The following is a 72,089-nucleotide window of genomic DNA, read 5'->3' as shown; positions in this document are numbered from 1 at the left end:
GAGTCTACCCACAAAAATTGGTTTTATCCAATAACTCGAGCAGAGAGTCCTTGATTTTCGCGTAGATGTATATTGGTGGTGGTTTCAATGCTTTTTCTTTTTCTAAATTGTCTTTTGTGTTTTAAGGTTCTGTTGAATAGTCGAGTAGATCGGAAATATTACTTAGGGGAATGTCTTGAAACCATTGTGTTGCAAATGATACGTAATAGTTATTGTTGTTGTTTTTCGGTCCATTAATCTTACGCTTTTTGACTTTAAAATTTTTGAAGACTTAGCGGGTTTCCAATTTTGCGAAGTTTCCGAATCCGTTTGCATATCGCCTTCTATAGACGAGTTTCTATTATCGAGTTTGATTAGCCTCTTTTGTGTATATATTAGGTTGGTTCATATGAAATGTCGGATTTTCTTTACAAGCGAACGTTTGTCTCTTGGTTTGCATTATTCTTTTGTTTTTGTACTACTTCGTTTATAGTCGTATTGTCCATTGTTAGAGTCACATTTCAACAATGCAGATTTTCTAAAAAATGTTAAATCTATAATTTTTTTAAATTTCGTAAGGATTTGAATTCAACCGATATATTCGTGCAATTTTTTTATGAGCATAAACTTGGTAATAATACTACAAAGGCTGCACGCAATATAAATCAGGCATTTGGGAAAAATACTGTTAACAAACGTTTGTTGAAAAAATTTCAGTCTGCTGAATTTTCTCTAAAAAAAAACCTCGAAAAAGTCCCGTAATGTCCATGAAAAATGATACTCTGAAAGCATTCATGGAAAAGAATCTTACTGTATCTTCGAAAAAACATGCTTCCAGAAAAAAGTCGACCATACAACAATATTGCGAAATCTTTCTGAAATTGGCAAGTTTAATAAAATTGATAAGTGAGCATCGAACGAACTAACCGAACGAAATAAGTTGGATCGGTTGAACGTATGCCTATCATTCCTAACCCGATTTTTACAAATGAATTTATATATGAAATTGTGCAGCACCCAACTTATTCACCGGATCTTTTCGCTAATAGACTTTAATTTTATCAAATATGACAGGCATCTATGCATTAAAATCTCTTTGGAAAAAGTGTATTGAGAAATAAATAGAATTTATTTTAATTAAATAAATAGATTTTTAAAAAAGACATCTAGTTTTATATATTTACTTTAAAATCCGACATTTCGTATAAACCAACCTAATACAAGGTTAGATGATCGTTTTGGTTCCATAGTCGGTTGATTTGTTTCGGTATCAGCTATTGTTCGAATAATGAAACTATGGGCGTTATTAACGATTTTAATAGGTTAAATATAGTTTATTACAATGTTCAATGAGTTAAGCCATAAACTTGCACACGCGATTAGCCAAGAGAGTGCACCGTTTTTCCTCACAAGGACATTGGTCATTTAACCCTTGTATATGCGACGTAAACTTAAGTACGTTAAACTATACCTCAACGTATATACTATTTGAATACTTGTATATACTCGAGAGCGGTATGTAGACACGTTTGTACTTAATAACGAGTAAAAAGGAAGATCCTTATAATAAAAAGAGAATAAGACGCAATTTGCCCTAAAATATTTAATAGATTAAATAATATTTTAAATATATCCTAATTTGACAGGTAAAAAATGGCACTTACGACGGAAAATGTTAACACCTGCATTTCACTTCAATATGATTAATTATTACTTTAATAATTTAAATGAGGAATCACGAAATCTTGTCGAATCTCTTAAAAAGGAGGGAGATGGAGACCCTGTTGTCAAAGATTTACGAACATTTATCAGCCAGTACACTCTCAACGCAATATGCCGTTAGTGAAAAAAACAATTTTTTGTATACATAATTAATAATATTAGTAATGATTTTTTAATTGCCAAATCTCTTTTGTAGAAACAGCTTTCGGTACAAAATTGACAGGAAAAAGCAAGCTGGAATCTGAATATCGTAATGCGGTCCATGTTTTTAATAAAGTTGCTTCATATAGGTAATTGAATAATGTTTTGTTAAGAAACGAAGTCGATCCAATAAAGAATGTGATTTATTGTTCACTAGACTCGTAAGACCTTGGTACTTCTACGATAATATATATGCATTTACACCACGCGGTAGAGTACAAAAAAAAACGTTGAAAACCTTGCACAATTTTTCGAAAAATGTACGTCTTTCATAATAATCATTTATAAGTACGTTTTTCGAAAATATTAAGATTAGGAAAATATTACATTTATTACAGATAATTGCGGAAAGGAAACGTTTTCATAAACAAACTAATGGAAAATATTTGCAAATCTATGAGAATATTGAGGAAGAAGACACTTTTAATAAAGAGAAGGAGAAGGACGATGAAAGTATTCGCATTTTTTAAATAAGAATAAAATTAAATTAAAGAAGCAAGGTCAATAGAATTTTTATGTTACAGATAGGCAAAACAAAAAAGACTTTCTTTGCTAGATCTGCTTATAGCCGCGTTTTGGAAAGATAATCAAATAGATGAGGAAGGAATTCGTGAAGAAGTTGATACTTTCATGTTTGAAGTATGTATTTGTAAATGTATTCATTTAAGAAACAAAAGAGGAGAAAATTCTACGCAGTAACATTTTCTAGGGTCACGACACTACTGCAAGTGCACTGAACTTTGCTTTAGGTCTTTTTGCTAAGCACAAAGATATCCAGGTAATGTTTCCAGCAACAATTATCAGTAGAAATTATTAGCAAAAGAAACAATATTTTACATTTAATACATTTACAAAGAATAATCAATTACTAGTAACACTAATTTTAGTAACTTGTTTCTAATACTAATTAATAGTGATATTAACTTTAAATAAAAAGTTTCATCAGTACTCGAATTCGAGCAAAATTTATTAAAATTTACAATGTTATTAGATTTTGCGATTTAAACAGTTCATACGATGAATAATAAATGATGTATTTATTTTTAGGAAAATATAAGAGACGAGGTTAAATCGATTATGGGAGAAGATAATAATTTGACGATATCGTCGTTTCAAAAACTTTCGTATTTGGAGAGATGTTTAAAGGAATCGCTTCGTTTGTATCCAAGCGTCCATTTAATATCTCGGTATATTTCTAAGGACATGCAGCTGAGTATGAAAATAAATGCATTATGTCTTTACGTTAATTTCGTTCGTATCCTATTGATTCTTTATTTTATTCATTATGTAATCGTATTAATTTTGTAGAACATTATTTAATTCCATCTAAAACTATGTGTATTGTAAATATTTACGGCGTGCACAGAAATCCAGAATATTGGCCAAATCCAAATGTTTTCGATCCTGACAGATTTTTACCGGAAAATATTAAAGGGCGACATCCCTACTCCTACATACCATTTAGTGCGGGACCGAGAAACTGTATTGGTAAATGTTTCATGCAGAAATGAATATCTAATATTACCCTAAAATTGCTTTTTTATATTCGTCTTTTCCTCATTTTGCAGGTCAAAGATTCGCAATGCTTGAGCTTAAACTGTTTGTAGCATTTATATTGTACAATTTTAAGTTGGAACCGGTGGATGAACTAGACGACGTTACATTTTGGCAGATGCCACTCTGACCTCGTCTAAACCTCTTCGAGTAAAGTTTATACCTATTGCATAGTATATTTTATATATTGTCCTTAAAAAAATAATATAAATGCAAATACAGTTTTAGATAATTTATTCGTAATCGGTAGATATTGATAGAGAATAAAATGAAATTTTAATTTACACTGTATAAGTGGGTATATTTTAATGTTCAAAATACAACAATTTAATATTTTATAAATATATATATCTATTTGGTTGGAAACGAAATAAATACGGATTTTGTCTATAGATTATTATTAAAATAACCGCACTCACTTATAGTTGATAACCTAATATTTAAAGATCACATATGAAATAACTTTCAATTTTAACAAATTGTCATTGCGCGTAAACTAATGGGTTGAAGTAAGTAAGAGAGGTACAGTTCGATGCGTGTGCTTTGCGAATTTACCATACGCAATGAGTCACTGGTCGGGAACGCATCACACATTTGCGCTTGAGCAATATCTCAATTGCGGTAAATCGTTGGTTCGTGCGCATGGCACTTTTTAAACTCATTTTAATATTCGACGAATAAGTGATGGGCCGAGCACGCAACTTATCTGTTCATGGGTTCAAAGGTTCAAACAAATAGGGACAATGGTTAACCAGACGTATCCAGGACCACTAACATCAGTAGCGACACCAGAATGCATGGATCAAGTACAACGTGAAAATATGTGCAATCGACGTAAATCTATAAGGAAAATTGCAGCTTTTACGGTAATAAAAGAACCAACAGTGTACGTAATTATAAAAAAAGACTACAGTTTCACTATTACAAAATGCTAATCGTGTAATATCTCAACGAAAATTACAAATCCTTACGAGAAACCTCAGCGAGAACGATGTTGATACTTTTCGTTTACCACAAACCCTTGGTAACATTTTTGTTTTACTGACGAAGCAGATTTCCATATTAATGGCTATGTTAATAAGCAGAACATGAAATACAGGTGCTCCTACAACCCTGGAGAACGTCATCAAAAACGTTTAACATTTTGATGCGATATTGTTAAAGATTATTTTATGTTTGTGCATATTGCTTTGCCTGAGTTTGCGTTCTGGAAAAAATAGTAAAGAATACATCAGATAATAAGTTTAGATGATCAAAGAACAATTTTCGAAAAACGCGCGACGATGGAACACATTAAGAGAGTTCAGAGAGAATATTGAGTTGTGAAGTAGAAGGTATTTTTAAGTACTTATTGAAATATTATAATGATTGGTTGTAAGTTGAAATAGCAAAAACTTTAACTGATACTTATCCGGCGATTGCATTTCAAGACTTAATTAATATTTATTTGAAAATATTAATAATTGAACTGTGCGAATCATACAAAAGTCAAACACAGTTGTATTTGCCAAAATTCCTCCAACATGGAGTCTTCCGGCGATTGGATTAAGCTAATTATGAGGAGGGTGAAAAGGTGAATTAGAATAAAATAAAACACGTTGTTGAGCCAATAAGTACAATGCTTTATTGGTTCGTCAGGGAAAAAGCCTTGCGGCAAAAAACCCTGGTTGTTATCAATACAATGGACGACGATGGATCACGGACTTTGTCCGTGATCAACTTCTCGTCACGATTAACCCGGATGGGTAATCACGTTGAAAGAAATAGAAATTATATCTCTCACCGTTAATTATCGCCTCTACTTCTCGATTGTGGTGAATATATAAATATCACCTTAATTTTCGCCTCTACTTCTCGATTATTGTGGTTATAACATCGCTCCTGCGATCCACAACTGGTGTTATAATACCTGTAAGACGTATTCTTCTTAATGTTGCGTCGGTACGCAACTACATAAGAAGTCGGCATAGCATAGATTTCGATATCATGAAAATCACGAACAACGTATAAAGGCTCATATTTAAAAAACTATAGATATATCGAATAGAGGGCTATCTGAGGTATCGGTGCAACGGTCCTTTCGTGCTTCAGACCAATTGGGTCGGTGTTTACTTACTAAGTAAACACTCGGCGCCGTCGTGTCGGGTGAATTTCTTTATTTCAATGCGTTCCTACTGATGCGTCATCTCCACGTCTACGGCCGTTATACATTTTATTCGTGCGAGACTATAACATAAAGATTGCTTTTTTTCTATTGGCTAATGGGCGCAGAGAAGGGATGACGAGCATTCCCTAAATATAAGAGGCCGTGCCGCCCCGCACCTCATTATTATAAGAATATACATCCTAACGAATTATTCAATATATCGTAATCGAACGATACAGAAGATCACGACAGAACGAAAGAACTTAACGAAACCGAAGCCAGCGCATCGTAGGATTCCGACAACAGCGAAATACAACGCAGCAACAATCGAGAACATGAACATCACAGCATCTTCACGATAAATAAAAAGCGTATTACCGATCAAGGGCACCGGTACCTGAACAGATAAACTCTTTGTCTTTCTATGATCCTCTCGCTCGTTGTCTCCGATTATTTTTTTTCCAAGTGTCCTCGTAGGCGTCCAGCGGTAGAATAGCCTGAATGTCTTTGGTAATGGGCCCTGCAGGGTGCACTCACTCGGAGGTCGAGTGGTAGGGTTATGGATGCTAGTTACTAGTTACTAGTAACTCTCTATCGATTGGTGCGCGCACAATAAATCTCGTTTTTTAGTTACAATCGATTTTCGGCTACGATCGATTCCGATCGTACAACAGTTACAAGGAATAAGCAAGATATGAATTTGTTAAAAGGTAAAAATAATAATTTTGCATCTGTAAGAAATAAATATTACAATTCTCTTGAAAAATATTTATTCAAAGCATTAAAAAACTTATTCTCTCCGCATAGATGATCAATCATTTTACTGGAAGAGACAGGGCATTATTTTCAACAACGGTTAGAAGAAGCCGACGATACTGAAATTATGAAAAAGTATTGAAGACACCGTCTTCTTTTTATTCACACTGGGAAAAAGTCATGTACATTAATATTCTATCAGAAAAATTCGAAAATGAATACATCTTAGTTATTTATAAATTATTTTCTACAATAATTCTTATTAAACTATAATCTCTAGCAGCTTTTTGACCAGTATAAGTATACATTTAAATTTTTGTTTCAGTTTTTGAGATTTCTAAAACTAATTCAGAAAAGTGTAATGGCTATTACTATCATTGTAAAAATGTATCTAAAAGGAAGTTTCCATCACAAGCAAACGTGGAACATTGTAAGGCATATAGGTTGCGAAAATAATTCTTTTGTTACGCTAAAGAATTATAATTTCTTACGTGCGTTAAAAGTACACAAACTAGTTTTTTTTGTTTCTTTGGATGATCCAGTAAGATGTTCTAATGGTCACTGCAAAGCACAATTTGCGAAACGGAGTCTAACAAAGATGGCGATAGGTTTATAAATTATTAATATTTTTTTTTTAAATTTTGTAGAATTGAAGTCAAATTAAATAAAAAATAATTTATTATTATTTTAATTTTATAATAATTTACCTGAATATTATCTGGATCAAATAAAGTTATCGAAGAAATAAAGAAGCTCCAGACCTTGTGAATTGGATAATATTTATTACTTATTCTCCAGAATTTCTTAAGTAAATGTTCTGTATTATTGGAAAAAGAATTATTATTAAGTGAAAACTTTATATGGACTGGAAAAAATCACAGTTTTCAGTATAATTTCTAAATAAAAATATTATAATATTCCTTACACCAACGTCAATTGAAAATGATACATATTTTAAATTATCGGATATTTGTGGGGTCCTGAAATAAGATTTAAAAGTCTTCACATTCTTCGTTCAATCGTTAGTAAATACGGACGTGTTTATTTACCGCTCCTGAGAATATAAGTATTTAAATAATAATTACGTTGAGATACAGTGTAACGTACGTTTGTTTTACATCGCAGACACAAGGGTAAAGTGACCAGTCTCCTAGCGATGTAATACTGCAACCACACGAATAACCGCGTGTTCAAGCCTATGGCAAAAAGGCTTTGACCATGGAAATTAACAACACCCCATCTCTTAAAATAGTTAATAACGGCAGCAGTTATATTATTCGAACAAGAGCTAATACCGAAATAGGAAAACCGTCGATGGAAAAAACAATACTCTAACCTTGCTCGTACAGAAAAGAGAATAATCAAAATAGATAATAGAAACTCGTGTATGGAAAGTGAGATTGATACAGACTCGGAAGATTCGCAAAACTGGATTCTCGCTAAATCAACCAAATTACAGGGTTTAAAAAAGCGGAAGATGGATGAACCAAAAAAAAACAATAATAACTCTTCCGCACAATTACTAACCAAATGGCTTCAAGACATACCCGTTAGCAGCTCATATGATCTACTCGATAAGTCAACAGAACCATAAAATACTACAGAAAAATTGGAAGGAAAAAAAGCAGTAAAACCACCACCAATATACATCGACGGGGAAATCATCGACCCTCTGCTCGAGTTACTGGATGAAATAACTGGACAAAATAACTATGTAATAAAACAACTTAAAGCAACCAAGTGAAAGTACAAACTACCACACCAGATACGTTCAGAAAGATAATAAATGCACTAAAAACTAAAATCGCGGGATACCACACATATCAAGAAAAAAACGAGAAGAGCTATAAAATCGTTATTCGAGGACTTTATCCCAAGTCCAACATAATTAAAATAAAAAATGAAATAAACAAAACTGGTCACAAGGTAAGATCAATAAATAATATAACAAAATTCGTTTCAACGAAGACGACTTGAACGACAACGGAGACACGCTGATTAATTTCTGCGCCATGAATGAGCTACAGATCAACAACACATTTTATCCTCATAAACCATAGCATAAATTCACCCTCGAAAACACTAGAGGATAAAAATCAACAATAGACTACATAATAGCCAATAGGAATATATACCCCACAAAAATACTGTACGTCAAAGTGCCAATACGATCTGCAAACACGGGAACAAACCAAAACCTGGTTCTTGCGAAAATAAGGAAAAACACGCTTAACATCAAAATTAAATCAAACAGGAAAACATTAGAAAAACTAAACATAGAACTGTTAAACGATGAATCAATAAGAGACTTGTACCAAAGACGACCACGATACAGCACGAGCCTAGAAAATTTTTGTAATTCGTTTTGTTAGTTTCGGTAATAAAATTATATCGGGATACTTTACATAAGCCTTCGGCAAAAGAAATATTGAACGTAATAAGTAAAAAAAAAAAGAAAAGAGAAAACATTCTCGAACTAAGCACTACTATTTTCTCTAAACGAATAACAAATTTAATACTGAACGTTGAAAGCACGTACGTTAATTGTTATTCGATATTAGGTAGTAATATCTTTAACAAAAAAAAATGTTTATTATTTCAATGCAATGATTATTGTATTTTAAAAATTGGTTTTTTACATTTTTTTCTCTTGCAACAATATAATTTTTATATTTAATATTATATCGAAATGTATAATTTACAAATTACAAATATAATAGAAACCGTACTTTTAATATTTATTTTTTCTTTCAATTTTTAATTTAACATTTATTCTCCACTTATGTTACATTATTTATAATTTTATAATTATTATAAGTTATTCAACCTTAATAACTTTTCGACATTCAAAGCGATGATCTGGTTTGTATCCTTCAGGACACTTTCGTGTTGGAGGATTAATGATCGAGCCTTTAGGTTCTGCAGAGCTCGAACCAATAGCATAACCTTGAACCGTTTTTGTCGACAAAATGATCCATATTAAAAATACGCAAATTATTGAGAGCTGTTGGTAATAGGAGTAATAGTACACACGACGTTACGTTTGCTTCGTTCTGCGATTGGCCAACTCCGTATTAATTTGTATTAGGACTCCCTTCTGACGCCTTCTATGTTCTGTTACGTGGTTACATTTCGTCTGTTTCCACTCTAATACCGTCCGTCGCCGTAGCAACACGTTGTGCAGAGACGAATGCAGAACCCGAAAAGCAAACGAACCGCTGGAAGCGAACGGCACGGTGAGCGTGTATTGTGCGCGGTTGCCAAATCACAGAAGGGATTACGCACAGAGGAGAATATGTTCGCGGCAACATGGTCTCTAAATAGCAGTGCAACGTCGCACCTTTGCAGACGGCTACGAGACTTTACTGAAGTGAACGATAGGAAGGCACGGCATATAATCCACTCGGCTAAGAAAAAATACAGGGTTTATTTACGACTTCCAAAAAAAATTGCCCAGAAATTAAAAATTTTTTTTTAATATTCAGAAAAATATGTAGATCATTTTCACAGAAAAAAATCGCAGAAATTTAATCGTTTACGAAATAGCTATTTTGCAAGTAGCTTTAGATTAAAATATCTCAATAACTAATAAAAAGTAGTCGAGACATGCTGCGTATGAAATTTAGAGAAAAGAATAACAAATCGAACGAGTAAAACCCGATTCCTCAACGACTAATAGTTTACGAGTTATGAATTTTTTAATGAAAAATATAGGCGCCGAGCGCGAGCGCTTGTAAACAAATAGCTCTAACTCAGCGAAAGATCCATTAATTAGAAATTTTCTTTTTTAAATTGTAACTTTAATCTAGGTCTATAATGAAAAAGCTCAAAAAAGCTCAAAAAAATTTGTTGCAATTTTTATCAAAAAACGAATTTTAGTTTTTTGTTATTAAAGGAGTCAATATTGAAAAATAAATTTTTTTTAATATTGACAGATTCCATAAACCAAAATGCGTAAGGCTAGCTAAAAATTAAATATAAAAAAATTTTTTGCCATTTTTATCAGAAAACGAATTTTAGTTTTTTGGCATTAAAAAATAGTCAATATTGAAAAATAAATTTTTTTAATATTGACAGATTCCATAAACCAAAATTCGTAAAGCTAGCTAAAAATTAAATATAAAAAATTTTTTTTGAATGGAAAAAAGCAGTTTTAATATATTCAATTTTTTCGTTACTTACTCTGAAGCCAATGGGTAAGACAAAGGTCACACTCTTCGGATCTTTCATATGCTGCACAGCGCATGCACGAATCCCCACTAGTGGTAATAAACGAGATTAGAGGCAGTGAACCTGCATTTCTTTTTTTCTTAGTTTTTAAACAATAAGTGAATTAATAAAAAAAAAATCGGTACCACAATATAGGTATTAAACGACTCGGAATTTCATTAATCGGAAAAATACATTATCGTATGGTTAACTTTTTTTCAAAAAATATTAATATTTTTTATAAACAACGAGTTAATTCATGAAGAAAAATTTATGAAAGCCATCCAGGTATTCACGTATAGAAGAATCTTGATTTTAAATATTGCATTTATTATTTTGATACGTACATACCTTGCTTGGAAAAAACTGTAATGTTATTTTTAATAACTATATTATAAATAATTGCATATTCAACCTATTCTAATAGCACTAATTGTGCTTAATGTTATTTAATGTAACTTACTACCAATATTCGAAGTCGATTTTATACAGTTATGTTCAAACATTTTTTTGCATTAATTGATTTAATACATTACATCGCAGATAAATTCCTAAAATATTTGCACAAATCTAGAGGATTCGAAATAAATAATTTGTTGATGAAATTTACTATTTAGTTGACTTCGGAAATTTTACAGTATATATTAATATGTAATATTATTATGTTATTTAATAATCATCTGAGGCAAATAATAGGGGAAGAAGAAATTCATAAGAGTCAATTTATTTTAACCCCTTGAACTATTTTGACGAGTCTGACTCGTGATGAAAATTTTAAGCCAAACATGGATGTTACGAGTCGGGCTCGTTGTTCAGTTCCAGATCAAACATGAATATCACGAGCCTGACTCGTACTCGACATCTCATGCCGAACATGAATATCACGAGTCCGACTCGTACTCGACATCTTGCGTTCGGTCGTGAAAATAGGTTTCAAATTTCGGCACGCGCGCTCCGCCGCTCGCCATTCACCGCGATGATCGAGGCAGCCGCGTTTGGCCTGGCATTTCCTGAGGTTCCGAATACTGCAAGTGGTTAATTTGAGTTTTTATCTTATTTATTTTTTGTTTACAACCATGACGGCCCAGCTAAATTTTTGTATACGACTTGAGTTCTTTCAACTACTAGTTCGTCTACTGATTGAGATAGTACTGGAAAACCATTTTCCCAATCATTGTCATCTTCATTGATTATTGGCAAATCCGGTGTTTCCATGATTTTATTCGTGCATAAATCTTTTGCAAAAATGCGAACATAGAAGTTCAGATTTTATACACGAACTGGTCTTCCTTTTGCGACCTTTTTTACAGGAGCAAACAATTAAATTCAACGAATCCTCCAGGACAGGTGGTAACAACGTTGTTGTTGGTAAAAGAAGAGTTTACCAGCTATGTGCCAACCCCATAACACTGATGGAAGAACATTATTCTGCTACCGTTGAATTAGCCAGTATATTCGATTGGTATGATTGGTTGCTGCTGCAGATATTGGTGTCAATGAAGCAATGTTGAAGCTGGTTTTCCGTAACGCTTTCAGGACTGCCAAATATTTTTTGCACCTTAACTCATTAAGATTCTTTATTTAGCCATTATAAGCTATCATTATGATTTTTTCTACTGCTGATGTTATTTATGTAATATTTTCCGATGAATTCGACAATGTCAACACGTGGAGATACTTGGATACTTCTTCCTGTTGCCGAAGAAATCTTCTTAAGCAGATATTCTTCGAAACTTTGAAAAAACTTGATGTTACATCACAACCTGTAATTGCTCTGATTACGACGTGTAAATTGAATATAATAATTGGTATTCCTTTTGAATCGTAGATGTTGAATAACATTTCTTACCCACCGGCGTGTAAAAATAAATATTATTTTCGATTGGATCAAACGCGTCAAGTAAGCATAAGGCATCAACATTATGGTTGATTACAGTGACGATTTTTTCACGAGATTTGATTACAGATGCATCAACCATTCTTCTATTAAGATTATCAAAATTGATATCGGAGATGAACACAGTTCATGTGCAAAGTATATTGGATATTTACTTTGATCTGGATCAGATTTTTCAAATCGATTAAATAAAACTTTTTCATCTGAATTTGTTTTGCTTGAAATTTGAAATTTGCTTTGTTCTTATTTTTATAGAGCTACAAGACACTGATAATGGTATCACTTACAAATTTTTGGTAAACTTAATAATACCAAAATCTTTTTTCTTAGAATACTGTGCTACCATCCGATTCATTTGAATAATGTGGAATTATTTTATTGTACGATTGAAGGCAATTGTATTTTGCATTGTAACAATTGACATCATGACTTCCGGAAGATACTTCTGCTAACAATGACATGATCTGATCAGCTGTCAGAAATGGTGGATGTTCTTCAAACCATTGTTTTAATACTTTTAGATCTTTTAAATCTCAAGATATATTATGATCACGTAAATCCTTGTGCTCCTCGCTGTAAGTACTTTCTATTTGGCAATATTGTTCCAAATCATCAATTATGTATGCTGTAGAATTAAACATATTGAGCTAAGATGCTGCGACGCTTTCAGTTACACCTGGTCAGTGAACTAAACCCCCTATACAATGGATTGATCGCATCATAGTTTGTTCTACGACCTTATCAGGACTCACTTCACTGAAAAATTTATTAGTACGCCATGGTAAATGGTATGTTCGAAGCACATGGTAAAGTATCCATTGTTAAGATAGTGTTCATATTCTTTCGGTGAATACGTTTTTTCTTCCAGATCCAAGTTTTCTTGCACATAATAATATATAAATTTGCAAAAAATAATAAATAAATGGGCACTTTTGGCGTAATTAAAATGATTGAAGGCGTGAAAGAATGGTATTAATGAATTAATTATGAATTATATAATATATTAATGAATTTTGAAATTAAGAATAGCATTTCAATAATTGTTTATACGTGTAAATTAAAATAATCAGTACTTTCAACATGGAGAAAACGTCTAAACAAAAAAACCATTTTAATGTATTAGATTCATACTACTGAAGTTTTAACTCTTTCCACTACAACATTCATATGTAATCTAACGGTATCAACGAGTTTAATCACTGTTGAGTTTGTTTTAAACTTTTCGAGAATCGTCTGCTCATCTGGTTCAGTTTTGAGTCCGCTTGAGTTAGGTTCAATGACTAAAAGTTATTCATACATTAGTTGAACGGATACTTAATTAAAGAGAATTTTTTTTCAACTCTCCCATTCTGTAACAGCTGGCATTAATCACGTGACGTGAAGGACAACAGGGCTTAAAAGAGTAATCATAATAGTTTCAGGTATAGTTTTAAAACTGTACACGTTACAAAATCCGGACCGGTGTACGCGTGAATATCGGGCTGAAGGAAAAAGGTGAAGAAAAATAAAAACTAAGACCACTAATAAACACTCGCTGGAGCGCCAAATTTGAAAAATAATTTTAATGTATAAAAAGAAATAAATAATTTTAATGCATGCAATTGTATAACAAATAATGTTTTAAAGCTTTATTCTCAAAATTGGCTGGGCATTTGACGAAAATATTTTACCACAATAACACCTTAAAAGTATACTACTAATATACCAAAGCTCGTTAAAATCCGTTGGTATCCCAGTGTAAGGTTCCCTTGTGAGATCTGTAGAAAAATAACGGAAATATTGAAGTCATCTAACGCTAGTTTTCATACATGTGGGATTAGAATAAATATAGAAGCAAGAGGCGTTGAAATATGAATATTCAAAAATAATCGACTATCAGAAAAAAGTTGTTTTTCGGTTAGGTATAGGTATAAGAATTGTTTTCCTTTATTATTGTAGTATGAAGGGAATGAGAGAGTATGTATGTATGTATGTATTTAGCGTGGATGTGGGAAGACAAAAGGAGGAAAGGATATAAGGTGGGAGAATAGGCAGAGGAGTACGAGTTGGACGAGTGTAATCTGAGTATATTGATGAGTTTAATGAGTATGAGTTTGATGAGTTTGACGAATGTATTAACGAGTGTAAAGAGTATCATTCATATAAAGTAAGAGTTTAAAGAGTAGAGTAACAATATCAGAGTAAAGAGTAAATTAGAGTATCAGTAGGTTAAAAAACTATTTCCTACATACATGTGGGAAGGGAAATTAGACAAAGGGGCTATGAATTAAGATATGAATATTCGAGAACGATCATTGCTAAACATATCCGTATTTCAAGGAAAAACAAAGTTGTTTGTCAGTTAGGAAGGGATAGAAAAAATTTAAGAAGAAACGTTAAGATAGGAATATTGGGGAACGATCGTTGCTAAATATATACGCCTTTAGAGTAAGAAAAAAGTTGTTGTTCAGTATGAATGTTCGAGAACGATCGTTACTAAATATTCGAATAAGTGAAAAGACATAAGAAATATCGCCCTTTATTGTGATGGTGTGAGGGAAATGAGATAGTATGAGTGAGTACGTTGCTATGTAAGTTAGTCATCGTATAGCCTTTAAGAAGCAAACAGCTATTATTGCATTTACATGGAAACATTCTATTCATCTTTGTATTGGAATCCTACATATGGGGGCCCCTCCGGGATTAAAAGAGAATAGATTTCATGTGTGCAATAAAAAGTCGTATAAAGTCGTATAAAGTCGTGTGAAGTTGCATAAAGTTGTATCAAGTCGAAAGTTGCGTTACAATTACCAGCAGGGTGAATCCGATTCTAAGTTGATTAAGAGTGTTGCGCGAGGAAAGTTGACCACGCGTGAATACTAAAGTAAAGTTGTGAAGTATCGGTAGTGTTGGTGTAACGGTGATATAGGAGGACGATAAAGAAACATTAAGATTAAGAAAAGTAGCTGTTTGAACGATGGCTCAATTAAAGGTAACACTCGAAACAAGTGCGGATGAGCAGGAAGTTGGACGTGAGGAATTGAACGAAAAGGCCGTTCAAAACACGCCACTAAGAAGACGAGTTGAAGAACGAAAGCGTCAAGGTAAAGCAGTCGAGGAAGAAGCCGTCATTTACACCTATGAGCAGATTGACTCCATGAAATTAAGGGAGTTAAAAGAAGCGGCGAAGAAGTTAAGGTTATCCACAGTCGGAAATAAGCAGGCGTTAAGAAATCGCTTGAAAGATGAAGAAAGCGAAGACGAAGAAAGCGAAGACGAAGAAAGTGAAGAAGAAGAAGAAGAAAGAGACGAAGGCAAACGAGAAGAAGAATCACAGAGAGGTGGACAACGCGGGGAAGAGGAGCGGTTAGCGTTGTTACGCAACAACTCGCTTCGTTTTCCATAAAGGATGTGGAAGGAAGCCTATCATATTTCAACGGAGAGGATAAGCTACTGATAGATCATTGGATCCACGATTTTGAAGATACCAGCGTATTGTTGGGATGGAATGATTTGCAGAAGTTTATCTACGGGAAACGTATGTTAAAAGGAGCGGCAAGACAATTTATATCGTTCGAAAGAGAAATTAAATCATGGGACAGCTTAAAGCGTAGTTTGATTAGGGAATTTCAGGTAAAGGTAAATTCAGCCACGATTCATAAGCAGTTGTCCAAGCGTAGACAACAACCAGGCGAAAGTAGTCGTTTGTACATTTATAGTATGCAAGAAATCGCGAATCAAGGCAACATCGAAGAAGACGCCCTTATACAGTACATAGCGGATGGTTTGTTAGGCGAGCGTCGCGATAAGGCAGTATTGTACGGATCCCGAACGCTCACAGAATTTAAAAATAATATTCAAATATTTGATAATCTTAAAGAAAGTAACGTACAAGGAACGCGATTTAGAAAAGATAAACAAGGAAACGTAGCGTCGACATGTATCGGTAGATCTCCGGCGATAAAGAAAGACCATTGTTACGGGTGCGGTTCGGAAGCACATAGTTATCGTTTCTGTCCAGACAAAGAAAAAGGTCTCAAATGTTTTAAATGTAATAATTTCGGTCACATAGCGAGTCATTGTAATAAATCACAGCAGCCGTCGGAAAATAAAGCAAGTATCAATTGTGTTCAATCTACTACGGATAGAGTTGCGATCAGGATTAATGGTTTGTTAGCATATGCGTTATTAGATACGGGCAGCGAAGTAAGCATTATAAATTCAGAGCTATATAATAAATTAGGAAGACCAAGATTATATGAAACCACTCGACGATTGGCAGGGTTTGGTAATGCGATAACGAAGCCAATAGGGAGATGTGAGGTGAATATCGATATCGAAGACGGTAGATATAAAACGGATGTATTTGTAGTAAGTCAGTCAGATATGAGATACGAAGTTCTTTTAGGAAGAGAGTTGCTGAAAGAGTTAGACGTTCGTATAAATAAAGGGCGAGTAGAAATAAGACGACCAGACAAAAGACTCAGCGAGGAGATAAGCGAGGGATCGGTAAAATCGAGCGACTATGGTTATGTTGAGCGACGGACGGATACAGACGATATAAATGCAAATAAAGAAGTAGAAGATATAAAGGCGATAATGGAAATAAAATATGTAGATACGGATGAAATAGACGTAAAAGAACCGTACAAGGTGCGCATAAAAGAATTAATACAAAATTATAAGCCAAATACTAAACCAGACGCGCGAACAGAGACAAAAATAAAGTTGACGGATAATATTCCAGTTTGTTCTAAGCCGAGGAGATTAGCTCCGAAAGAGAAAAAAATAGTTACGCAACAATTAGACGAATGGTTGGACGAGGGAATAATTCAACCCAGTACAAGTGAATATAGTAGTCCGGTAGTAGTGGTACCTAAGAAGGACGGAACTTACAGAGTTTGTATTGATTACCGTAAATTAAATGCAAAGGTGGTAAGAGATCGATTTCCAATGCCATTGATCGAAGACTGTCTCGATGCGTTGACACAGGGAGTGGTATTTTCGACAATTGATCTTAAGAACGGGTTTTTTCATGTCAAGATTGAGGAAGATAGCCGTAAATTAACTTCGTTTGTTACTCCAGACGGGCAATTTGAGTTTCTTAGAACACCTTTTGGGTTATGTAGCAGTCCCGCCAGTTTTTTAAGATTTATTGATGAGGTTTTTGGCGATTTGGTAAGGAAGAAAATAGTGTTAACATACATGGACGATCTTATTATCCCAGGTATCAATTATGAAGATGCGTGTAGAAAGTTGGAAATAACGTTAACGGTAGCAGCTCAGAACGGGTTAATTATAAATTGGAAGAAGTGCAAGTTCCTTCGGGAGGAAATTGAGTTCTTAGGACATGTGGTGTGGAATGGGAGTATTCGGCCATCACCCACGAAAATAAAAGCGGTACAGCGGTTTCCGGAACCGAAGAATAGAAAACATATTCAAAGTTTCTTAGGTCTGACAGGATATTTTCGTAAATTTATTAAGGATTACGCTAAGATAGCAAGACCATTATCAGATTTGTTAAAGACAGGTAAGGCATTTGTCTTTGATACCGTTGAAAGAGAGTCGTATTCGCGATTAAAGTATTTTTTGTCTCAAGAGCCGGTGCTTCGTATTTATGACCCCGGAGCAATGACGGAATTGCATACTGATGCAAGTATAGACGGGTTTGGCGCCGTATTATTGCAAAAATACGACAACGAAAATAATTACCATCCGGTTCATTACATGAGTTATAAAACGTCGGAAGCAGAGAGGAAGTACCATTCGTATGAATTAGAAGTCCTAGCGATAATTAAAGCAGTTCAGAAGTTTAGAGTCTATTTGTTAGGAATAAGATTTAAGTTAGTTACGGATAAGTAAATAAGTGAAACAATGTCGTTCTAAAAAGCGTCGAGTCATCGCAAATAAAAACCGAGTAAAACTTTAAACTTGGCATAATTTTTAATCTTAAAAATAATACTTACGCGATTGAGTTTAAATCGTGACGCAAAAATTTTTGGCAATTAATATTGTAAATATATTATAGTTTGTTAGTTATTGAATATTACATGTTTTTCAAAAAATAAAAATAAAAATAAATTTTTACATTTTTTTCTCTTGCTACTTAAAATTTTTCTACTTAGAATTATATCAAAATATATAACTTAAAAATTACAAATATAATAGCAACGGTTCTTTTAATATTTCTTTTTTCTTTCAAATTTTAATTTAACATTTATTCTTCACTTATGTTACATTTTTTATAATTTTATTTATTTTATACATATATTAATTTGATATATAGTATTGGAATAATACTTTTATATTAATATAAATTTTTCAATTCCTAAATTTATCAAGTAACAACTAGACATCTCTTTCCAACAAGTATTTTGCCAGGAGGGTAATGTATTGGAATACTGATTATGCTTGCTGTAGGTTCTGCGAATCTCCAATCATGCAGAACAGTGAACCGTGTTTGTTGAAAAAATGATGAGCATTAAAAATACGCAAACTATTAAAAGAATACGCACGTTGATTATTTTCCTAAAAAATTCAAAAAAACCAATATTTTTATTTCAGAAAAAATTATTCACTTTTTGTTTCATCTTTAAAATATTATTAAATTAATCAGTTAATTCTCGAGTGACGTAAGAAAAGTTTAATGAAATCATTTAATTTTCGTTATTAGCATTAAATTACTGCGATACTTACGTAGACTAAGATGGTCCAAAAGTTCAGAAAATTCGAAATTATTCTTTCTTCTTTTTTAATAGCTAAATGATTTTTTCTAAATCGATGCAGTTGTGTTGCTCGAATATCTGCTTTTGCACTATTCAAACATCGTATTTATATCTTAGAAAGTACAATATTATTGTATTGTTTAAGGCGTAATCTTGTGTTGAACAAAACGTTAAATTTATATTTAAAATTTTACGCGGTTCCAATTTTTCGTAGCACTTTTTTTATTTTTATTAAAATTTTTTTTTCATTATACGAATTTCCTTGAAAATATTAGTTTCATTACCGACACGTTGTAATTTTGACTATCAAATATTAAAATTTTCAATGATTCATCATTTCTCGCTTTGTTATTTCTATAAACATTATACTTTGTTAAGAAAAATATGTTCCGGAACTGATAAGATTAAAAATAATCTGAAGAAAATATTATTTCATTTTCATTCCTCTAATTTTTATTCTCTTAAATTGTTTTACGAAAAAAAAAATCATTCGAAATAATGAAATTACATTTATTTAATTCAGACAAACAAAATTTGATATGTAATAGATCATTATGTAATAATAAAAATAATAATAATAACACACGTAGGGTAGGTCAGTAATAATACCACTCAGTAATCCCTATTTGTCGTAAAAAGCGACAAAAAAGATAACTTACAAAGGAGGGGATATAAATATTATTAAACATTTAAACTTTCACCAAGTGTACACCTAGTACAATTTTTCTATATCCGAACGAATATGATCATTAGTATTTAGATATTGTTTTCTTTTTCTTCTTCTTTTAATTACATTTCTATCTCTCTTTTATTTAATCTACATATATATATTGTTTATTTTTATTATTATTTTTTGAAAAACACGCAATATTCAATAACTAACAAACTATAATATATTTACAATATTAATTGCCAGTAATTTTCGCGTGACGAAATAAACTCAATCGTGTAAGTGCTATTTTTAAGATTAAAAATTACGCAAAGCTTAAAATTTTACTCGGTTTTTATTTGCGATGACCGGACGCTTTTTAGAACGACCTTGTTTCTCTTATTCCACGTGTGTCCAATTTTTTATTTGTTTTTTATTTCAATTTAAACTTTAAATTTAAATCGGAATTAGTTTTAATCAGATTTCAATTGGAAATTTACTATTACAAAACTTGAGATCCATTGTTGTAAGAGTTAGTTGTGTAATCAAATATAAATATAAAAGAAAAAATTCAATTAAAAATAATATCGAAAAATTAATCGCTAGAATGTCAAGAATATGTTGTACCATCAAAATTTTTATTAAAATATAAAAATTATATATATATATATATATTGTAACGTTTCGCCACGCTTATAATTTCTGGATATTATTTTTTTCCTTTTGCATTACGTAATCTTTTTCGATACTTTTCAACTATTTGACATATCAGGAAACCCCCTCCCTGTTTCCTGCACGTGTGCGACCCGTTTGTCCTCTACGGTGCATGTTCTTCTATTTTCTTTGCACATTCCTATTTGCTTGTGCTGTCATCATCATTATTTCCGTCCAATCCGAGGCTTTATTGCTAATTCCAGGAGCATTTTTATTGTTCTTTACCGAGGGTAGGTTTCTAGCCTCGCCTCTGAAATCTCCTCCTTTGTCTGGGCTTGGGACCAGCTAAGAATTAACTAGGAGTTATTAACTAGGTATTAACGGAGAGTCTTGACGTCAACGGCACATCAACGGTTTTTTCTCAAGCGGGTCACCCATCCAAGCACTAATTGTGCTCAGCGCTGCTTAACTTACATGATCGAGCGGAAGCTAGTGCTGTCACCGCGCCATGGCCGTCGAATATTTTTTTTTTTTATTTATGGCAACAACACACGGTGTTCCCAAGCGGTCATCAATCGAACTACTAACCTTGCTAAACGATGCTTGACTTTAGTGATCGGACTAGAACTAGTACTCTCAGCGCGGTAATGCTGTTGACTATCTGAAAGTAATCTCTCAAACACAAGCAGTTCCGTCAGATTATTTATAAAAACAACGGCCGTTAGTTTTTCGTGCTTTAATTTCGTCGCTCCCGAATAACTCGTCGGATTGTAATGTATTACACACAGATTGCGGATGAATTAATATAATCTTATCGATCGTGTTTTCACCAATTTTCTCCCAAAATTGATTCACCTTTTACTACAAACTATTTACATGCTAACTCATTGTGCAATATAAGTCACCGAATCTCATTTCAAATTAACGCCGCCATTTGTTTTCGTTAAAACTATTTATATATTTTTATTTACCAGTTTTAAGAAAACAACTGTCTGATATGGACATAGATCACCTTAAGAAAACTTGGATTTAATAATGACGCCAGAACAAAGAAAGTTTAGGAACCGCTGCCGTCATTTAGAACAACACGATCCTGTATAAGTGCTTCAGAAATTTATTCTCATATTAATAATACAATCAAGAGTTAAACAATCAATAGAAAAGAATAATCAAGAAAATGAGTTAACTTTCAAGCTTGAAGTTCTCTCTGAATCTCTATGAAAGTCTTGCCTTTGGTTTCCAGTGAAAAATGATACAACAAAGCCGTACTTAGCCAAACGAGAAGACAGAATCCAAAAAAAGGAAGACCATGACCATAATTCAAGGATATTGCTAAAAGAATATAAAGCTGGTCATTAATCATTGCAAGTATACCACCAATGATACCGAGAATACATGTACTAAGTACTTTGACTTCCGCAGCGAAGACCTCAGACATCATGATCGACAAAATACTACAGAAACCTAAATTACAGAAGAAGATTGTTGAAATAGATGCTATTATTGGTATAAGAAAATACGATGATACGTCAATGTTAAAAAAATCCTTGGCATAAAAATAAGAGCTAATCGTTAAATCACAAATGCCAACGATGATACCTGATACGAGAATTATTAGTTTACGACCTAGTCTATCGACAAAACAACCAGTTACGATAGAAGATAGTAGCAACGTAATACCCGCAACTATATTTATTGTGTAATCTGAAACTGTACTTAATATTTCTTTAAAGATCAATTGTCCATAAAAAATTAACGGTAAGTAACTACTAAAAAAATTATTGAAGGTTAAGAGAAAAATAATAAAGAAAGCTCGTCGATGTCTCCTGATCATAAATATGTCTTTCAACGTGCTCCAAAATTAATTTTGTTATTTTCTTCTTTTTTATGAATTGGTCTATCTTTGTTAATTCATCGGATACATCTGTTCTTCCTCGAAGTTTTTGTAATGTCTCCTCAGCCTCTTCCATTCTTCCTCTCATCGCCAAATAATATGGCGATTCTGGTATAAACGAAAAAAGAAACACAAAACAGATCGACAGAAAAATGAAACTAGCCGTTGTGTTTCTTATCGAATAATAGGGCACTATTATAAAAGATACCAAGATACCAATATTGCACATGATGCTAATCATGGTTCCGTTAGCACCTCTCGTTTTTACCGATGATATTTCGCCTAAGTATATTGGAGCTACGACGAATCCTACTCCTACAGAGATGCCAGACAAAAATCTTGCTACGTACCACATCTGTAAGCATTAAAAGAGAGAAAAGAATATTAGACACTTTGTCGCACAAAATTTTTATTATTTAGATTCAAATCAGGTAAAGTTTATGCACAGTTACTCTTTTTATCTGATTCTGTGTGATAAATGAACTAATTGTGTACAACAGAAATATACAGCAGACGAATCAAAAATGAATCTTTACGAACTATTTTACTAGAGCATATATTTTACTTTGAAAGACCAAAATAGAAAAGTGTCAAGATTAACATGCAGTATGTCCGAAATAATATTGTATAATAATAAACTCAAATATTTGGTCTTTTACCGACTGAATCTGTTGACATTTTACTTTGTGAATCTTGATGTTCCCAAATTTCGATGTTTTACGATAACATATATATACAAAGTTTTTCAGCAATATTAGATAGCATAAATATATTTTTTGCTTATAGTTGTATGAAAAAACTATATTCGTAAAAGTGGCACTATTGAGTAAAGGAAATATAATATTTAGAAGAATTTTTCCTTAAAGTTTTTTTTTTACGAAATTTTAAGAATATTGATGTTTTTTCAAATGGAACCCTTTATTTTTGGCGATATTCATAACAATACGAGTTTAATAATTTTAAAAATATATATTGTAATCTCGATCCCTTCTTACTGGGCCATTAGCAAAGATACTCGTCCTATTCTTCAACTGGACGCCTGCGATCTTACACTGAGACATTATATTGAAGCACTAGCGGATTTCAACGAGCTTTGGCATATCAGTAAAATACTTTTAAGGTGTTATCGTGGTAAAATATTTTTATCCATTCGCAAGCAAATTTTTAGAAAAAAGCTTTTGAAGTTCTGCTTTTTTATATATCCGTTTTATATTCTTTGAAATCTATCAATTAATTAAGCGGCACTCTAGCGTAAATAGTAGCTTTTTCGCTTCTTGCGTCGATTGTTAGTCTTCAAACCTTTTTGGGGGAAGTTTCTTTTGTATTAGTTTCTCCATCTATAAATTTAAAACTTTTTTGTCTCATTTCTTAATTTTTAATTATATACAGGGAAGAGAATTAAAATAATTACAAAACAAAATTAGAAGCAATCAACTTCTTAACAAGTATATAAAATATATAAAATTTCAACAGTAAAAAATAACAATCATATATACTCTATTTATTAACAAGTTCATGTATATATAATATTAATATCATGCCTTCTAACAGATCAAGTTTCCTTCCTTCGTTAGCAAGAGTTTTATTATAACTACATTGATAATACTAGCACTCTTGAATAGCTAAAATCCGTTGGTGCTGCAGTGTAATATCTCCTTGTTAGACAACCAGCGAAGAATCCAGACAGAAAGCGATATAGCAAGAGAATTACTTCCGGAACAAGTATATCAAATACTTATATCAACGATAAGAGTGAGACAGGAGCCATAGGTGAGAATCTTAGTACTTTGTACACTCGAAGTGAGACGGGAGCTATAGGTGAGAGAACCTATAGTACTTTGTACACTTGAAGCGAGTGAGAGGCTAGCCACAAGTCCAACTTTGTTTGGATACCATTACTTTATATTCGAGTTATCAACCAGGGTTTTTATGTCATAAGGCTTTTCCCTGACGAGCCAATAAAAGATCACATTTTCTATTGGCTCAATCAAGTGTTTTAATCTTATTTTAATTCCACCTTTATTTTCTTCATCATTAGCTAAAACCAATCACCAGAGGACTCGCGTTGAAGAAATCTGCGTAAATACAACAACTTTTGTTGATATCTGATTTAAAGAAATGGTATAGGAATATAATATAGGAATACTGGTAAAACTTAAACCCTAATCTTCTTGATAACGGCTGCACCTATGGAGTTTTTAATAATATTCGTGTACGTAGGGTCTGTAGCCTGAAGGAACATATATAAATTTATAAAATTTCATAAACGTCAAATAAATAACAACTTCGGGGCCCTTCTTGTAAGTGTTGACATGCAATTGGAACGGTATAGGGGCTTTGGTGAATAGCATGAGTATACATATATGACCGAAAAGATTGTAAATTATCTTTACTTCGTTACAAATGAAAATAAAATACTTACGTATGCGCTTCTTGTTATTAAAATTATACTCCAGCTTGCAACGATTGGGAGACCGCATAATAAGATCGTATATTTTCTTCCAATTTTGTCAATTACTAATACATTTATCACTGGTGCTAGCATATGACCGGCTGATAGCAAAGCCGTTAAAGTTGAAATATCCAATTTATTATCATGAATAGGCGAATCCGGTGATGATAACAACACGACCATTGGTGAATTCCATCCTACCACAATGCCAAGAGATAATATTAATAGTGTGCCTAAAATTTCATTTAAAATTCACATTTTTGCTTTTATCATGTCTATTAACATAATATAAAAGAAAACTTACAAGCGAATATTGAGAGGTATTCCCACGTTTTCGAGCCATGTGGTGATATGTACCTTCCTCTTCTTCTTTCCCAATTCATTTCTAATATTTAAGAATCACAGCTTTTGTTTCCTCACTTAAGACGAATGATCAAAAGACGAAATTCGTTAATATCTTTTTGTAAACAATTCTTTTATTCTGAATCGTCAAACTAATTAAGAAACTATTTTATTCAGCTGTTTCAACAAGTTACCTGAAATAATGCGATTGCCGTAAAAAATATTTTTCTGTAGCAACTAACAACTTGAATCTAACAAGGGAACTATCTGTGAGAGACACTCTCAAGATATTTTTCAACTTTGCATACTTGTAGTAGTCGATGCAAATATATATTGTGTAAATATAGCGTATCTATTCAGCCATTTGCGATAAATGGCGGAATGAAATTTTACGTAGATTCTTATTTTTTTAGTTGTAGTAGTGTATTAGTCTGTGGTTAGCAGTGCTGTCTGTGTCCTTGATGCCGTCGATATAAATATCTTATCTCGACAATGTCAAGTATGTTTTTTTTTTTTGGAATTTACTCCTTAAGAATCGATTTTTATAGAAGGCGCCCGGTATGAAAAAAATATGAAGAGTAAAATTTAGTGATCGAATGACATCATTACATTTTTTGTGCGAAGCGTTTCATGCGCACCTTTCATTTTTTTGTAATTTGTGTGTATAACTTGTATACTTGTGTGCTGCCGACGTACACAGGGTATGTTGCGAGGCAGTAGACGCATTTAGGTATATATGTGTATATACCTATATGTTATGTATATATATATACTGTACAGCGTCTATACAAATAATAAATATGTATATATATATAATATATCAGTTTTATTGCAGTTATACGGATAGTGAGCATCATTTTTTTTTATTTTAAAGTTTTGTTGTGTTATTGATATTGATATCGATAATTAATATTATTATTTTGTGGATTATTAATATTTGTAATTATATTCACATAAAGTGAAGTGAAAATTATATAAACTATGGAAGAAACTGGTGTATATAATAGTGTCGAAACATCCAATAAACACGTGGGTGCTAGATATGTTATAATTCATGTATTATGCTCCTGAAATTAGTAGTAGATCCTCGGATAGGACGGAAATAGCGATGAAAACACGGCAAGCAAAAGGAAATATATAATGAAAACGGAAGAACATGAAAACGCTTAGAATAGGATGCTGGAGCGTAACTTCCATAAAAAACAGAGACCCGTAATTAATAGAGGAAATGAGAAAATGTAAAAAAACTAGATATCTGCAATTTTTCCGAAACAGAAAATAAAGGCAAAGGAAACCTTCGATATGGAAAATATATCCTATTCTATAGCGGGAAGACAAAGACGAAAGAGCCACCTCAGGAGTAGGCCTTGCTGGTAAACAAGAGATACGTAGATAATGTACTAGAGTAAAAATACATCAGCGACAGGATACTACAGGTAATGCTACAGTTCCAAAAGAAGACAAGACACCGCCACACACAATCAGTGTATATGCTCCAAATATCACAAAATCACAATACGAGATAGATGAATTTTACGATCTGCTGCAAGCGCACCTAGACAACATCTCTAGACGAGATGAGATTGTTGAAATAACTTAATAAATATTAACTAACCGGGAACTTAATAAATAGGACTATTGGGAGAAATTCTCGGCCGACATGGAACACGACCTACTCGAAGCACAGAAAAAAGTATGGAATATGCTACGAAACCGAAGAAAACATGTAAACGTGTCCATGCAGACCACCAAAATCACAACAGTTGAATAGGAAAAACAATGCACAGAGCTGTACAAAAACGAGACGGAGGAGACTTATAACAGATGCAAAGAAGAAGAAGAGGAGGCACTAAACGATTAAACTATCCCATCTGGAGAAATACAAAAAACATAGACATATTAAAAAACCGAAAAACACCAGGAACAGATTAGCTAACAAATGAACTAATAAAATATATGGAAAGACAACTAACAGAACAACTAAGTACCCTATTCAATAAAATAGTAGAAAACATAAATGTGCGAACCCAATGGAAGGAGAGTATAACAGTTCCCATATTTAAGAAAAGAAATAGACAGAACCGAAGAACTACCGCGGAATTAGCCTCCGAAATGCACTACAGAAGGTGATAACTACTAGTGTGTGTACTTATGTACGCACGTAAGAAGTTCGGCTAATCAATTTAAAATTTGCCACTATATTAGTGTAAAGCTACAGAGTTATGCTGTTGTGTATTTCCTTCTCTATTACTTGTTTCAGAATCCACTATTGTCTGCCAATAAAGACGATCATGCGAGAATGTGTTACTCTTTGAAATTTATTAGAATAATAAATAAAAATAAGGTAAACAATAAGTAGATTATAAATTGAAGTATTATTATTTAAGGTTATAAGTAGTAATAGATAAAAAATATATTTTGGAGTTATTTGAAGAAAAGATAGGAGAAGAGAAAAAAAATAAGAGAACAAAATATAGAGTTTTCTTTTCTTGTCATATTATCACGCCCATATCCAGCTATATGCGTTGCAATGCCTACATTTAATTATAACAAGAGTGAAAAATTTCTTTGATACTCAAAAGCTTAAACGCTTTGAGACCGAATACTTTTTTATCTATTTTCTAACTAAGTATTCTAGTTTGAGTGATCTGGGTCAATTACTGGTTTATTAACTATAAACTATTTTAATGAATTTATTGTTGGGTGCTACTTAGATTATAAAACTAACATACCTATTATGATTTACTCCGGGTATTCTCAACTAGCTCGACTATTACTTGAGACGATCAAAAGACGGGTAGGACTAAATGATCTGAAAATTTATTTGTTGCGACAACAAAGGAAGCAATTTATTATTTTCTTAAACAAGAAATGAGATTAATTAAATGATACTTACCAGCGTTTATTCGAATTTTGAGTGCTAATCTGTTTCTTTGACGAATGAATCTGTTATTGCAAGTAGCAAAATGATGAAAAACGTATTTAGAAATTAAGATTATTCGAGATTGACTCAAGAGAAATCAATATCTAGTTACAAACTATCTACGAGACTCTTCTGGAGCTTACTCTCATCGCTCTAAGACGGACGGTGAATAACACGTTTACTTTTCGCACTTTATGACAGTCTATTGAGAAATATTCGTTCTTTGTCAATATTTCACAATCTATATAAATTTCGGCGTACATGCAGTACGTTCTAAGGCTTCCTTATCTAGCCCGTGAATTATTTGGCCGCATTACACAACTTGTTCTAGCTCGTTAATGCTATGCCTATCTTTGTCGGTAATGAAGATTTCTGTTTTCGAAATCTATAACAAATACAGTAATAAAAAAGATAGTATAGAAGATAAGATAATTTTAATAATTATAATCTAGTGACATAATTTACTTCGCTTGCGCTCAAGGAAATATGACGAGGCCGATGTCCTCGAGAAACGTTTCATTTTCTAATTTTCTGTGAAAATATATAGTGTAAAGTTTATCAAGTCGTAGCCTATATGAAAATAGGCGTATAAATTGTGTGGTTTGATGTATGAATAAGAAATATTTTTGTTTTCCATAGTTTCTGTCAACATTGATTTCATTTATTTTAATAATATTCGTAATATCGATACGTTTCTCCATGAAAGTAACAAAACTTATTAATTAAATATAATATCAGCACGACTAAAGAATAAGGGTCTTAAATGCCTTACTAACACTTAAAAATGTAGTTAGAATAAAGATAATATAAGGTGATTTTTATAGATAATAATTAAGAAGAATCAGTTTTAAAACTTATTTCTTTTTTTCATGTTAATTCCTGCATATATATCATGCATTAATATTTTACATAATAGTAAAAAATTAAACCTAACCAAAATAAATAACAATAGCGACACTATCTCAAAAGAGAAACCGTCTACGTGCTATCTTTTTTTCACTTATATAACAATTTACCAAATGTCTATGGACAACTTGTAAAGATGTATGGAATTAAGAAAAAATAAAGATAAACTTGTGTGTGAACTTATGTATCCATGTAAGAAGTTATACTTCTTTTGTGTAACAAAACATTTTTTTTTTCAGCTTATACGCTTTACAACGTGCAGCGTTTGTTTTTGTTGGATACTTTCTTTTAGATACATTTTTATAACGGTAGTATTAGACATTACACTTCTCTGCATTAGTTTTAGAAATCTCGAAAACTGAAACCAAAATTTAAATGTATACTGATACTGGTAATATAGCTGCAAGAGATTAGAGTTTAATATGAATTATTATAAAAAATAATTTATAAATAACTAAGATGTACATTCACTTTTCAATTTTTTTGACAGAATATTAATGGATACGGTTTCTTCCTAGTGTAAATAAAAGGAAGACGGTATCTTCCGAAATCTTTTATGATTTCAGTATCGTCGGCTTTTTCTTATCGTTGTTGAAAATAATAAGCTCTCTCTTTCAGTAAAATGATTGATTATTTATGCGGAGAGAATAAGTTTTCTAATGCTTTGAATAAATATTTCTTAAAAGAATTTTCATATTTGTTTCTGTTAGAAGCAAGATTATTATTTTTACCTTTTAACAGAGTCATGTCTTGCTTATTCCTCGTAACTGTTGTTGAATTTTATTCTCATAATAATTCACATGAAATCTCTACGAAGGAGACATTAGTTAAAAGAAATCTTACTCAGGGTTTCTGATGACCTGTGACTTAACATTTTTTTTTATATAAGAAAAAACTTTCTGTATGATCTATAAGGTAAACGATTCGAGATAGCTAATTCTTTTAAATTCAGAAACATTTAATACTAGCTTTCAAGCTAGCTACTAAGCTACTAAGCTGAAAAAGTCAAAAGATATTGCGAGCACGAGCGTACTGTTAATAAAGAGATATAGCCGTAGAATGCATATTTTGTAAATCAAGTCACGAGAGTCATGAGTTTTTTTCGGCACGTAACTTGAATCAGGACAAACGTAGAGAAATTGTTAAAAAAGTGCATGTTTGTTTAACCTGTCTAAAACCAGGTCATATTTTGAAACGGTGTAAGGTCAAGGTGAATTGCGACTGGTGTGCGGAACACCATGTTTTTATGATGTGTAAGAGGTTCTCAGGTAAAAGTGTAAATAGTAGCGAGGGGTCGAGGGAGGCAGAGTCGACGAAGAATCCCGAGAGAGAGAATAATTTGGCTACGTTTGCGGGAACTCCAGTGGTTTGTTTACAAATTCTCCGAATTCGTCTCTTCTCGGAAACGAGCGAAAAAATAGTGACGGCAATAATAGACACGGCGTCGCAACGGTCATATATACGGGCAGATATCGCAAAAGACTTGTATTATAAAGCCATTGGTAAATTAGAAATTACACACTCGTTGTTCGGTGGAATAAAATCTGAAAGTACGGAACGTGACATTTCTCTGATGCGCGCGAAAGATTTAAATGAGACCTGTCGGTGGAATTTCAAAGTTATGAGTCAGAGCACTATTTATGATACTGTACCGGTGATCAATTCGGCTTCGTGAATGAATGAGTTGCGTAGGAATGGTATAATTTTTTCAGACGTTGGCGGCGTGAGTGAGAACATAGACGTTTTAATTGGAGCCGATGTAGCTGGAAAGTTGTTCACAGGGAAAAAGCTTGATTTGGAAAATGGATTAACTGCTTTTAAAGAAAACTGCTTCTTGGATGGACAGTAATGGGAAAACTGCCAATAAAGAATAGTAGAAATGATACAGCAATTCTGGTTACATCAATGTTTGTAAAAGAGGCCGATCTAAGCGAGTTGTGGAGTTTGGACGTTCTCAGTATTAGCGATCCGATAGAAAAACAGCAAAAGTAGATGAGAGACGAACGTACCATGGATTTCTTGCTGAAAACAGTAAAATGCAACACTGACGGTCGATAAGAGGTTAGGCTACCGTGGGTGGAAATCACGCACCGATTTCGAGTAACCTCGAGTTGGCTCGGTTGAGACTAAGTGGATTTAAATATGTTAAATATTTATTTATTAAGTACCTTTATCAGTGCTCTTATTCATTTATTTTTTTGATTATTCTGAATGAGAGATGTATATTCTAACTGTATGTTCGTCTGCATTTAGCAGTTATGTTCATCTGCATATAGCAAGTATGTTTGTACTTATTGCGATTTTTAGATGCAATTTCAAGTGCAAGCAAGCCTTTTAAATTGTTTCATTTATGTACTAAAACTAAACATTTTTATTTCAAAAAAATGTATTAATCATCCTAATACTACTTATTGCATCCTCTCCATACATCTCTTATAAAATCTTTCTTTAAATATTTATATATATTAAAAATACTCTCTACAATTCTTTCTTATAAAATTATTAATTCTTTCATTTGGTATTTATTTATAAATTATTTTGGTATAAAAATGTATATTTCGGACATATTAATATGCACTTAGAAGTGCTGGCTGCCATTTGTTTTAATTCGTTTATTTTGCAAGAATTAAACGCTTCTAATAAGAATGATTAAAATAACCTTTTCATTAATTTGCACTATGTGAATATAAATCAATTATTTTAAATAGATTCAAATAAAATATTTCATTATTTATTAGATAAATTTCTATGGTTAAAAATACTACTAGATGTTAGATTGAAATATTTAAAATATTTATTTATTAGATACTTTTATTAATGTATTTATTCGTTCATTTTCGATCATTCTGAATGGGAAATATATAATTATACTGTTTGTTCATCTGCATTTAGTAGGTATGTTTGTACTTACTACGATAGTTTATATACACTATTTAGTACAGGCATGTAATTACTGCGATTTTTATATGACCTCGTCAGTGCATTCTATCACCATGATTTAAATTTTATTTTAATTTGTTTGCAAATATCTAAAATAAAAATCAACTGTCGTATATTCAATAAAAAAGAAATGTATGAATAGGATAAAAGACTATGTAAAGAAAAGTGAAAAAACACTGGTGTGTATACTTATGTACGCACGCAAGAAGTTATTTAAAACAACAAACAAATCAGAAAAACTTAGCCAGAAGGTAGGATCAATAAATAATATACCAAAATTTGTTGCCAAACAGCCGCTTCCTTTTTTTTTCAAATTGGGTCCTCAGAATATTAATAAAAACATATACGATAGTAATACCCTGCTTGATACAATAATTAAAGTCGAGCACACTAAAACTAAACAAGAAATACCGTAATGCACACAATGCCAAGTCAATAAACACACAAAAAAAAACTGCAACAGAAATCTAGCCTGTGTCAAATGTGTAAAAAAACATTTAACAACACTCTGTACACGAGAGAACAAAATCGGTAAAGTCATATGTTTAAACTGCAACGGTATCCACCCAGCAAATGATAATGGATGTCAGAAAAGAAAACTACTACAATAAAAATTAAAAGAAAAAAGTATAGGAAAAAAAAGTATAAGAAAAAGCTATTCTTGACGATGCTAACAAGGAAACTCACAACAATAAAATAAACGTAAATGCAAACAGGGATAATATACCAATATCTGAACAAACTAAATAAAGAAGAAACAACGACGAAGTAACCAAAAAAGCACATACAAATACAAACGATTAAACACTGAGGAGACATCGGACATTAAAGGACTACTAAAAAAATCAATTAAAAATACCGAAATCATAATCACACTGATAATAGAGCAAAATTCTCTCTTAAAACAACAAAAGGAACAAATTACCACAATGTTACAACTATTAACAAATACGCTAATTAAAAATAAATAATAGATACACAAATAAAAATAGCTGCTTGGAATAATAACGGATTAACACAACGAATTTAATAAACCAAACAACTCATATACACGCACGACATAAACATTCTACTCATACGTGAAATTTATTTCACAGATAGAAACTATATAAATATTCCATATAAAACCATGTATGACACAAAACATCCTTCAGGTACAGCGCAGGGTGGAACTGCCATAATTATTAAGAATGAGATAAAACATCATCTACACAGTAAAACAGACCACGATTACCTTCAAGTCACCACAATTACCTTAGAAACTCAGGGTAATTCACTAAAATTCTCGGTTAGTTATGCACCGCGAAAATTTCAAATTACAATCGACCAACGGAACAACTTTTTCAAGGAACTAGATAATAAATTTATAGCTGTTGGCGACTTTAACGTCAAGCATCCAAATTGGGGATCAAAAACAACCTCACCACGAGGTAAAATTTTAGACACAATTTTAAACACAAACCTAGACATTCTTGCGACAGGTGAACCAACATACTGGTCCTCAGCTTATAAAAAAACTCCCGACTTAATAGAGTTTGGCGTCCTAAAAGCCCTAAACCTAATTCACTTAATAACCGAATCATCACTTGATCTCAGCTCAGACCATTCACTTATAATATTAACATACTAGAACAAACCTATCATATATAAAAAATCACCAACGCTGTGCAATGAAAGCACAAATTGGATGATCTTTAAAGAAACTTTAGAATCTAAATTAGACTGAAATATTCCGCTCAAGATCTCTTTACAAATACAAAAGCAGTTAATAATTAAACAGATGCTATAGAAGAAGCAGCCTGGGCATCTACATCTAAAAATTTTTTGTTCTGAAAAATTCCGTCTTATCCTAGCATTATCTTGCCAAAAATAAAGGTAAAAAGGCAAGTTAAAGTTATGTTGCAGAAAAATAAAACAAGTAGTGATGAAATTCTACTAAACAAAGTAACCAAAGTTGTGTGTGTGTGTTAGGCATAGAATACGGTATCACAACAATGCAGAATTCGAAAGACTCCTGACATCACTTTCACCTCACGAAGATATAAATTACTCTCTCTGGAAAACAACAAAAAGATTAAAATGACCAGTGAAATCAATACCAGCCATACGAAATCTTGACTACTGATGGGCTAAAAGCACAGAAAAACAAGCGGAAACCTTCGCAACAAACCTAGAAAACATTTTCACAGCACACAACTTCAATCTTTATACGTGCACAGACACTAACGTAAATGACGTCAGAAGCAAAATAAAATCTCATGAAAACATTAATAGCACAACAGCTGAAGAAATTAGAATGCTAATATCAGAAATTAAAATAAGAAAGGCACCAGGTTACGATCTAATAAATTGCAGAATACTAAAGGAACTGCTACCTAAGGCAATTAGTATACTCACAATAATATTTAATGCAGTATTACGAGTCCATTACTTTCCAAGTACTTGGAAACTTGCGGAAATTATAATGCTCCCTAAACCTAATAATGATCCGCATAATGTAAATTCTTATAGACTGATATCGCTCTTACCATTACTGCACTAACTGTACAACACTAACCGTACAGTCTTAACATTTGCAGAAGACACGGCAATGCGTACCCTAAAAAAACACCAACAACTAGCAATTTAATTGTTACAAAACCATATCAACTCCCTTGAAAAATGGTTACGTAATAGGAAGATCAAAGTAAACTCTACCAAGTCTAAACATATTACGTGTACACTGAGGAAAAACAAAATAAAGAAACTACAATTATATATTACAGAAATTCTACAAGTAACAACGGTCAAGTATTTAAGATTACACCTAGATTCCAAACTAACATGGAGAAAGCATATAAAAGTCCAAAATCAAAAAAATTCGTTTAAAAATTAGACAAATTGCTTTGCTAACTTGCAAAAAACTGAAACTTAGAATAGAGTATAAACTAAGAATTTACAAAACAATTATAAAACCAATCTGGACATATGGATTACCGCTATAGGGTATAGCAGCGAAAAGCCACATTGCTAAGCTCGAGGCTCAACAATTCATAACCCTACGCACAATCTTAGATGCTCCATGGTACGTCTGCAATGAAGATATAAGGAAAGACTTAAATATTCCCACGATAGAAGAAGAAATAACCAATGCAATCTGTAGATACAAAAAAAGAATTAATACGCACATAAACCAGCTAGCTAACGATGACTAAAACCAATATATCCCTAGAAGGCTCAAAAGTATAAACCTAGAAGACCTAGTAAAAACTAAAACTAAATGAAATAAACGACAATAGTGACGCTATTTTATTTGAAAAATCGTCCACGTACTATCTTTTTTCACTTATATAACAATTTACCAAATGTCTACAGACAAATTGTAAAGATGTATGGAGTTAATAAAAAAAAAAAATTTATTCTCGGAATTTTGTTCCCTATTCTATTATTAAAAAAAAAAAAAAATTGATGTTTATACTTTTGTACGCACTTAAGAAGTTATACTTCTTTGACGTATAACAAAAGAAATTAACAAATAATTAAATTTTTCCTCATTATTAAATTTTTAGATAAAAAATATAAGAAATTATGAGTTTAAATTAAGCACACAACAGACAAATTTAAAAAATAAAATGCTAATATAAAAAATATAATTTTTAAATTTAAGCAAAAGCTTTTGTAGCAATTGTTTTATCTCGAATACCAATTGAGTTAAGAGTCAGAAACATTCAAGACCTTATTTCTTTATTAGTACCTACATATTCTTTGAGTAACAATAAATTATCTCTCGGAAGAAAATTCAGAGTGCTTATACTTACCTTATGGCCTCTCAGGGAGATTTTTCGACTAATTTCTTGCTGTTAATTTCATTTCGCTTTGCGCACGCATCGTAAGGATTCACTCTCATTATTTTTTCCCAAATTGCGCCAAAAGAAGTATTACTTCAAAAATAATAGACATGTAATCACCTATTCAAAGGACTTTCATTTATTAATTTTAAAAAATATTAAACAATATTGTCAAATTTTGGCCACATTTTGTGAATTTGTGATAACTGTTCGCTGTCTATATTGATGGTTTTCTTCGAAAGAGCGTTGCAGTCGAAGTGTTATTAGGTAACGAGAACGACTCGCAATACGCTCTTGAATTGAAATTAATTATATACGCTATGTTAAAATAAACGAGAATTCTCACGATTAAAATGTAGTTTCCGGTTTTATTGTATGTATATTAAAAGTATGATTTCTGTTAATCGTATAAGTTTGGGATTATATATATATAAATTCAGAGACCACCTAACTCAGATACGGCAGTCGAAATTTAACTGCAGTTGAATTCAGTTATTAAGAATAAGACTAACAGATTTTTTTATCTATAGTACGTTTATGATTCTTTGTTTCTTATAATCGTTTTAAATCATTTACTAACATACTTAGTTCTTCGTAAGATTCCAAGTAAGTAAAAGTTTTGTTTTTAATAGTTTAAAGTCGGAAAACTTATTATATTGAAGTATATTTTTTGTGGTTAAAGTTTTATAGATAAATAGATAGGTTTTCTACTTTTTAATATTTTTATCTTTCCCAACTGTAATAGTCAAAAATTGCCAAATTTTTTGTAAATAAAATTAAAAGCAAGTGGAATTATGTTCACAGGTTTGACTTATTTTTTGAATAACATTAAATCGGCTCGCTAGCAAATAATTGTACAGCTTTTTTGAATGAGATATTTTATAAGTCATTGAGTATGAAAGTTACCTCAGTCATTGGTAATATTCCATACATGTTTCTTTTTACACGTTATTTTAAAAAATTTTAAATTCTACAATATAAGTATTTTTTAAGAATAAATATACTTATCTTATATATGTTTGTCATTATAATAGATTATTTTTAAATTCATTAAAACGAGATTTTCCAATTATCTAAAAACGAACAGCTTATGACCTTAATCATCATCAAATATTTCATATATTTCGATAAATTATAAATTCCTATTTATCTTTAAATTTTGCTTGGCATTGATTATTTTATTAACAGAAATTTTTTATTAATATTCTATGTAATTTTTTTTTTTAATTAAAAAAGAATTCAGAAAATGGAGTCATTAAGCGGTCAAACGTATCAAGAGGAATTGTCTTCTATAGTAGAAGAGCCGAATTATTATAATCAACGAGGTGAATTAGCTACATTTTATTCTGGAAAGAAAATTTTCATAACAGGAGGTTTAGGATTTTTAGGAAGGCTTTTAATGGAAAAACTTTTGAGGTAAAAATGTTTCATACATTTTTTCGTTCTCGATTAAACTTATACATTCCTTACAAGATTTTAATCATAAATATTAAATTAATTTTTATACAATGTACAATAGGGTAGTCCTTATTTAAAGTATTTTTGAATCTCCATGCTCCCAGAGGTTTATATGGTTTTAAATAAATAAAAAGAATATTCCTTGAATTTAAAATCTATAACCTAATATTAACATTTGCCACACAGCAATGTAAGCTTTCTATCAAAATAGCATGGAGTTTTTGTCATTGAATGAACAGTTATTTTCTTGGTCAAAATAATTGTTAAAAAAATTGGAAATTCTGCAGAGTCTATCTACAAACAATAGCTACCCAAAAAAAATTTAACAGATTTCTAGTTATTATAATTTTATATGTATAGGGTTTTTTGTTATTATTTATTATTTTTATTAGAACATTATATGCTTCTCTTCAAAATTAATTAAAAGGTATAAATAATTATATAAAACTGTACATATTTACTTGAAAATTTAGTTTGACTAAGTAGAATAAAAAATAGAATTGAAGTGTCTAAAGCAGAGATAGCGAATCTATTCGGATACGTGGTTTAAATTCAGATAATCATCGCTTGCTGCGTTATATTCGTTGGCCAGTAATTAAGTTCGGATACATTAGGAAAATCTTATTTCCTATTAAATATATTAAAAATTTTAAATTCTACAATATAAGTATATTTTAAGAATAAATATACTTATCTTATATATATATATATATATGTGTGTTTGTCATTATAATAGATTATTTTTAAATTCATTAAAACGAAATTTTCCAATTATCTAAAAACGAACAGCTTATGACCTTACTCATCATCAAATGCATATCTTCTTCTTCTTCTTCTTCATTCTTTAGTTTAGGCAAATTGCCTGTTTCGTAACGACGTTTTTCTGCCTATTGCACTGTTAAATTATCGCACAATCGTTTTCGTGGGCGCCCCGTGCTTCTGCGGCCAACCGGTGACTTATCCCGTGCAATTCTGAAAATTCTTCCGTTGTCATTCTGTTAATGTGTTCGTTCCATTCTTTTTTTTTTCTTAGTATCCATTCGTTAATGTTCTCTACTTTGCATGTTCTTCTTATATCTTCACTTCTCTCTCGGTCCAGTAGTGTTTTTCCAACTATTCTGCGAAGAACTCTCATTTCGGTTGTCTCTAGTAACTGTTTCGTTTTCGCTGTGTCTGGTCGAGTTTCTGCGGTATATGACATAATAGGTCTTACCATTGCCTTGTAGATTCTTGCTTTGGTCTCTATGTCGATGTTTTTGTTTCGCCATATTGTGTCATTCAAACAACCCGCTATTCTGGATGCCTTCATTGTCTGTTCTCTTACCTCTGCTTCAACATCACCATATCCTGAGATTTCTATTCCTAGGAACTGAAATCTCATTTCCTGCTGAATAACCTTCCCTTCAATTTCCAGTTTGCACCTTAACGGTGTCTTTGATGATGTCATGCATTTAGTTTTCTGGGCCGATATTTTCATATTGAATGATTTGGCTATGCAGTTAAATCGGTGTAGTAGACGTTGTAGATCATCCTCATTTTCGGCCACTAATACAGCGTCATCAGCATAGCATAGGATGGTTATTTCTTCGTTGCCCATTTATATCCTTTTAGCAGTCTTACGTTTCTTATTATTTCGTCCATAATGATGTTAAAAAGCAGGGGACTTAAGGAATCCCCTTGTCCATACCACGACCTGCATCAATCGGTTCAGTCAAGGCACCATTTATCTTTGCTTGGATCTTATTGTTTCTATAGATGTCCTCTATGGTCTTGATAAGATTATTCGGAATTTGTCGGTTATAGAGGAGGTGTATAACATCCTTTAACTGCACACGGTCGAATGCCTTTTCGAATGCTTTTCAAATCAAATGCATATATTTCGATAAATTATAAACTCCTACTTATCTTTAAAATTTGCTTGGCATTGATTATTTTATTAATAGAAATTTTCTATTAATATTCTATGTAATACTTTTTTTTTTAATTAAAACAGAATTCAAATATTATAAAATAAAATTCAAAGTTATAAAAAAAATTCAATATTATAAAAAATAATTTTAAGTTAAGCAAATTCGACACGTAATTCAATTCAGGGGTCTGCGTGGGTCAGTGCACGATCCGCGGGTCATAAGTTTTCGATCCTGGTCAAAAGTCAATTACATGTATATATACGTGTAACGAGTTACGATAATAAATCAATCAATAAAATATCGATAATGAATCGATACGATTGTAAATATACAGTAACGAATATATATTCCTTTATTGTTTATCATCAATCGCTTATTGTCATTTTTTTTCTGAGTCTTTCTCCTTAACCATCATTTCTTTAGAATTCCAATTTTACACCATCGTTGATAACAATTGATAGTATAATAACTCTGTTTTCAGTCACGTACCCATAAGCACGCACTCACGCACGCACATATACAATCACACTCTTATACACTAATGCTCATACTATCGCAAAACAATAAAATATAAGAAAACATTTTGCTTAGCTTTACTTGTAAGGACATCGTCTTTAGCTATTCTAGAAATATCTATATGTGCCATTCCAACAGTAAATATTCTATGTTATCTTAATCTTAATTAATCTGTATTTACATATACATTCACATGAGACTGAAAAAACTTCTTCTGTTTACTCTTAAATTTTTTCTATTACAATGTTAGAGTTACAGCTAGTTAAAATAAATCCCCAATAAACTAATGTTTAGATGACACAATATACGCACATCTTTTATTTGTATACGTTTTTGAAAATAATCTTCATCCTCTTTAGCTAATTTATTCAAACGTTTAATAAAAAAGTCCTTTTGCATTCTACTACTTATTTATTTTGGTTCACGATAATTATTCTTTCTTTTCTCTTTGCTCTATTTTTCTCTTTCCTTCTATATGTAAACTTATAAAATGATATTTTATTTAAATAATAATCTATTTTTCGCCAAAAATTATAATTACAAATGCATTGATATTAGTAGATGTTGTCCAGAAATAACAACGATTTATTTGCTGATAAGAGCGAAAAAACAGAAGGATTCGCAGACTCGATTCAAAGAGTATTTTAATGATGTTGTAAGTAAAGTTACGTAATTTGTATTAATTATTATGTCAATAAAAAATATCACTAATATTACCGTATATTAAACTAAGTTTAGAAGAAAAGTTGGATGGGTTAAAAAAAAAGAAAGATCCGAATAATAATAAAAAAATCATTAGGTTCCCTTTTAGTAAATAACTGTCAAATAAAATAAATAAATGTGTTAAAAACACTAATATCAAACTAGCTTTTTATAACATAGTTAAAGAAAATTCTATTTACACAAAATTAAAAAACAAGGTTGATAAACTAGATCAATTGAACTTATTGTACAAAATACCATGTAAATATGATAGGTGTTATATAAGACAAACAAAAGAGAAACTCAAAAAAAGATTAGACCAGCATAGGAATGACTGTGAACCTACTAATGCACAAAAAAATAATACCAACTCGTTAGCTGAACATCATTTTAAAACAGGATACAAATTTAAGTTTGACAAAGCAACTATTCTAGATATATAAGACAATTGGTACAAAAGAAATATAAGTGAAATGTACAACATAAAAAATAATACAATAAATTACAGAACTGACACAAATAATTTAAACAGCATTTACAATGGGATTTTAAAATTAATTTATTATAATAAGACATAGCAATGGAAGGCACCATAATATTCAGGATGCCTAGAATATTAAACAAAAATCTAGATTGAATCAGTATTGTTGGATTATGTGTTTAAACGTAACTGTTTTAGGATAACAATTTGTAAATGTTAAGTATTGTTAGTTTATGAGAATGTATGTCTTAGAAATATATAAAGACTCGTGAACAAAAACGATGGAAATAATATTAAATACCTTTCTTTTTAATTTTTAATTTTATATAATATGTATATTTCAAGATAAGTCATAATAAAATTTCAGTTGCTAATGAAGTTCCAATAAAAAGGACGAAACGTTCAACAATATCGAATTAAACGTTCAAAAAGATTTTTTTATCCGTCCAACTTTCCTACGACATTTAGTTATATAATTTTATTTTCTGGACTAATAAAAACTAATTACCGTATATATTTAAATTTTCAGATTTTTGATAGATTGAAGAGAGAACAAAAAGATGTCGAAAAAAAAATTATTCTGATAGAAGGTGACATGAGTCAATTGAATTTAGGATTGTCAGAGAAAGACCGCGAACGCATTAAAAATACCGATTTTATTTTCCATAGTGCAGCATCCGTGCGTTTTAATGATAATATTCGTTTTATAGTTAATACGAATATTAGAGGAACAAGGGATCTTCTCTTGCTTGCACAGGAGATGACAAGTTTGAAGGTACTGTTTTCTAATTAAACCATCTATATAAAATCACGTTCGTTTAAGCGTTATTCCCTAAGTGATCCTTTTACTTAGACATTGAAATTACTTAAATATAAATTGGTCTAATATATCAATAAATTTTTTCTTTAGGCCTTTGTTTATATATCAACGGCATATTCGCAGTGTGTATATAGTAAAATCGAAGAAAAATTCTATATGCCACCTATAAAGACAGAAGACATAATTAAATTGACAGAGATTTTGAGCGAAGATCAATTAGATTTAATTACCCCAAAGTAATAAAACAAGAAGACTATTGCTTTTTTTTAGAACTTAGTCGATTAGCAAATTCGTTAATTTTACAGGTTGCTTGGTAATTGGCCAAACACCTACGCATATTCAAAGGCAATCTGTGAAGATACTATACGGCAATATTCTAATGGAATTCCTACTTGCATCGTTCGGCCATCCATTGTTATCTCAACGGAAAAGGAACCAATCGCCGGTTGGATAAACAATATGAATGGACTAACAGGTGTTGTTTTTGGTGGTTTTACTGGTGTTCTTCACACGTTATATTGTAATGAAAACTTTATTTGCGATATAATTCCTGCCGACTATGTTGTCAACAACATTATTGCTGCCGCATGGGACGTTGCACAAGAACGGTCATTTTTTACTTCTTTTTTGAATAATCTCTAAAATGAATTTTAAGTTCAACTTTTGAAATAACGTTTACAAATAATAAGAAAAAGCTATTATTGTAGGTCCATACCACAGATTATTAATCTCTCCAACAGTAACAATAAATATTTGCCCGTTAACGAAGAGATTCCAATTTATAATGTTGTTTCTTCAGTTCAAAAACCAATTACTTGGGGTATTATAGAAAATTATTTGCAAGATCATGGGCTTAATTATCCATCGAAAAAAGTGTTATGGTATTACACCCTATGGTTTAACCATAACTATTCTTTCCATATTTTTTTGACAATTTTTTTGCACTGGATACCAGCAATTATAATGGACTCGTTAGCTTATCTTAGTGGAAGAAAGCCAAGGTAATATCTGATATTATTTAAGATTAACAAGAAACTTATTATTCGTCGAAAAAAAAGAGCATTAATAAATTTATTGTACATTTGTTCAGATTGCTTAAAATCTACAGGAATATAGAAAAGTTTAAATATGTAATCAATTTCTTTACATTTAACGAATGGGAATTTACGAACGATAAAGTTTTGAAATTATGGGACAAGTTATCTGTAGTCGATAAACATAACTTCTTTTTTAATGTTTCTGATATTGATTGGGATTGTTTTTCTGATACTTACATAAAGGGACTTCGAGTATTTTTACTTAATGACCCAATGGAGACGGTTGAAGAATCAAAACCATTTTATAGAAGGTAACTTTTTGAAAATCTATTGTTTATAACAAATATTATTTATCCCTATTTAATATTTAATCATTTTTCTTATTATTTACAGACTGAAAATAGCTCATAATACGATGAAATGGTTGCTTTGTGCCTTGATTCTTTGGATCTTTTATTCGTTATTAAATTCACTTTTTTCTTCAGTATTTTCTTTCTAACAATCTGTGAAAAACAAAAATAAAGAGATCCTTTCATAATTCATTCTTTTAGATAGAATAAGGTAATTTTTGCTCATAGCATTAGTAGTTTTCCCTATACCTTAAACATTTTTTTGCAATCAGACGTGTTAACTCTTTGTACGTACGAAAAGATATCTCCAATTTAAATATTATAGCAAGTATCTAAACATTTTAATTACAGTTAAATATTTATAATGGCTGATTTATTAAATTAAACTAAAAATATTGATAGTGAATTAGCAATCAAATATGACAAATAAATGATGTTAGACAAATCAAAATATTTTAATCAACTTTGTATATAAATTTGTGTACTAATAGTACAAATATATTTAGGTTTAATATACTATATAATAGAAATTTACAATGCCTATTACGTAGAAGAGGGTAAAAATTATCGAAATCTAGCTAATAAAAAGCTAAAAGATTCAGAGCCTACAGTGCAAAGGAGACAAAGTTTTGACATGTTTTTCGAAAGGTTAAAATATGTTCATACTTACAAGGAATAAAGGAAGTAATACTTATATACAATTAAAATGTACTTTGTCTACTACGAATAAGACGACTGAAAACTTTGCATATTTTTCCTAGTAAATAGCGCAACATGTTTATCCGGTTAATAATATTTAAATTAGTAATAAACGTCAGTAAGAAGTAATGAAAGATTTTATAAACTTATTTTTTATTTATTCAATGTGAAAAAACGATCTTAACCATTGACATATTTAGACTTCTATTAAAAATTGAAAAAAAAAACGATAAAACTTTGTTTCGAGCGTTATGATTAAATTCCTTTTTATAGTATATATAGTTATAGGTAATCTATTGATACATTATGTATTTATTATTTTATCGTCTTTTATATTAGTCTAGATGTATATTAACATGCGGGATTATTGGAGTAATTTGAGATGTTATCTCGGAGGTTATTGAAGTTATATTTTGTTTTGTTACGTTAAAGAAGTATAACTTCTGACGTGCGTACATAAGAACACACATGTGCTTTTATTGATGTTACAACAGAAATAAAAACTTTCACAAATATGCCATTTCTATTACCAGAGATAGTGTCGGATTCAGACCGTCCGAGATTCTGTCCCATGTCAGGAGAAGCCTAATGAAACCGGTCCAAGTACGGGCAACCTGTCGACTAATAAGCCTCCTATTTATCATTACAACATACTACAGGCGAGAGTGGTAAAATACTTCTGCACTTACTTGAAATCTACATCGCAGTGCTTTATTTGAAAGTAGGATGAGGATGAAGATGCGAGAAAAACCCCGCTTCGTTGTCCAGCGTGTGCAATAGATAGAAAAAACTAATAATTTAGAAAACAATAATAAAACCAATTAGGACCTATACAATACCGCTATAGGGTATAGCAGCGAAAAGTCACATTGCCAAGCTCGAGGCTAATCAATCCATAAACCCCCTACGCACAATTGTGAATGCTCCATGGTACGTCCGTAACGAAGAGATAAGGAAGCACCTATATATTTCTTCGATATAGGAAGAAATAAACAAGAGAACTTGCAAATATAAAAGAAGAATTGATACACACATAAACCTGCTAGACAACGATAACTAAAACAAATATGGGTCATTTCACCAAATAAGTACATTTTTACGGGGCGACCCTCGCGGATTAGGTTTAAAATTTGTGGATGTGTTCTCTATAATAAGAAAAAAATTTCCTACAAGTTTCAGCCCTTAATATGCAGCGGTTTTGGAGTTATGATTTTTTGAAATTTTGAAGAAAAATTTTTTTTAACTTTTTTATTAATTTTTCTGATGAGGAATACTTGTTTATTAAAATCCACGGAAAATCGTATCTTGTGGGAAAAATTCTCAGCTTTTGAATGAAAATATCCATTTTATCATAAACACATCAGAAGACCCTTTAAAATCCAATTAAAGTGGAAAAATTGATTTTTCTCGATGTGCGGCGCAAGGTACTTCGAATTTGACTTTTTTTCTGAAAGATCAGAGTTTTTGACACAAAATATATGGTTTTCACGATGTGCATATTTTTTGTTCAATCACAGTTAAATTAAACGTTAAATCCGCTAAGTGTTATACGATTATTCGGGATAGTAAAATAATTTTCTGTTAAATATTTAAAAATTTCAAACTGCTCGCTAAAAAATTGAGCTTATACGATGCAGATGGCGCTCACAACTCTCTCTATTTATTTTTTTCTTGTGAATATTTGTTGTTGACTAATGTCTTTCTGTGGTTGCTTGACAGCTTGAAGTTAACACAAGTATAATTGCTTGAGTTTATAATTATCATTGGACTTCTTTGATTTTTGATCACAATGAGTAAGCGTATAAGATTTAAAAGCAATTTAAAAACAAAAAAGCATTTAGTAATTTATGTTATCATTATGCTGACTTTAGAATCATCGCTGAGTGGCATTTTTTTGCGACTGTCCATGGCAAAGGACCATGCGACGGGCTTGCAGGTTCAGTAAAACGACATGCTGCTAGAGCTTCATTACAAATGGAAAATAAAAAACATATACTGATACAACAAGATTTGCATTCCTGGGCAATCAAGAATTTTACAGGCGTTGATTTTACTTTCATAACGAATGATGATTATTTAGACAAAAAAATGTGTTAGACGTACGATATTCTTCATCAAAAACGGTAAAGGGTACACAGACATTGCACACTTTTTTATCGATAAATGATAAAATTGGATATACTTTTATTAAAACTGTATCAACATCTGAAAAAAGTTCAAAAATAAAAGTATTTTAATTATATAGATTTTACGTTTAATTTAATTGTGATTAAAAATTTGTGTTTACGTTTAATTTAATTGTGATTAAACATAATTTGTGTAAAAAACTCTGGTCTTTCGGAAAAAAAATCAAATTCGAAGTACCTTGCGCCGCACATCGAGAAAAATCAATTTTTCCATTTTAATTGGATTTTAAAGGGTCTTCTGATGTGTTTATGATAAAATGGATATTTTCATTCAAAAGCTGAGAATTTTTCCCACAAGATACGATTTTCCGTGGATTTTAATAAAAAAGTATTCCTCATCAGAAAAATTAATAAAAAAGTTAAAAAAAATTTTTTTTCAAAATTTCAAAAAATCATAACTCCAAAACCGCTGCATATTAAAGGCTGAAACTTGTAGGAAATTTTTTTCTTATTATAAAGAACACCTCCACAAATTTTAAACCTAATCCGCGAGGGTCGCCCCGTAAAAATGTACTTATTTGGTGGAATGACCCATAAATAATAATCACTTTCACTTTTTTTAAATTTTAATTTTTTAATATAATCATCGAAACATTCATACCAAGCTCTCTGGCTTTCTCGCAAACCATACAATGATTTTTTTAATTTACAAACTTTATCTGTTTCGTCCTCATAGCATTTCGGTTGTTTTACATATTTCTAACTATACATAACCATTTAGAAAAGCTGTTTTTACATTCATTTGCATAAAATTAAGTCATTTTGGCAACATTAAAATAATAATAATTTCTAGGTCTGTATTCTAGATATTGGTGAATCTTCTAATCCTAATAATATCTTCTAATACCTTACTTTGTTGAAAATCTCTCACTAAAATTGTTGCTTTCTCACTATTATCAGATTTATTAGTGTATACCCATTTAAAATCTAATATTTTTTTATCTTTATATCCTTTAACAAATTTTCACGTTTTGTTCTTCATCAAACAATTTATTTCTTTATTCATAGCTTCTTCCCATAAATGACTTTTATTACAATTTATTGCTTCTTTATAAGTAAAAGGGCTATCAGCGCTCGCAATATTAACATAAATATAATTTGAACTCAAAAGATTTACATTATATCTATCAGGTTTCTTTCATTCTCGCCTGGAACTTCTTGGAAATTCTCTTCCAACATCATCAGAATTTTCATTTACCTCTACTTTTCCATTACTTTCGTTCGATAAAGAATTTTCATCATTTTCAATATTTTCATCGTTGTCATCATCACTATTTTCGTCACAACAGAAACCAATTAAGGTTTTATCACTTTCAATTATATAAACATGTCTATTTCCTACTTTTTTATTATTTGTTAAAACTCTGTATCCTACACGATCATATCCTGATGAAATATATACGTCAGCTTTTCTATCCCATTTCGAATTTCTTTTTATTTCTTGTACTCTTACAGAGTACCAGTTTTTTTCTATTCAAGATTCATCGAAAATATATAATAGGCATAACAATTTATTTCCAGTAGCCTACAAAGAGCATGGTTTATATAAAATGACTAGTTTTATTGACAGGAAAGATTGTTATATTGTAGTGAAAGAAACAGTAGAGGAAAAAGAAAGAAAGATAAACAGAAAGAGAAAAAGAAAACAGAAGAGAAAAAGAAGAAGAAGAACGCAGAAAGAAAGATTTCATAGAATGTTATGCCATGTCAATTTCAAATATTTGGAATATATGTATAAAAAAAAAACTGGTGATTTTACTTATGTATAGTTATACTTATGTATACTTATTTCTATAGGTACATTAGGTATAAATTGTATTAGAATATCCTTATGTTTATTAGACGGCTCTTTTAAATCCTTTTGAAACAACAATCTGTCACAAACTGAGCATGGATGTCCTAATGAATTGCCCAAGAATTTTATTTTAAATTGCTTATGAGCTTGTTTAAATTGATGATAATTGCTATATGGTAAAGAAGGATCTAAATCCATATCAATTTGCTCGCCAGTGGAATGATTAATTACTAACTGGTTTGAAGAGTTAGAATAAATAGATTCGTCTGATTGAGGTAATTCCTGATCCCTGATTGTGTCTTGGTTTAACAAATTGCGTTCTTCATTCGGTACAATGTCTTGATTAGACAATACGTGTATAATCGAAGCATCAGCTAAATATTGATTATTTCGTGCTCGAGATCGTAAACTTTGCTCCATGTTTGTTGATGTAATGTTTTTTGATGTTATACGTTGATGACACGGCATAGAAGAATTGTCCATATGCACATCAGCTTGCACAATAATATAGTTGTGATTGTTATCTTTTGCAGTATACAACGATGCATCTTGAAGAAGTAAAAGTAAAAAATAAAGACCAAATCCCAATTGTATCAAAAGAAGTATAAATTCAAAAATAATAATTAGCAGTACTATTAGTTATTGCTGTGAATTTTAAATTATATAAATTTGTACCGGTAATCATAGGCTGAGCCGATGGTTCAGAAGTCACTAATAAATTCGAAGTCGATGGAGCGCATAAAGTTCCATTCGCAGACAATTGGTTTTCTTGAAGAAATAAATGTCAAATAAATGTCAAAAAATAAAATAAATGTAATAACTTAAAATAACTTCAAATAACTTTAAAACATAAAGATCAAACAAAAAGAAAAAATAATTAGCTATAATATTAGTTATTGCTGAGACATTTAAATTATTTAAATTTGTACCAGTAATCACAGGCTTAGCCGATGGTTCGCAAAGTAAATTAGAAGTTGACGGAGTACATAAAATTTCATTCGCAGGCAATTCATTTGCTTTTTGAATCATTTTTCTTCGCAGCCAATGAACCCTACAACGTTTTGCATTAGCGCGCATTATGTTTTCCTTATTTTCCTCATTATTTTCCTTATTTTCCTGATTCCTTCTCCTACGAAGACGATAATCTCTACATTTCTCTGCATTAGTTTTAAGCATATTGAAAACTTAAAAAGAAATTGAAATGTATACTTATCCTTGTCAATAAGAAAGCTGCAAGAGATTATAGTTTAATAATAAATTCAAAATTAAAATAATTAAAATAATTAAAATAATTAAAATAATTAAAATAAAATAAATAAATTTTCAACAATAATTAATAACAAATAATAAAATTTAAACTATAGATAAATGTGAACGCTTAGTCTTAATTTTTGTATTGTTGGTAAGGAGAATAGTTGGAGATCTACGTCCGATCGGCACTATTGTTTTATTAATTTAAATCGCAACGTGTCCAGCAACTTTCTGTACGATTTTCTAGCCAATCTTTAGTGAATCTGAAAACTTAAGCCACACAACATTTACTTCTCCATCTTCATTGTATTCAATATGAAATAACTACAATTTTCCCGAATGCCAATATATACTCTACATTTGTAAATAAAATAAAATATAACTGCAATAAAAACTTTAATAAAATAAAGATAATAAATATAATTTAAATAAAATACAATTATTAACAAAATTAATAAAATAAAACAACAAATAAGAAAAAGAAAAACTCTTGGTTAAGTAAATACAAAGTTTAATACTATATTGGCTCGTCAGACAAAAAGCCTTGTAGCTTAAAATCTCTGGTTGATAAATTAAACATAATAAGGAATTGCGGTTTTAACAAAAAATTAAACACGTATCTCATTTCTTGCTCGCTTCGCTAGTATACGGATTCAACAAAAAGGTTCACCTCGTTTATGGAAATATAAGGAATACTTATACTTTTCTTATTTCGTTCTAGCTTAAATCACTTTGTTCGTCGCTTTCTTTGTAAATTCTTCGCTGCTCATCTAAGACGTATCGTCGTAGACGTCCAGTGGAAGAATAGGACGAGTGCTTTGTTTAATAGGCCCAGCAGGGCGCGTGCTTAGCAACGGTTTAAAAAGTGGGGAAGGACGATAAGAAAATTTCGTTATTTTCAATATTTTCGAAATGATTGAGCCGCATATTTCGAATATAAGCAAAGAATCTATAATCTTTATAAATGGTACATAAATCGTTATTACGTTGAGTGTGTTGATGCGACCGATGCCTTAATCGGTACTCCAGTGGATAGTAGTGAATCGAAAAATGCCCTTACGAGTGATATCGAAATTCCTTATTAATGGGAAGGAGGATAGGAAAATAAAGAACACAATAACAACTTTATTTGAGCCCAATCAGTACTAAAAAGTACGCTTTATTTGGCTAGTCAGGGAAAAGCCTTTCGGCATAAAAACCCTGGTTGAAAACGATGAAGAAGAATCCACAAATCCGGATAATTCTGGCCAAGTGCAGGACCCCGCCTTTGTCCCTTGTCGCTGGCCGAACTTAGATGATATGGTATTACGCAATACAAAGAATTCTCCTTGAAGTAGTTCTCGCAAGTCTCAGCTAGATGAATTTCGAGCGATGAATCCAGAGTGACAACAGGCGCAAAAACGCGCTGGCTTTTATACCAAAAGGCGATGCAATGCTTCACCAATCACCGAAAAGTCCGAGCATAACGCGGCTGTCGATACATATGATTGGCGTAATAAATGTAGTGGGAGAACGCGAGCTAGAATAAAGAAAGAGCCCTTGCAGGCATCTTAGCGCTACCGTGGTTACCACTAAAAACAACGATATTGCTTTGTTGCACGCGTCTAACGCTTTGGCAGGGCCGTACGCGCCTAGGTGCTTCGCCCTACTCACTCGTTGCGCGGGATACGCAACATACCCCCCCATCCCTTGAACGGGCACCGTTCAAAATTTAAAAACCAAAATGCGCACACTTAAATACAAATTATAAACTATATATACATACTGTTAACCGCATATTACAATACATATTCAGTAATTAACGCGACTGAATTACAAAAAAGAAAAATTTTTTTTTTTTTTTTTTTTTTATAAATCGCTTGGCAAAGGAGAAAGACGTTTAATACCGCGCTTTACAAGACCGTTGGCAGTTTTTACGCTCGCCACGCGTGCTATACCGTCGGCTCCTTTATGTACTTCCGCGATACGTCCACATGACCATTTGAGTGGAGGGGAATTATCTTCTCGCAAGATGACTAGTGTACCCGGACTTATTTTGTCTGCTGTGCCTCTGTGCCATTTTTTACGGACCGTCTGCTCGTTCAAATATTCCTTATTCCATCGGTTCCAAAAATGCTGTCTCATCTGCTGTACGTGCTGCCATTGGGACAGGCGCCCGGATGGTATATCCCTGTATTCGTCCTCTGGCAAACTCGTAAACGAATTTCCAATTAGAAAATGCCCAGGTGTAAGAGCGCGCAAATCATTCGGGTCATTAGACAGAGGCGTGATAGGACGCGAGTTAAGAATCGCCTCTATCTCGAGGACGTATGTTAATAATGCCTCGTAAGATAGCAATGTCTCGCCTATAATTCGAACTAAATGATATTTAAATGATTTTACGGCCGCCTCCCATAGACCTCCAAAATGGGGGGAACGGGGTGGGATGAAATGCCACTTGATTCCTTCATTTACCAAACTTCGCGAGACGCGCGCTTCTAGTTCGTTCGCCGCACCTACGAAATTAGTCGCGTTGTCGGAATATATGTCCGAACATTTTCCACGGCGTGCCATAAATCTACGCAAAGCTGCTAAAAATGCTTCAGTCGTTAGATCATTCACGAGTTCTAAATGAACGGCCTTGGTGCTAAAGCAGACGAATACCGTCACATATATTTTCGCGCGACCACGGTTCCGGTGTTGCTTTTCCTTGATGAATAACGGACCGCAGAAATCTACGCCGGTGTGGATAAACGGACGATTCGGTAGAAGACGACTGGCAGGTAGATCACTCATAGGATATTGCGGCGTAGCGGGTTTTAAACGTCGACAAGTAATGCATTTATATATTACGCGCTTAACGCTACTTCGCCCATTTATTGGCCAAAACGATTCGCGAAGTGCGTTCAAAGTGGCTTGCGTACCACCGTGCCCTATTTGATGGTGCTTTTCGCGTATTATTGCGTTTGTAATTGTATGGTCTTTCGGCAATAATGCGGGATGCCTTTGCTCGTATGGCAAGTTGCTCCTTGCCAATCTACCTCCAACTCTTAATATTCCTAAATTGTCTACAAACGGGCTAAGTACGGAGAATGATGCGCAAACCTCTTTACCGGACTTGATTAATTTGATGATCTCGGGAAATGCTTCTTCCTGTATCAATCTAATCGCGATTATTTCTGCGCCTTTCAATTCGTCCACGGTTAACTCACCCATTATTCTTTTCTCTTTTAAATTGCGCGAGTTACGTGCGAATCTAACGCAATACGCGATAATGCGCTTTAACCCTTTAACTTACAAAGACGCCTCAGAGGCGTCGCAAGGTTTTGGGGCCAAAAACGAATAAGACGCCTCAGAGGCGTCGTAATTCTACCGGGCGAAAAAAACAAAACATTTCAGAATATTGTTTGGGCGGCCGTTCCAAATATGAATGTAAGAATATTTTTCGTAACTCTAGTTTTACACTTTCTTACTCTGATATTCTTTCTCTCTACCTTGATTCTTTTCCCTCTTCACCCTTATACTCTGTTACTGTGTAATAAAGGTAAAAAATTTTTATTTGCAGCTTACATGAAGTGAAGAATATTTGTCGGATCGATTTGAAATTTTCAGAGAATATACTTAAATATATGTACATTCCGAAAATGAAAAAAACAAAAATCGATTTTTTTTAAATTCTAACTGCGTATAATCCCTTAAAATAAAAATGTTATTAATAATGGATTATTCAATTTGCAACAATAAGTCTTTTTTTGTTTAATAACCAACTAACCGTAATTATTTATCAAACATCTTGCGAAGTTAATTGTACCGCGCACGTGTATATACAAATCATAGGAAGTTTGAGATTAGTACAGTTTCGAGCGCTGAGCCAAGCTTGTGTTTATGTCGCTGCGCGCGACCGACTGGTGTCGCTTTAGGCCCGCACAGTTGGAAATTCGATCGTAAGGGAAAGGGTTAATTTGACGAACGAGGAGTACCGTCTAAATAGTTCGAACGGAGTAGCTACCTTTGCGTGAGTTACAATCCTTTTCTTTTCCGGGATTTCGATTGGTTCTAATCTACTATGCGGCCAATTTGATTCCGGCTGGATAAGCCATACAGGACCGGACTTCCAGAGCTTACTTTCACGGAGTTCGGCAGGTGTAACGCCGCGAGAAATTAAATCCGCGGGGTTATGTTCGGACGATACATGACGCCACAGCTCGCGAGCTGTGCTCTCTTGAATTTCAGCTACGCGATGTGCTACGTAGGTTTTTAACGTGTGAGGCGGAGTGTTGAGCCAATGCAAAACTACCGTAGAGTCCGCCCAAAATATTGTACGGCAGAAATCATTTCTATGCAAAGCGTTTTTAGTGGCCTTAAAGAGACGCGAGAGTATTAAGGCGCCGCAAAGTTCTAGTCGCGGAAGCGATTGCGTTTTAAGCGGCGCTACCTTGGATTTGGCGCAGACTAATCGTTAAGTGGGATTTTTTCCTAACGTTTTAACATAAATGCACGCGCCGTAAGCCCTTTCGCTCGCGTCACAAAAACCATGCATTTCCATTTCTTCTCCATCACCTGCTACGTTGCGCGCGAACCTTATCTCCTCGAGCGTGTGGAGATTTTGGCGGAACTCCTGCCATATTTTATATATATCGGCAGGGACATCTTCGTCCCATGTTGATTTTAATTGCCATAGCCGTTGCATCATCATTTTCGCGTTGATTACTACCGGTCCTAATAAACCTAGCGGGTCGAATAACTGAGAAATTTCGGACAATATAACACGCTTAGTAACCTTCGATGGATCAGCTGCTCGCTTTACCGTATAGCCTATGTTGTCTTCGGCCGCGTTCCAATTAACACCTAATGTTTTTATCGTTCCTGACGAATCTAAATTTATGATGTTATTATCTGCGGTATCTAAGTCCTTTAGAATCTCGGCGCAATTTGACGCCCATTGCCGCAAATGCATGCCTGTCCCTGCGGTTATACTTATTAACTCGTCGCGGACTTGCTTCGCTTCCCTAACCGTACGCGCTCCGGTTAACAAGTCGTCTACATAGAAATCTTCTTTAAGCGCGATGGCAGCTCTCGGGAATCTGTTAAATTCGTCGCTCGCGAGTTGATGTAACGTACGCGTTGCTAAAAACGACGCGGAGGCAGTTCCATAGGTTACTGTATTTAATCTATATGTTTTCACGGGATCACTTTCCTGTCGACGCCACAGTATAGTTTGATATTTGCGATCGCGCGGATCAATTATTATCTGCCGATACATCTTCGCGATGTCCGCGGTAATAGCAATAGCATGTGATCTAAATCTTACTAAAAGTGCAAATAGATCCTCCTGTATGGTTGGGCCAACCATTAATTCAAAGATTTCCTGTTGCTGGTTTTTGCCGACGCGTCGAACACTACTCGCAATTTGGTCGTAATACTAGTATGCTTTAATACAGCATGATGCGGTAAATAGAATCTATCTTCGTGGGGTCCCCCTTCTATCCTTGTCATGTGCCCTAGTTCTTCATATTCGGATAAGAATTTAATATATTCATCTCTAATTTTTTGCTTGCGCGATAATGATCGCTCTAATGCATGAAATCTTCGTAACGCGCTCGTATACGAATCTCCTAACTGATTTTCTTCCTTAAAGGGCAATCTCACTATATATCTGCCAGTATCATCCCGTCGCGTGTTGCTTCTGTAATGAAGCAACTGAATTTTCTAGTAATATATTTCTGTATATATTTTTTCAGAATAATAGCAGATTTTTCTTCTACGGCGAAAAAAAATACTAAAAGCATGAATTAATTTCAATCGCAGATACAGAAAGCATGTTTTTCGATGGATAATCCTTCTGTACAAGACGAGAAATACTTTTAATTATAAGTAGTTAAATTATATTATATGTTATAAATAATTCGTGGTAAAACTATCAAAAAATACTTCTTTTTTTCGAAAAAAAAAACCTTATTTTGAAATATACGCTTTAGGAGTCTTGCCTGGGTTTTCGTTATTTAGCCTATTAAAATGGTAGCTCTAGAGATCTTTTAGGTTATTAATTCGTATTGAACAAGAATGAAGCTTAAATTTTTATTGAACGTAATAAGGCAAGTTTTTTGGAAATGCGAAAATAAAAGTTATAGAGAACTCGAAATAAGCTCTATCGTTGATAGAAGAATGACAATTTTTATCGAAAACACATGGCACTTGAAACAAAATGTACACCTAACACAAAGAAATTTAACTATTATACATCGATCAGGAAATTCTTGGTAATACTTTGAAAGATGTCTTTCATTTTTTAATCGCGAAAGCAATATTTGTGATTATTTGCTTTAGCTGCAGGAGTTTTGCTTGGGGTTTCGTTATTTAGCCTATAAAAAAAGTAACTATGTAGATCTTTTTGATTTGTAGCAAGTATCGAACGAGAATTGTGCTTAAATTCTTATTGAACAAAATAAGTCTAGTCTTTTGGTAATGCGTAAGTAAAGTGCTAGAGAACAAGAAATAAATTCTATCGTTGATACAAAACAGACAATTTCCGTCAATAGCGCATAGCATTAGAAACAAAAAATACTAAATTCTACTATGTACTACTAAATTCTAACATAAAGAAATTTAACTATATTACATCGTTAAGGAAATTCTTGGTAATTCCTTCCAAGATGTTTCCCTTTTTTTAAACGCGAAAGCGCTACTTGTTATTATTTGTTGTAGGTATTTCGCTTTAAGTCTCGATAACAAGATTAAACATGTCGTATGGTAAGATATCTTTTATAATTCTAAATTGAATTTATTAAGAATATTGATGGAAATTTTTTTTTCAGTATAATAGCACATTTTTTTCGATTGCGAAAAAAAAATAATCAAAGCTTAAAATAATTTCGATCGCAGATACAGAAAGAATTTTTTTCCATAGAAAATTCTTTTATACGAGACGAAAAATACCTTTAATACTGTTTATAGAATATAAGACTGGAAGCAATTTGAAATGAATGTCGTAAGTTCGGAGAATTCAACGTATGATTCAGTAAGATAGAAAAGGATAAATAAATCAATCAACACAATATTACGCGATAAAGAGCACTTGCCTCAGCATAAAAACTCTCACGAAGTTTAAAGAAAAGCCGGGGCAAGCGAAGGCTTCATTCAAACAAATAATACAGTAAGTAGTACCCTGTGGATAAGTAAAAGAAAGAACGCATGCACAAACTACGTCGCGAGGTACCCCTTTTTCATACGCTTGAGAGCTCTTTTACCTTTGTTTCCGCCGCAATGTATTAAGATACAGCAATCTACTTCGATCCGTTATCAGTCCTACCAATATACGATATACTCGTCACCAACAACCTTAACCTGGATTGTAGCCTTTGCAGCAATAACCCTATCCCACGTTTGTAGCCCGGCAAGAACTACAAAGAAACACCGCCGCTCTCATTTAGACAATGTCAATATTAGTTATTTACGTACTGTCTAAAATGGAAACCAGGAAGATTCCTTAAGAGAAGGAGTGTTATTTATCCGAACCAACCCTTTTTTAATTGATTTGGTTGAAAGTCTAAATGTATTATACCCGAGTCCAAGTCACAATAAAAGAACGTCAATATTGTAATTTCTATTTAGATCTAATGAGAAAGAGAGAGGGAAAGAAAAAGAGAAATTTTTAGACAGATGACTAAATCAGTTATTGGTTTATTATCGATCAAAGCGACACGTAGTTATTGATTTTATAAATTTCCTTTAGTTGCAATATCGATCGATAAACAGTTCCGAACTATCGATACGATCGATAAACAGTTTCGAGCTATCGATACGATCGATACAGTTTCGAGCTATCGATACGATCGATAAAGTATCGACTTTATCGGTCGATATTTTTCTCTCTTTTTTTTTTTCATTGTTTGCATTAGTATACATTAATAAAAAATAATAGACGATCTTTTATTTTATAGTTTATTAATCATTTTATATAAAAGTTATTTTTTTGTTATTTGTCGATAATTACTGAACAAGTATTAAATACGTTAGACTTTTATCTACTTTCGTTAGAGAATACTATTTTGTGAGTACATCTAAAAGATTTTAACTTTTATTTGCATTAGAGAATATTTGATCTCATCCAATAAATTTCATGAATAAAAATAAAATTAAGACTTATTTATAATAATATAATTTAGAACTAACTTATCGAATATACAAGATTCAGCAATTTGTACATTCATCAAAAATAAACATCGAGTGTATGCTACGGACGGATTCGCTGAGCGTCAGCTGTGTCAGACGGCTCGACCAATCAGAAAGGGCCATCTTTGAAGCGCTAGCAGCGACACCTATAAGCACGCTTGCCGGGCGCCTATTACTTTTGTGGCGTTCTCACAAGACACTCTTTCGTACCTGTTTCTTGACTTCATTTTAAATATATATTATTTTATTATTTATCTTTTTTACACGACTATCTGAAGTTCCTCATCGTAACGCATAAAATTTGAGTGAATTTAAAGTAATTCCATCGTTCGTTCGGAAATACAGTGCGATTAGGTCAAGGCGGGAAGCAGCGTTTGCAAATGGACGCGGAAGATTCTCAATGCATGTGCGTTCGTGTTGTCTCGAAAACGTTTTAACGCTGTTATTTCATATACAAGTGAAAAGAAATTATCAATAAGGAGACTAATGTACTCGTTCAATTCGAGAAAAACTTCGTCGAGTGCCTTTGTGCTTAATTATTGGAAAAATCGGATGTAATCCGGAAGACTCGTGGACCGAAGGAAGAGCTCAGAGACACCTTTGTTTGATCAAGGAAATCCTTCTTTCCTGAGAATGACATCAGTGTTTGTCCGATGATAGAGGTCAAGGGAAGTCCTTTTAAAAGTATTTATCGAAATAGAAAAATTTTCCCCTTTTGAGGTTATGGTATTCAAATAGAGGGCGTCACAGCGCCAGATTGCAAGCAGAGGTTGGTCATCGTTTCGCGCGCAGGTCTCCCGCGCTTCGAGATCCACGTCCTCCGATTTTTCCATGAAAATTTTATTCCAAATTCATTTACACTCAAACGTTACATATCTAAGGACTAGAGAAGATTTTCTTAAGATTAAATATTTCGAGTGACTTTAAGTTTAATACTTATATATCGGATTAGAGTATCAGGGAAGACGACGTGCATTATGGCGATCGAGTGTGCCTGAACTTCGCGCGCTACCATCATTTTCGGTATTTTATAGACAATATTGTTCGATCAAATTTCGCTTTATTATCTTCAATATTTAGAACGATATCGGTCGATTTATATAATAAATACAAACATTAAATAACTCTTGGAAATATATAGAACTTAGCCAAGGTATCTCGGCAAGATGCAACAGACCAGGTGAGTGCTCGACCTTCTGTTCTATTAAAAGTTTTTTCCATTATCTCATTGGTTTTCATTAAGAACAAATTGATACTCATTATAGCGACCTTGGATCACTCTTAGCAAACATTCGATTACTTTTTCTCCCTTAGTTGTGGCTTCAATTTATTTTATATAACCTTCTCTTGTTACTATTCACATATAGAGATTTCTAAAAGAAGAAATGCTATAGCAAATTAATTATAAACTTAACAGAGATATAATAAATGACAAATTATAGTTAAAATTTTCCACATTGCATCCTGTATTGGATGTTTAATTGTTGTACTTAGGTCATTCATTTTTTATACGTTGTCTCAATTATATCTTTATGGTAGGAAAACAGTAGTTGTATAATTTTTTTCTTTTTCATTTATCGACAGCTTACAAGAGAAGAAACCTTCACATACCTATTTGCAATGTGGTAGAGAGATGCAATCGATGAAGCGCAAAAGGAGTACAGCTGAACTTTCTGAAGATTCAGAAAATATATATCCCCCTAGCAAAGTACCAGCATTAACTCACGTGCCATACAATGAGTCTTGTAATGGTGCGCTTTCCATGGAGAATCCATGCACGCCTCTTCAAACATCTCCAACGCCTTTAAAGGAACAGCAGGAGCCAGTAACTTGGTCCGAATTAAAAAACGCGACTTGTTTCTTAACACCTTCCGGCTCTAGCAATGGAACAAATAGGTCATCTCCGCTTCCAGTCTTTTCTTGGGCAGATAGTAGGCACGTATGGAGCCGTATGTGTTTGGCAGATCAAAAGACTCATAGTCAAAAAGATTCACATATGTTTCAAAGGCATCCGACATTACAACCACGAATGCGAGCTATATTGTTGGATTGGCTTATTGTAGTATGCGAAGTGTACAAACTACACAGAGAAACTTATTACCTTGCTATGAACTATATAGACAGGTATCTGTCTATTCATCAAAACATACCAGAAAGTCAATTACAACTTATAGGTATTACATGTCTGTTCATAGCAGCTAAGGTACGTATTCTTTATTTACCTTTTTTTTTGCATTAATATCTACTCATTTCAAATACTTTATTTATAAATATAACAATCTAATGAAACATTTAATTTATTTTCAGGTCGAAGAAATTTATCCACCTAAAATAGCTGAGTTTGCATACGTCACTGATGGAGCTTGTACCGAGGAAGAGATTTTAAAAAAAGAGTTAATCATTTTGAAGGGATTCGGATGGAATCTATCATCCGTGACTGCTTCCGAATGGCTTAATATTTACATGCAAATAGAATGCGGTGATTGGTCTAAGCCCAACGTGTTTATATATCCACAATATGGCGGATTACATTATACGCAAGCTGCTCAGCTTTTGGATTTAGCAACTTTGGATGAAGGCAGTTTAAAATTTCCTTACAGCCACCTAGCTGCAGGATGCATTTACCATATACAAGGACGAGAGTGTGCTTTAAATGTGTCGCGTCTTTCTTGGGAACAGTTGGCCCCTTGCGTCAAATGGTTAATCCCATTTGCTAAAACAATATTGGAAGATGGTTCCAAATTTTTGTTAAGTTCCACTGTATCTTCTGTAAAATCTAACTCTGGATCTGGACTTAAAGCAACAGTACCTAACATAGTGATAGACGAATCGCATCGAATCCAAACTCATGTTGTAGATCTGAACATGTTAGAGAAAGCGCAACAACGATTGATAGAAGACCTAGAAGAAATAGAAAGTAAAACTGAATCCGATTTAAATAGTAGTCCAACTGAAAATTGTCTTTTAACTCCTCCTTCTAGCGGTCAAAAAAATTATCCATCGACTCCAAGTCATCCACCACAGTTTCGCCCGTAAACATAATAATTATTTGCTAACTATTACTCATCTCTTTGCGAATAATTTTTTTTAAATTTTAGAGTTATTATTTTGAAACAGAAAGAAAGAGATTTATTATTGATAAGAAAAAAAAAGAACTATGAGAAATGGAGGAGATAGAGAGAGAATGAAAAGAAAAAAAAAACACTAACAGCGCTCACGCGATCAAATCTTATGCTCGTGCGTACATTAGTTGTTACATTTTATTTCGTAAATAATATGCATAATGTTAATTCCTTTATGTACATTGATCGATAGATCAAATCTTGAACAGTCGTTTAGTTTGAGATGGTGATTGTTGTAGAAAATAACTCTGTAAAAGGCATTATTATAAGAAAATATCCATTCTGAGCACAAATTTAATGTAATATATATTTTAGTATAAATATATAAACATTTACATTTAAAAAAAAAAACAGAAAAAAATAAGTGCCTTGTTTTAAAGCAACTTAAACTTAAATAGGAGCCATATATTAAATGGTAACTAATCTCTGTAATTATATCCATACAGTAAAGTTTCACGCAACATATACTTTAACAAATCATATTTAATTAATATTGTTCTTATTCTTATAAATATTATTATTATTATTATTATTCTAATACATATATACACCATCAAAAAACAAAAAAAAAGTTATTCTAGTGCCTATGAAAAATCTTTACTTGTAGTTCTTTTTATTTATATGAAAGAACATTGTTAATAGTATTATATATTATATATATTGTAAATAGTATTATATATAATATATAAGCATAATATATAAGCGATATATACATATATTATTATTAATGTACTATGTAATGCGGTAATATATTAATGTACTATGTAATGCGGTAATATATTAATGTGTTGTTCGCGTGTGCAGTTTTATACATATTATATATATATATAATATATAATATATAATATGCATAAAAAAAGAAGAAAATTTCGAGTGAGTGGATGCGCGTGAAATTGTGCGAGAGAAATTAGCATGAGTAAATGTGACAAATAAGACTTATAACCACCATATCTCGTGGTGATATTTTCACACTGCCGTTCACGTACAAACGTGATTGTTTATACACATTTGTATGAAGCTTGAGAATACATTTGTTAATCTATAGGGTATTCAAAAAAGAGCTTTTACCATTAATCATTGTATTAATAATAATTATAATAATTGCCTTATTGTAATTAATTCGAACAAATTATTGTATACGATTATAGTATCGCATGAATTTTAATTCTAAATTTAGTAATAGAAACTTGTAAGAATAATATTATATGTTTAGTTAACATTATATATCTCTTTTTTTTATATAAACAATAAAAAAAATGCAATAAAATTCATACGTATGAAATTTTGTCGCGCATTTTCATTAAGATTCCTAGAAATCTATATTACCGACTGTGAAAATAAAAAATACAGCGCCATTGCATTTAAATCAAACAAATAAATCACTCGTTCTGATTGGTCGTTGGAATCATCTTCTTGTTGCAAAATATTGCTGCAGTGTTAGAAAAAGTGTAGTACGGTTATATTTGTATGATATAACATGGAATAAAAAGAATTAAACGAATCTAATGAGATCAAGTATGTTGTACGGTAAAGAAAATGTATACCTTTATTTATTATATATAGAAAATAAGATTTTTCTTGAGTGGAGATCATTCTTCTAATCAATTGAAACCTGTTGAGCCTTCGCAAGTACATAGTGTTTAAAAACTCTATATTTTAAAAATTATTTAGTATAAATTAACAAATATCATTAAACAGCAACACGAGAAATCGTAGTTACATTTATCTGTCATAAAAATTCAAGATTAAGATCCGATCTATAAACTATTCTTTTTTCTTTCTTTGTTAATTCATTAATTCATTCAATTTTGCATAAGACTAACTTTAATATAAGTAAAAATTTAAATATTTTACTGTTACATATATACAGTAATTATATATTTAGTAACCATTATGTATTTCATTAAATAAAAATACGATAATACGTATATATATTGCTAATTTTACAATTAAATAAAATTAAAGAAATCTGTATTACCAATTTTTATTGGTCGAGAAAATGAATTTTATTCTTTATCGAGAAAATGAATATTATTCTTTATCTGTTTTCATTTATTTTTATTCTTTATTTATTTATCTTTTCTTTATCAGTTGGATTTTCTCCTAGAAACAACTTTTGAATAGCTCCATCTATTGATGCTAGGTTTTCTTGATTATAATTCTTTATGTCTTTCTCTGTGATTTTTAAAAAATTAGTGGGGGGGGGCGTCTTCTCCTTTTGCTAATTTTTGCCATCGGTGGGATCCTAATTGCCGGGAGTGAAATATCTGTCAATAGGATTTTCTTTTTTACTCTGTTTGTTTCTTGTTGTTTTTCCATTTTCTTTCAAACATTTTTCGGACGTTCGTGCCAAAATATAAAATTATATTGACCATTGTTTTCTATTTCTGAACTTTGCATTTTTTTAAGGGGGAAATACGTGTAGAGGCTTCAAAAAAATCAATATTTTTTTTTATAAATCGCTTGTAAAACTATTAAAAAATTTAGTCATAAAATTTCAAATCAAAAATCAAAATCGTTCGAAAGTTATAAGCGATTACGTGAGCGTCCGTCCTTCAAGTGTCGGTACGCGTGGCATGTAATACGGAGCGGTCGGGGTTTTTTCAAACGCACTTTTCTCGAAACTGTGTACACTCTAGCTTAAAAAGTTTTCTACGATCATTTTGAAACGTGGTATACAGCTTCTTCATATAAAATTGCGGATTTCAAATGTACACAATCTGCTCAGTCAAGTGATGAAAACTGATATCTCCGTTACTTTTCGAGGAAAATCTTAGAAAATTTTGGGAATATATTAACAAATGTAGGTGTAAAATAGTCTAACAATATTAATAAATTACATAAATTCCTTATGTATTAAAAAAATTCAAGAATATCACAATGAAAAGATCGTTTCACAACTATTTCTCCCCTTAAACGACATACGTATACCTTTCTCGTTTTTTTTCCTATGTCTATTAGATAGCATTATTATTCTCTAGTAGCTCTAATATTTTAAAGGGACCGTTGTAAGTGTTATCGAATTTTAATTATTTTACTGCCAGTAAGAAGACTTCATCTTCTTTTTATCGTAATAAGTTTTACTCCTGAGCTTTGCCTTTTCTAAATTCTGTCGCGCAAGAGATTGTGGTCGATTTATTTCATCGAAATGATCATTTGGATATTGGTTGTATGTGAGATCCACGTCTTCCTCTATAGGAAGGAAAGATAATGATAGGCAGGCAAGTTTTGCAAACACTAATTCGTAAAGTGTATGCTTTGTTCTCTCATGTACACTGGTATTATAAGAGAACATCACAGAATTCAACCACAAGTCCAAATCATTCTCTTTATTATTTATGTAGGTGTTGAGGTATTGTAATAGGACTTGGTGCGACCTTTTGAGAGATCGGTTAAATTACGAGTGATATGCAGTTGTAGTGAATTGTTTAACATTACATCGTTTTACTAACCCTCTAAATACAGCGGATATTAAATTTCTCCCTTGATCGGTAATAAAGGCGCAGGGTTCGAAAAGGATGATGAATTCTTGGTAGAAAGCATTCGCTGTCGCGACAGCACTAATTGTGGTTTGAGGTACATCTCGAGAATATTTAGTGTAGCCGGGACCAGGCAGGTTTGTCTTCTAGAGGTCGAATAACGATAAAAGATAGCAAATGAGTGAGGATGCAAGGTAAATGACGGTGATGGAAGGGAAATGGTACAAGGTTGTAAAAATTATAAATTCCGATAGCTCTGATTCACTGGAATATGTAATTATTATTTCGTTTACTTACTGAAAAATGGAGGAGCAAGATCCTTTTTAGTAGTATCCAATCAGTAGTGATTGCTTTAGGAGTGCTTGGGCTGGTCGCTGGTTAGCTTCTTTCCCGATTTGCACACGTTTGTATAACACTTACAGTAAAGAATCAAAATCGAGCTATAGTCAGAATGCAGCTAATCACTTGAAAAACAAAGTACAGCTAATTACTGGAACTAAGGTCAGAGTAAAGGCTTGAGGGCAAAGTCCTCCTAGTCTTTATAAAAACCAGAGGTCCTGTCGTAGTGGGGATGGTCCTTTCCCCATCCTTTTGACGCAAGCCAACCCAAGCCTTCCTGATGCATCACAGCTACTACAAAATTCTTATGAAGGCTCACATATTTTCCTTAATATTACGTAGATAATTAATACAGTTTCTTATTCTTAAAATCTAAGTCTTATTTAATATTTCTTCTACATATTTTTATTGTTCATTCTTATAACATGCAGTAATTTTCCTTCTTTCAATATTCAAATCTTATTTAATTAATTCCGACGATATTCATATAATAATCTTTTCTAAACTCAATTTAAATGTTTAACTTTATTTATTATTCTGTAATTATATTTATATAGTCTTTTTATTTGATGTCTTGTAAATTTCTATATATATTTTATCTATTTATTTATATTTATTTGTACGTATTCTTTCTTTTGTTTTTTTTCTTTTTTATGTTTTAATTTATTTATTTATTTTTTTTTATATTATATTATGTACATATAATATTTATTTATTTATACTTATCTTTATTATTATGTATCCTTTTTATGATTTATATAATTTGTTTATTTATATTTATTTTATTTTACTACCAGTATTACACATTTATACCATCTTTATTTTATCTTTAACTTCGATATTTCTTTTTTTTTATGTTATAATAGGTTATCCTTGTAAAAGTTTAAATAAACGAAATAATCCCTTTTTTTATTATTCATTAATAATAATCCCATACTTCCCTTTTTCATTTATTCCTTTATCGTACGAGTATACATAGAGGATTCGTATGTCATCAATCTTTTTAGTATTTCTGATTTTCTAGAATTCAAATCTTAGATATTCAAGAATCTTTTATATTCTTCCATTAAAATCATTCGAGAAAGTTCTACGCATTTCTTTAAGTTCAGAATTATTTAAGCTTAGTCTATTGGTCGGGTGACGATTAGTTTTAGTTCAATATTTATGTCTCGGAAAAGATCGACGTGTTGGTTTTGGTTTATGTTAGGCTTCGGATATTATGACGTTGGCGACAGTTTCAATGTCTTTCGTAGGGAGGATTCTAATCAAGAGTTCTTTAATAAGTGAATGGCAATGTATTCATGGCGACAATAACGTCCGGAGACGTTAGGAGAACGTTGATCCTTTCGATCTTAGATTTCACGTTCTCCGATCCTCCTGGCAACGCGGCCTACGGTGTTTTATGGTTAGCACGTATTGACGGGCGAGGGTTGATAGTAGGAGCCGAATAGCTTATAGAATTCTTAGACATTTTCTAGTGACTTATCGTGGTTTCTTTTGTATCGTTAGAAGACGTATATTTTAATAAAATCAGTTAGATTTTGAGAACAATTGTTACGCGCTTTTTATAAATTTGTTATGATGAGTCAATTCTTCATCAATACTACTGTTGTAATTGTTTTCGGTACTTACTACTAAAAATGATTTTGGTTTAAATTTATATAAATCACTGGAACGATGTCGCTATTTGTTAATATTATTCGACTCCTGAAAAATTAAAGGAGGTATGCGTGACGGGACGTCACAATATAAATTTCTTGCTCTACAAAAATTTATTTGTATATTTTTATAAAATATAATGAAGGCAAAGTTAGTCGCTAACGGTGAAAATAGCAATAAATTTTTATTTTTCTGAAAATGTAAAGAAATTAAATGGTTTTATTTTTCCAAGTGTACTAGGTGATTTCTTATTAAAATGAAAATTATGTTTCACTGAAGGATGGGTCGAACATTGAACGAAAATAATATGAGACGGAGTTTTTATGAAACACAAAATCTATTCATTTATTCACATTGTTTCAAAAAGGGTATTCGATTTCTACATCGTATTCCTGCCCATTTTCGTCAAATTCCGCGTAATCTTAATCCTCCGAGTCTACACGCGTTACATTTTATTGAAAAAAAAGTTGCATCTAAGTCGCCGGTGACTGTTCAAATTTGAACTGTTTTAAGTTTTCATTCTGTATTGAACGGTAGTACGCTTCGAAGCAGAAAATTCGTTACAATGCTATATATCTTAGTTCGCAAAAGTCTAGTGCTGTGTAAGTTTCGTGAAAAAATTGGGCCGTTGGACAGACTGGACCGGGACTCGAACCCGGATCTTCCGCTTTCCGGGCGACTGCTCTTTAACCAATTGAGCTATCCAGGGCCCACCGTCGAATCTCCTCACGAACGCCTACTTAAGTGTTTGGCTTGGAGGTGCTCGCATCCCACATATATAAATACTCCGCATTATACCATGTATGAAACAAATCATCCTTCACGTAAAGCGCATGGTCGAATTTCCATAAATATAATGAACGAGATCAAATATTATTTACACAGTAAAACAGCCCACGATTATCTTCAAGCTACAACAATTACTTTAAGAACTCAACGAAATTTACTTCAAATCTCAACTATTTATGAGCAACAAAAATTGAAAATTAAAACCAATCAATGAAACAATTTTTTCAAATAATTATGTAATAAATTTGAAGCAGCTGATGACTTCAATGCTAAGCGTCTAAATTGTGAATCAAAGTTAACATCACTACGAGGTAAAAAAACTAGATTCATACTTAAGCAACACAAATCAAGACTTACTCACGACAGTTGAACCAACCTACTGGCTCTCAGCATATAACAGCACTCCCGACATACTAGACTTCAGACAAAATTTAAAAAATTTCTTTAAAAAAGAAACAAATGGCTTTGCTAACTGAAAAAAAATCTAAACTTAACATAGAGAAAAAACTAATAATCTACAAAAAATTATTAAAACCTATCTGGATCTATAGATTACCGCTATTTGGTATACTAGCTAAAAGTCATATTGCCAAGCTCGATACTCAACAGTCCATAACCCTACGCACAATCCTGAATGCTTCATGGTACATCCTTAACGAAGAGATAAGGAAAAACTTAAATATTCCCACGATAGAAAAAGTAATATCAAAGTCAGCCTGCAGATACAAAAGAAGAATTCATACGCACATAAACCCGCTATCCAAAGATAACAACAACTAATATATATCTAGAAGGCTCAAAAGAACCAACCCAGAAGACCTAGTAAAAACAAAAACTAAATGAAATAAACGACAATAGCGACGATATCGCATTGAAGAAACCATCCACGTGCTATCTTTTTTCACTTATAACAAATTAGCTAATGTCCATGGAAATATTATAGAGACATATAGAGCTAATAAAAAAAAATATATATATATATTCTGTGTACTTATGTACGCACGAAAGAAGATATACTACTTCAGCTTACCAAAACATTTTTTTTGCCGCCTATAGGCCTTAAAACGTTCCGCGTTTGCTTGAGAAGGATACTTTCTTTTAGATACATTTTTATAACGATAGTAATAGGTATTACACTTCCCTGCAATAGTTTTAGAAATCTCGAAAACTGAAACAAGAATTTAAATGTATATTGATACTGGTCAAAAAGTTGCAAGATATTATAGTTTAATAAGAATTATTGTAGAAAATAATTTATAAATAACTAAGGAGAACGTTCTTTTTATAATTCTTTTACTAGAATACTTATGCGCATAGTTTCTTCCCAGTGTGAATAAAAAGAAGACGGTGTCTTCCAAAATCTTTCACGATTTCGAGATGAACGAAAAAAAAATTGTGTCAAAATTTGAGCCCTCTATCTTCATTTTTCAGTTAGCGTTCGCTAAAATAAGAATTTTCGCCAAAAAAAGTTTTTTTTCACTTATTTTTTGGTTATAGACAATTCAATATACCAAATATTAAAAAACCCTTGGTATGGTTTTGTAGGAAAATAAATTCTCTACAAAGATGATTTTTTATCGAACTTAAAAAGTCAACAGCTTTTTTTTTATAGCTGATTAAATTACATTTCGTTCTATAATTTTCATTTTTAATTATTGATGAACACTTATTAAACTACTTCCTAACGAAAAGAACATACTAATGCAATTTTTCTAGGAATATTTATGATCTAAAAAAATAGTTTTTATGCCGTAATGAATGTAAATACTGTTGAGTAATTTATATTCTTTACTTTTAAAATAATGAATTACATGTCAATTCTATTTTTTTTTGTTTTTCACCTTATTGATTCACACAAAATTCGGTGAAATTTTTCTGTTTACAGTGAGAATTGCACAAACCTATGATTGTATAAAAAATTATTAGTATTTTAATAGAAATAGATAATTACTAAAAACGAAATATCTTAAAAAATTTTAATAAATCAAAAAAATGATATGCTAATCTTTATTATTGTCTTTATTCATATGTTTTACTAGTTTTAAAGAGCTTACATTTTTTAAATAAACATTAATATAATTATGATAGACACACTTTTAATCTTGTTATATATAAATGAAACTAATAAGATCTTTACTTGAATTATTTTAAAATCAGTTATGAGATTCGAGTAAACATATTACTCACATAAATTTCGTTTGTTACAATTGGGATATTTTTTGCGATGCTCAGCAACAACTTGTAATAAAAACTGTTTTTGTTCTTCATCACAAGTGAGACTATCATTATATTTATCAATTAACGCTACAGCTCTTTCGGCAATATCATTTACAACTTTTATCGATCGAACAATTTTTAAAGAAGCCTGGTACTCGTCATCGAATTCCCATTGATCTACAGGTAAATCAAGAAAACTTGTAGATAAACCGAACTTCTCGAATAAAACCATCGACTTTTGAGTAACAAAATCACTTATATCTTTTGAGCTGAATGATTTTAAATCTTCTTGTTTTGTGTCTATCATAATTATATTAATGTTTATATTCTAATTATATCATAATTATATTAATGTTTCTATTTCTATTAAAATACTAATGATTTTTTATACAATTATAGGTTTGTGCAATTCTCACTGTAAACAGAAAAATTTCACCGAATGTTGAATCAATAAGGTGAAAAACAAAAAAAAAATAGAATTGACATGTAATTCATTATTTTAAAAGTAAAGAATATAAATTACTCAACAGTATTTACATTCATTACGGCATAAAAACTATTTTTTTAGATCATAAATATTCCTAGAAAAATTGCATTAATATGTTCTTTTCGTTAGGAAGTAGTTTAATAAGTGTTCATCAATAATTAAAAATGAAAATTATAGAACGAAATGTAATTTAATCAGCTATAAAAAAAAAGCTGTTGACTTTTTAAGTTCGATAAAAAATCATCTTTGTAGAGAATTTATTTTCCTACAAAACCATACCAAGGGTTTTTTAATATTTGGTATATTGAATTGTCTATAACCAAAAAATAAGTGAAAAAAAACTTTTTTTGGCGAAAATTCTTATTTTAGCGAACGCTAACTGAAAAATGAAGATAGAGGGCTCAAATTTTGACACAATTTTTTTTTCGTCACTCTCAACGAAATTTTGATATGGGACCGAAAAAAAAAAAATAGTCGATTTATTTGGCACAGTCTAATGTCCATGTTTTTGTTTCGCCATATTGTGTCATTCAAACAACCCGCTATTCGGGATGCCTTCATTGTCTGTTCTCTTACCTCTGTTACAACATCACTATATCCTGAGATTTCTATTCCTAGGTACTTAAATCTTATTTTCTGCTGAATAACCTTCCCTTCAATTTCCAGTTTGCACCTTAACGGTGTCTTTGATGTTGTCATGCATTTAGTTTTCTGGGCCGATATTTTCATATTGAATGATTTGGCTATGCAGTTAAATCGGTGTAGTAGACGTTGTAGATCATCCTCATTTTCGGCCACTAATACAGCGTCATCAGCATAGCATAGGATGGTTATTTCTTCGTTGCCAATCTTATATCCTTTTAGCGGTCTTACATTTCTTATTATTTCGTCCATAATGATGTTAAAAAGCAGGGGACTTAGGGAATCCCCTTGTCGGATACCACGACCTGCATCAATCGGTTCAGTCAAGGCACCATTTATCTTTGCTTGGATCTTATTGTTTCTATAGATGTCCTCTATGGTCTTGATAAGATTATTCGGAATTTGCCGGTTATAGAGGAGGTGTATAACATCCTTTAACTGCACTCGGTCGAATGCCTTTTCCAGATCAATGAAACACACATATGCTGGTCTGTTGTATTCAATTGATTTTTCTGTTATCTGTCTTATGATGAAAACCGCGTCTGTGCACGATCTGCCTGATCTGAATCCCTGTTGTTCGTCTTCTAGAATCGTTAAGCTGTTAATTTTGTTCGTTATAACCTTTGTTGTTAGTTTCAATGAAGTGTTTAAAAGATTTATTCTCCTGTAATTTGTAGGTAGTTTTTTGTCTCCTTTTTTAAACATAACTATAGTTGTGCTAGTTCGCCATTCGTCAGGTATTTTGTGTTGGCATAGTATTTTTTGGATTAGGAAGTTTAATTGTTGTGTGAGACGTTGGCCACCATATTTTAGTAACTCGTTTGGGATGCCATCTTGCCCTGAGCTCTTCCTATTCTTAAGTTTTCGAATAGCTGTTTCTACATCACTGGACTCAATTTGTATGTCGCTTTTAGTTATTATTTCTGGCGTATTTAGTTCCGCTTGAGGTTCTTCTGATTTATAGAGCTCTGTTAGATAGTTAATCCAATTTCTCTTTGATCTGATTTGTTTCGATCATTTCGTTGACTTCCTTTCTTTGATTTTTAATAAATCGCCAGATTTGTTTTTGGAGTCCAAAGAAGTCACTCTCCATTCTCTTCGAAAAAATCTCCCAATGGTGTTGTTTTGTTTGCCTCACTAACGTCGCTGTTTGATTTCGGATTCGTCTATACATTTCATATGATCCAGGTGTTCGTAATGTTCTATAGTTAAGGTATGTTATTTTCTTTTTTTTTGCATATCTCCTTAATCTCTGGGCGGAACCAAGGAGTTTTGATCATTCTAGCCCGGTTTTTTACATTTCGTGTTCCCAGGGCTTCATATGCAGCTTCTAAAATGTTAGTTTTTAGTTTCTTCCAGGCCGTGTTTGCATTATCCTCTTCTTTTATTGGGTTTATTTTGATTTTATCCTTCAACCTGTTCTCATATAGTTGTTTAGTATGTAAGTTCCATAGTGACTCGATGTTTATTTTCGATTCTTGAGTTGCTCGGGCAAGATTTCTTTGGGGTTTAAACTTCATTATTATTTTTTGCTAATAGCAGGCTATAATCGCTTCCTACATTCGCGGAATTTAACGTCCTGATATCTAATATTTGGTTTGGTTGGACGTATCTGTTGGTAACAATATAATCAATTGTGGACCTGAAGCCTCTGGTGTTGCTGTATGTAAATTTATAATGCTCCTTATCATTGTAAAATTTATTGTTAATCCTTAGCTCGTTAAATGTGCATAACTGTGTCATTAGATCTCCATTATCATTTAACACGTTTTCGTTGAACCTTTGTTTTATTCCAGGTATTATTTCGTTTCCGATGCGGGCGTTAAAATCTCCAAGGATTATCATTTGTTTGTTACTTGGTAATGATCCAACTAAATTTTGTAGTTGGTCGTAGAAGGCTTCTCTTTCTTCTTTTGTTTTATTATAATATCTTCGGGTGCATAGATTGACACTATAGGCCAGTCAACGCGGGCCAAAAATTGATTTTTTTACCAACAGCTTGATTCTTTGAAATAAGGGTAAGTTGACGACGCTGAATCGAATGGTGCCAATTTTATTAAAATCAATCCTTGAGGTTTTGAGAAAAAGGGTAAAAAAGGGTAAAAAAATGGCCTTATCTTAGAATCTAGGCATTTAATCGAAAAAACTTTCAAACAAAAGTTGTAGAGAATTGAAAAATACTAAAAAAATGTCGTATGAGTTATCTTCGTATTTTTAAAAATAAGCGAATAAAATTGGATTGAA

General features: G+C 32.0%; 4 protein-coding genes, 1 long non-coding RNA gene and 1 pseudogene across 5 annotated transcripts; 3 read left to right on the top strand and 3 right to left on the bottom strand.

Moving 5' to 3' along the window:
• The window catches only part of LOC122525858, a 5,241-nt pseudogene extending 1,611 nt beyond the window's left edge, over positions 1–3,630 (top strand).
• Positions 3,631–20,659: 17,029 nt separating this feature from the next.
• On the bottom strand, positions 20,660–21,218 carry LOC122525853. Its single transcript, XR_006305895.1, has 2 exons — positions 20,946–21,218; positions 20,660–20,816 (listed from the first exon to the last, which is right to left on the bottom strand). It is a non-coding gene; the product is annotated as an uncharacterized LOC122525853 (long non-coding RNA).
• A 442-nt stretch (positions 21,219–21,660) lies between these two features.
• LOC122525857 (facilitated trehalose transporter Tret1-like) lies at positions 21,661–22,782 on the bottom strand. The gene is made up of 2 exons (XM_043648841.1): positions 22,326–22,782; positions 21,661–22,294 (listed from the first exon to the last, which is right to left on the bottom strand). The coding sequence occupies exons 1-2, from the start codon at positions 22,718–22,720 to the stop codon at positions 21,661–21,663; spliced, it is 1,029 nt and encodes a 342-aa protein (XP_043504776.1). The 5' UTR covers positions 22,721–22,782.
• A 14,219-nt stretch (positions 22,783–37,001) lies between these two features.
• LOC122525855 (fatty acyl-CoA reductase wat-like) lies at positions 37,002–45,825 on the top strand. The gene is made up of 10 exons (XM_043648840.1): positions 37,002–37,171; positions 40,201–40,294; positions 41,352–41,597; positions 41,733–41,878; positions 41,948–42,250; positions 42,350–42,643; positions 42,733–42,990; positions 43,073–43,110; positions 43,536–43,677; positions 45,600–45,825. Exons 1-10 carry the CDS (start codon positions 37,002–37,004, stop codon positions 45,823–45,825), a joined length of 1,917 nt encoding a protein of 638 aa, XP_043504775.1.
• A 1,227-nt stretch (positions 45,826–47,052) lies between these two features.
• LOC122525854 lies at positions 47,053–54,292 on the bottom strand. Its single transcript, XM_043648839.1, has 6 exons — positions 53,473–54,292; positions 52,949–53,391; positions 52,238–52,308; positions 50,847–52,195; positions 47,690–47,813; positions 47,053–47,185 (listed from the first exon to the last, which is right to left on the bottom strand). The coding sequence occupies exons 1-6, from the start codon at positions 54,290–54,292 to the stop codon at positions 47,053–47,055; spliced, it is 2,940 nt and encodes a 979-aa protein (XP_043504774.1).
• A 3,985-nt stretch (positions 54,293–58,277) lies between these two features.
• LOC122525852 (G1/S-specific cyclin-E1-like) lies at positions 58,278–60,243 on the top strand. Its single transcript, XM_043648838.1, has 3 exons — positions 58,278–58,291; positions 58,696–59,314; positions 59,419–60,243. Exons 1-3 carry the CDS (start codon positions 58,278–58,280, stop codon positions 60,145–60,147), a joined length of 1,362 nt encoding a protein of 453 aa, XP_043504773.1. The 3' UTR covers positions 60,148–60,243.
• Positions 60,244–72,089: the final 11,846 nt, after the last annotated feature.

This window comes from Polistes fuscatus, unplaced genomic scaffold (genome assembly GCF_010416935.1).
Source record: "Polistes fuscatus isolate 324 unplaced genomic scaffold, CU_Pfus_HIC Scaffold96, whole genome shotgun sequence".
NCBI classification, from domain to species: Eukaryota; Metazoa; Arthropoda; class Insecta; order Hymenoptera; family Vespidae; genus Polistes; species Polistes fuscatus.
Note: the sequence above shows the minus strand (reverse complement) of the source record. Positions and strands in the feature narration are given on the sequence as shown.

Excerpts from the sequence above, each read along its gene's own strand:
- LOC122525854 (XM_043648839.1), bottom strand. The coding sequence starts at position 54,292 with ATGGTTGGCCCAACCATACAGGAGGATCTATTTGCACTTTTAGTAAGA. Across the intron at positions 53,392-53,472 it reads AGAAGAAATGGAAATGCATG|TCTGCGCCAAATCCAAGGTA; the intron begins GTTTTTGTGACG and ends CTTAACGATTAG. Across the intron at positions 52,309-52,948 it reads GGATTGTAACTCACGCAAAG|AATTACGACGCCTCTGAGGC; the intron begins GTAGCTACTCCG and ends TTCGCCCGGTAG.
- LOC122525855 (XM_043648840.1), top strand. The coding sequence starts at position 37,002 with ATGGAGTCATTAAGCGGTCAAACGTATCAAGAGGAATTGTCTTCTATA. Across the intron at positions 41,879-41,947 it reads TTAGATTTAATTACCCCAAA|GTTGCTTGGTAATTGGCCAA; the intron begins GTAATAAAACAA and ends TTAATTTTACAG. Across the intron at positions 43,111-43,535 it reads TACGATGAAATGGTTGCTTT|GTTTAATATACTATATAATA; the intron begins GTGCCTTGATTC and ends AAATATATTTAG.
- LOC122525857 (XM_043648841.1), bottom strand. The coding sequence starts at position 22,720 with ATGTGGTACGTAGCAAGATTTTTGTCTGGCATCTCTGTAGGAGTAGGA. Across the intron at positions 22,295-22,325 it reads ATAACAAAATTAATTTTGGA|ACATCGACGAGCTTTCTTTA; the intron begins GCACGTTGAAAG and ends TATGATCAGGAG.
- LOC122525852 (XM_043648838.1), top strand. Across the intron at positions 59,315-59,418 it reads GTCTGTTCATAGCAGCTAAG|GTCGAAGAAATTTATCCACC; the intron begins GTACGTATTCTT and ends ATTTATTTTCAG.